At 36.4% G+C, this 72,089-nt stretch overlaps 2 protein-coding genes and 2 pseudogenes across 2 annotated transcripts; 2 read left to right on the forward strand and 2 right to left on the reverse strand.

The window, feature by feature from the left end:
- Positions 1–14,998: 14,998 nt before the first annotated feature.
- Positions 14,999–40,328, reverse strand: LOC114041982. Its single transcript, XM_027860675.1, is given in 5 exon segments — positions 14,999–15,571; positions 15,573–15,955; positions 26,297–26,325; positions 27,126–27,208; positions 39,441–40,328. Coding segments are annotated over 5 exon segments (1,956 nt in total).
- A 17,476-nt stretch (positions 40,329–57,804) lies between these two features.
- Positions 57,805–58,704, forward strand: LOC114041972 (vomeronasal type-1 receptor 4-like). The gene has a single exon (XM_027860666.1). It carries the CDS (start codon positions 57,805–57,807, stop codon positions 58,702–58,704), a length of 900 nt encoding a protein of 299 aa, XP_027716467.1.
- A 5,518-nt stretch (positions 58,705–64,222) lies between these two features.
- Positions 64,223–70,820, reverse strand: LOC114041983 (annotated as a pseudogene).
- Positions 70,821–70,895: 75 nt separating this feature from the next.
- LOC114041984 lies at positions 70,896–71,785 on the forward strand (annotated as a pseudogene).
- The last annotated feature ends 304 nt before the right edge of the window (positions 71,786–72,089 follow it).

Genomic DNA, 72,089 nt, shown 5'->3' on the forward strand with positions numbered 1-72,089 from the left:
CATATATCAGATTCAAATTTATAAGTTTAAGAGTCATTCTTTATAAGATAAGTGGTTAAGGCTAGAAACAGACAGTCTTAAAAGGAAGAAATACAAGATGTTAACAAACATGTAAAAGAAGGCTCCTGATGTCTAATAGAGAAAGGCAAGTTAAAGCCAATGATGAAAAGCAGTTCCCATACCGTGCCTGAAATATGAGGGATTCTGAAAGGAGAACAAGACATGCATTTGTGGATAGGGCAAGGCTGAGTATTTGTTTTTCTGGATTACGAATTCACCTTGTGACTTTTTATATAATTTAAGGTCTATTAGAAAAAAAGTCTCTGCCTTAAAGAAAATTATTTCTTTAAATATTATTTTGGAGCCACAATTAGTCTATATGAAAGAATATGAAATTTAATTGTAAACAATGTCTGAGAGAATCTCTCTATTGACACAATGTTGAAGGACTTTGGAAACAAGTATCTGTGATATTTTCAGCCCATTTTGCTCATGAATTTTCCCCAAATTAGCCCCTCTACACCAAAAGACCCCCAAAACTTACCCTCCTCTTCAAGGAAAAAATAGATGATTTTGAGAACAGAAAATCTGTGTCTAAGTTTGCAATGTTTCATTTCTTTTTTGACTTTGAAAGTACCATTTCAATTGTATAGGACTTCATGTCCCCATCTAAAAGATGTGGTGGTTGGATTAGATACTTGTTTCATAGCCCTCATCTAAATCTATAATCTCATGATTGCTGATGAATTTTCTAAACTCTGTACCCAATAGGAGACATACGCAGGGTAAGCTCTTTTATTATCATATGCATATTACTGTGAATAAAGATTCTGATTACCATAATTCCCACAGCTCCAGTGACTGGAATGTGGTTATCCCCATCTGGCAAGAGTTCTGGGAGTTCTCCTTGACACATGACTTTGACAAGTGTATTTTGTCTTACATCCACCTTCCTTTGCACAGTTCCCTCATGCCTCAGCCCTTGGATATTTCAAATGAAGTTTTGGTCCTTTTCAGATGAGAGTTGAAATAAATCATAATGAAAATCTTAATGACTTAAACATTATTGCCTTTTCTGGTCATTTTGCAAAAGTCTTGTGTAATTAGAGGAAAGTAAGGCAGAAGGGAATAGTTCATTAATGATATAGGAGCTCAGAAAGAAGCATGAATGATGAAAGCTGAATTAGTCAGGAAAGAATGCTTTGAGAGAGGTAGGGAAAGTGACAGAACCTAATGAAATGAAATAAGATAGTGAGTATCCATCCCCGTAGGAGTGAAAGAGGGGAAGCCATTTCAGAGTACTGGCAAAAGTGAGTGTCAGTAGTGTGGCAGTGAATGTACAAGAATTTATTAAAATCTATGTGACAGGCACTGGGCAACATGATGAGCATACAAAGAAAAAGTAGGAGAAAAGCCATTTTTTAATTGAGAACACTACAAATAAAAATCATTGTATCTAAGATATAGATAATTTTGTCAGTGACTTTAGAAGGAAAAGCACCAGTACCTGAGAGAGATATAGTTAGAAGCGATTCATGGAAAGTCATGAGCAACTTCTCAGGTCCCATATCATGTGACAACCTGATCCTTGAGATCTCTGAACCACAGAGACCTAGAGAAGAAGCTTATGGTAGAAGGATTTGTTCAAAGATAAAGCTGCATGACTCTAGTCACAGAGGATCTTTTCCCATAGCATATATTCTCTTCTTTATAACAACCATCAGCTTCTCAGTCTGAGTAAATCAGTTAAGAATTAATAAATGAAAATGAAGATGAAAAAGATTTAAAAAATAAAAACTCTGTAAGAACGAGATTATATCAATATAACCTCATTCTCATATTCTCATTCTCTCTCTCTCTCTCTCTCTCTCTCTCTCTCTTTCTCGCTTTCTCTCTCTCTAAAAAAAAATTATATACCTCAATTTTGAAAAAAAGTCTATCCTTCCATCTTTGAGGATACATGAGTGAGAGTTTTAAGATAAAAATAAATATCAGAAAGAAACAAAAAAGGGCTAAAATCCTATAGTAATAATTAGAGCTTTCATGTTAATTGAAATTAAAATATTTTGTTTTCCTTGACAAAAGCCTTCTTGTACCTAGACTGTTGAGCATTTTTATTAATGGTATAAATAAGCAGATAGCTTATTCTATGAATTTGCATCATCATTAAGCTGCAAGTAACACTTAAAATGTTGGATGACTAAATTTAGATTTTAGAAAAATGATCCTGGCAGGGCAGAACATGGATCCAAATCAAAGAAAATTAAATTTCTTTGAAATGAGTATCACCTTAAATTTCCACATGCACTACAGTCAGTCACTCATCTAGTAGAAGAAGGATTCTGAAGCTTTCAAATTTCTCTCCCAAACACTGCCATTTAGCATCTTCCAGTTGCTGCCTTGCCTGCCTCATCTCCATCAGCAAAAGACCCAACTATAATTCTCTTTCTTCTTCTTTCTTTCTCTCATCCTCTTTGTTAATCTCTTTCTTTTTCTTCTTTGAGCCTAAGTCATGTATTTACTCACCAGTCTGATTAGTGATTCTAAGGCAAAGAGCAGTGCTGGTTCACGCAGGATGTGTATGTGTGCTGGGGCTGACTAGGGCTCAAATTATATGACAGCCAAGCTTGAGCTCATCTCTCTCTCTAGTCTCCCCATCCCCAATATGATTATCATGTCTCTGGCAAGAAAATAACACTGTCTGCAGTGGGAATATAGGATGTGTCTATAGTAGGAGTAAACTTTTGTCTCAGGTGCAAATCCTCATCAACAAGAAATGTTGATTCATTACAATCTCCAAAGGAGCCTAAAGGGAGAGTAATTTTCATGTACTTTAAGACTGGAGCAGGGAAGCTCTGTGAGTCAGGGTTGCAAAAGAAGCTTGAAGGGGAACAGATTTGAAGAATTCTAAGAGCCGGTGAAGGTTTGTGCAGAATCAGCAGCCTGGGGCCTAATCTTGTCCTGTGATTCTCCTCAGTGTAGGGTATGTCATCAAAGATATAGATTGCACATTCCTGTCCACACTATGAAAGTCTTGTTCAGTGTTCCACATGAGGAATACCCCTTTTCCCACCTTTCCAGTTTTCTTATTCCTCACTCCCCATTACATACTCTTCTACCCAGTAACATTGGCCTCCTGGCTGTTCCACATACAAGACATCCCTTCTCTTGGCTCTGGGCATTTTCTCTGGCTGTCACCCATGAATAGAATGCTCTTCCTCCTCCTCTCTAACTATTGATCTTCTTGGGTTGCCTTTTAAACCTTAACTAAATTTCCACCTTTTCCAGAAAGTCTTTCCAAACCCCTGTTAATTCTAGCTCCTTCCTTCTGTTAATTATTTCTTTTTATCCTGTATTTGGCCTGCTATGTATATTTTTGTTTGCATGTTGTCTCGCCCATTAGAGTGTAAGCTTTTTGAAGACAGGGATTTTTTTTGCTTCTTTTTGTATACCCAGCATTTCACAGAATGCTTTGAACATAGTAGCTGCTTAGTAAACATTGATCAATTGAATACATCCAACATGAAAAACCATGCAAATCAATTATGATAAAATTTAATATACATGATCATCAAAGTCTTTACCCAGATGGAAATATATATGTATATATATATATGTGTGTGTGTATGTGTGTATATATATATATACACACAATTATGTATGCAAATATATAATATGTGTATGCATATAAATAATATGTATATACTATAATACATATAATATATTGTGTTTGCATATATATGTATACACTATAAAAATCATGATCTAGGATATGCAATTCAATAATATTTTGAGGTTTGAGCAAAGAACTATATGTTGCCAAGATCATGTTACCAAATCTATTATTAAATCATGCCATTTCTACTTTTGAAGCATCTCTCATATATGTCAGAGGTGTGACATTGGGCAAATCATTTAAATTATACCAGTTTCCTCATTTGTAGAATTTGGAGAATAATTGTACCTAACCCCCAAGCTTGTTGTAAAGACAAAATTAAATATTTGTAAACTGTTTTCCTAACTTTAAAGAGATATGTGTATATTTTGATATATTATATTTGTGTAATTCTTTATAATATACAGGTATATATTGCATAGATATAGATAAAAACTGAAGAAAACTTCTTTCTGATTAGTTTCTCTGTTTAAATTTTCTCTAGATTCAGTCTATCTTTCATTAACTATGAAATGATCTTTCTAAAATTGTGATCTAAAATTAGAGTATCACTCTATACTCAATAAACTCCAGGAGTTCCCTACTGCTTCTAGGACCAATTATAATGTCGTCTACTTTGCTTTTAAAGTCTTCAAAATCCTGACCTTTCCTACCTTTCCTATCTATGATTCAGTGACAGTGGTTGAAGAAAAATGTGTACCTCTACACTGGTTAAGACAAGACTTACAAAGATGAGGAAGAGGATGGAACACATTTAATACTTGAAGGTTTTCAAAATGGTAAACATTGATAAATAGATATAGATCTATACACACAAATATGTGTGTGTGTGCATGTGTGTATGTAATCTCATTTACACATCACAAAATCTCCTTGAAGTAAGTACTATTATATCCCATTCTCACTAATTGGGAATCTAAGTTGGTTTTTAAGAGTTTTGTCAAAGCTCACAATCAAATTTATATGTCTGTTTGTTGTTGTTGTTGAATCATTTTTCAGTTTTTCTGACTCTTCATGACCCCATTTGGGATTTTCTTGGCAAAGATACAAGAATGGTTTGCCATTTCCTAATCCTGTTCATTTTACAAATGAGGAAACTGAGGCAAACATGGTTAAGTGATTTCCCAAGGTCAAACAACAAGTCTGAAGTTGGATTTGAACTCAGGAAGATTGTCTTCCTGACTCCAGGCTGGCATTCTAGACACTGTGCCACCTCACTGCCCAGAGAAAGTTCCCACAAAGGAACAGAACTCAGAAGTAAGAGGTAGCCAGCTCTCTGAGCATAAGAGAGAGCTTAGGGTACACACAGCAGGTGGAAATAGTTGTTTTTGCTGTTGCTGTTGTGGTTGGCAAAGATACTGGAATGTTTTACTATTTCCTTTTCCAGTTCATGTTACAAATGAGGAAACTGAAGCAAACAGGGGTAAGTGGCTTATGCAGGGTCACACAGCCAGTAATTTGTCTGATGCCAGATGTTCAACTATTTAATATTTTATTTCTCCTTAATTGCGTCTAAATATTTTTTTTTAATTTTGAGGTCCAAATTCACTCCCTTCCCTCCTACCCCCATTCACTTAGATGGCACCAATGTGATATAGGTTGTACAAGAACAGTCAAGAAAATTATATTTCCATATTAGTCATTGAGTGAAGAAAAACAGACAAAAAAAGACCAAGAAAAATGAAGCAAGTAAAATCTATACTTAGAGGTATATTCAGACTCCATTAATTGTTTCTGTGTACATGGATAACATTTTTCATCATAAATCCTTCATAATTGTCTTGGATCACTGTATTGCTGAGAATGGTTAAGTATTTCACAGCTGATAATCATACAATATTGCTGTTACTGTGTACAATGTTATCCTTGTTCTACTTATTTCATTTTAAGTATTTTCCAGGTTTTTCTGAGAGTGTCCTGTTCATCATTTCTTATAGTATAATAGTATTCTATCACAATCATGTGTTCAGTCATTCTCCAATTGATGCCCTGAATTTCCAATTCTTTGCCAGCACAAAAAAGCCATGATTAAATGAGATTCTGATGTGTGTTGCTTTGCATCAATAGAAGAAATGCACAAAATTTACAGGATTTTCTTTCAATTGAATATAAAGTAAAGAAATCTATATAAATATACATATATGTGTGATATAAACATATGTGCATATATGTATGTGCTCATGTGTAAACACACACGTATATACATAGAAATACGTGTATACATATACATGAACACATACACACATACATATATACACATATGTAAATATATGTGTATATTTGTGTGTATGCATGTATGTGTGTATGTATACACATGTATCTGTGTATGTATATACATGTGTGTATATGTGTGTGTGTGTGTGTGTGTGTATATACACACACATTTTCCAAAATGGAATTTCATGATGCAGATAAGAGAGGTCTCCATTACTTGAGAATTTCACATAAAGAATGGATGACAGATATGTTGATGATATATAGGACACTTCTAATGCTGAGTAAATGGTCATTATAGAGCCTTATATAAAGAGGTAGTAGGACAGGCTTCATTGACCCCATCTCATAAATCAGACAGTCAAACTTTCTGAGAGAGATACAAAATGCCATATGCCAGCAAATCAAACCATGTGCCCTACATAAATAACAGTTTCTCTCAGATCTAGAGAGACACAGCCTAGAATCCTGAACTCAAGTAGCCTGAAAATTATAATCTCCCTTATGTCACCAGGGATTTTTAAAACCTGTTCTGCAATTTCATCATCGAGGGGAGATACTCCTGCGAAAAATGGACCTCCCACAATCCTCACCATTGACATGATACAACCCTTTTAAAGTATATATATTTCTAAAATGGGCATAACAATACTGACATCGTCCAAGCCACACTCTGTAGTGGTGGAGATCCCACAGGGCCATGTCCAGTGCCTTCTTCTCTTCGCTTTCTCTAATTCCATCTGGTGATTTTGTCAGCTGCCATGGTTTTAATTATCAGCTGTATGCTTATATTTCTCAGATCTACTTCTTTTAACTGTAACCTCTTTCTTAATTTCTAGGATCACATATTCTATGGCTATTTAGTCCAAAACTGAATTCTTCATTTCTCCCACAAACCTCCCCTCTTTCTAATTTTCTTATCATCTAAAGTATCAACATCCTAGGCTGTCAACGTAACTCACTCTGTCTCTGTCTCTGTCTCTGTCTCTCTTTCTCTCTCTCTCTCTCACACACACACACACACACACACACCCCTTTTTATATTCATTTACTAAACCCTGTTGATTCTACCTTTGTCACATACTTAGTATATGCCCCTTTTTCCTCCTGACAATCTCACAGCTCTAGTGCAGGTCTTTTTCACTTCACACCCAGAATACTGCAATAGCTTGGTGGTTTGGCTCCCTCTCTCACATCTCATGCCACTTGATTATGGTAGGAAATGTTTACAAGAATACTTTTTAGAGTCTCTGAGTTTCTATGTTTCCTTTACTCTAAGATAGACTTCTGAATTTGTGTGGACATAGAGTAGAAAACAGAGATTCCTCACTTAATTTGATTTTGGGGTTTTCTTCCAAGTGTCTGCACTACTGTCTAAATAGCTGAGTGAGGGTAGTGACATTAGAAATGAGGTTGCTACAAGTGTACTATGTGGACAAATATCTAAGGAGTTTCAGATCCAGAACAAATTGTAAGATGCACAAGATAGAGAAAAATCTGGGCACAAGAAAAGATCTTAGAAGAAGAAATGTGAGTTCAATTCTATAAATACATCCACCTCAGAGAGATAAAACAAAACTGCATTTCAATGCTTTACCCAGCCCCTGTATACTCACAACACTTATTGAAATCTTTGATTTCTAAAATTTTCCGCGTTATGTTGCTTCTTACCTTCTACCTATTTTAAGAGTTAGCTCACAGGGCAGCACATCAAAGTCTATCTAAGTCACAACTGAGAGCCAAGATGACAGAGTTAAAACAGGCTAGCACTCCCAAATTCTCCTCCAAACAATGTTAAAATGAATTCTGGAATGGCAAAACCGACAAAAGGAGAGGATGAAACAATACGTCAGCAGGAAAGGTATGTCTCACTGAAGTAAAAGAACACAATCTAGAATATTTCATGCCCATCAAGCCACCAGTAAGGCATCAAGCACCAGAACAAAAGGCAGCAGCAAAACTCTGGAAACCAGTACAATGCAGAAGTAAGGATTTGGGCCCCTCATTAGGCAGTCAGAAGTGAGCTACCCTAAATAAAAGCCAGCATCAGGCCATAGGAATAATCAAATTTGCAGCAGTAACTTATGAAGTGCTAAGCACACAGACAGTAACGGGGTCGGACAACTGGTCAGACGGAGATTATTAAAAAATGCTTTTGTTGGCACTGGGTGTAGGATTCTCTTGCATTGCCTATACTTGATTCTGGATCACAGTCCCAGGGTGAGGAGGAGCACTAGCACACTACAGCTACTGGCTATAGGGGAGGAAGAACCCTGGTCACAGTTCTGGGGCAGAAGACAGTACTTGTGTCCCTCACAGACCAGAGCATAGGCCAGAAGAGCAGTGGCCATACCTCTTCTTAGATTAAAACTTGAAGACTCTTAAAACTAGTTCTGAAAACAAAAGAACTGTGAGAAATGAATATTTCTCCCTTCTGTTTAATAATTAATTCCTGTATTATGACCAAATTTTTTTTTGTCTTTTTACTTCCTCATCCAGAAATCAACCAGCATGGGAAATCTCTTTTACCCAGGCTAATGGGTATATTCCTGCTCATTGTGTTTACTCAGACAGGTCTAGAAAAATATTGATTCTCTCTTTTATCAAGACAGGTGATATGGAAATTGGTATCTCTTTGGCCAGATTTCAGTGACCTAAGTCATGTACCCCAAGTTAGCCTACCTCCTATTGTGTTAAGCAATCAGAAGTGATTAGGCATGCCTCAGGAACGCCTCCTCCTTGAAAGGCATATAAAATGTGATCCAAATGACATTACAGGCCCTTGGTATGAAAGAGATGGCCAAATGGTCATCCTTTTATTAATAATCTGCTGGCCTTATTAATATTTTTTAAAATTACCCAGAAACTGTATCTCAGGCCTTTTTAATCATCATAGAACAAAAAATTTGAAGCTTCAGATAATGCCCTCTCAATACCATCCTGGGAGCAGAACCCAACTGTAATACAAAGTTAAAAGTCAAGAAATAGTCTGGGAAAATGAGCTAGCAAAAAAAAAAAAAAAACAACCCAAAACAAACAAACAAAAAAAAACTGATCAAGTAAAATTACTATGGTAACAGGAAAGATCAAAACATGAATTCATAAGAGCACAACAATGCTCAAATGGCTGCATGCAAAGTGTCAAATAAAAATGTGACTTGGTCTGAGACCCAAAAAGAACTAATGGAGGAACTAAAAATAGAATTTTTTTTGTGTGTTTTATTGTAATTTTATTTATTTTGTTAGATGTTTCTCAATTACATTTTAATCTGGTTCTGGCTATACTCCAGAGCTGACATTTGTGCTTTAAGCTGTCATCTACAACTTGTACTTCACCTTTATCTCTTGTCCTGGGGTTTGGATTGTTGGTGGTGGTCCTTTTTTCTATTTTTCCCACTTTTTTATTAATTTATTTTGCTTTATCAACAATCACTTCCACAAGCTTTTGAGTTTTAAATTTTTCTCCCGCCCCTTCCCACCACACTCACCAAGACGGCATGCAACCTGCACATATATATCACACATACATATGCATTTCTATTAAACACATTTTCACATTAGTGATGTAGCAAGTAAGAATTAGAACCAATAGGAGGAACCACCAGAATAAGGAAACAAAACACAACAGAAGAAAATAATAGCAAATTGTATGCTTCAATCTGCATTCAAACTCCATAGTTCTTTCTTTGGATGTGGATGGCATTTTCCATCATTAGGCCTTTGGAGATGTCTGAGATCCTTGTATCGTAGAGAAGGGTTAAGTCTATCAATATTAGTCATCATATAATGTGGCGGTTACTGTGCACAACATTCTCCTGGATCTGCTCACTTCACTCTGCATCAGACCACACAAGGCTTTCCAGGTTTTTTTGAAGTCTGCCTGCTCATCATTTCTTGTAGCACAATAGTATTCCAATACATTCATGTATCACAACTTGTTCAGCCATTCCCCAATTGATGGGTATCCTCTCAATTTCCAATTCTTTACCGCCACAAAAAGAGCTACAATAGTATTTTGGTACATCTGGATCCTTTTCCTATTTGTATGATCACTTTAGGATACAGCCCTAGAAGTGCTATGGCTGGGTCAAAGGGTATGCACACATTGATAGCTCCTTGGGCATAGTTCCAAATTGTACTCCAAAATGGTTGGATCATTTCACAACTCCACCAACAATGCATCAGTGTTTCAATTTTCCCACATCTGCTCCAACATTTATCATTTTTCTGTTTTGTTGTGTTAGCCAATCTGATAAGTGTGATGTAGTACCTCAGAGTTGTTTTGATGGGCATTTCTTTAATCAATAGTGATTTAGAGCATTTTTTCATATGCTTATTTATGGCTTTAATTTCTTCACCTGAGAACTGCCTGCTCATATCCTTTGATGATTGATCAATTGGGGCATAACTTGTATTCCTATAAATTTGACTTAATTCTCTATATATTTTAGAAATGAGGCCCTTATCAGAGACATTGATTGTAAAAATTCTTGCCCAATTTTCTACTTTACTTTTAATCTTGTTTGCATTGATTTTGTTTGTGCAAAAACTTTTCAATTTAATGTAATCAAAGTTATCCATTTTGCTTTTCGTAATGTTCTCTATCTCTTGTTTGGTCATGAATTCTCTGTTCTCCATAAATCTGATAGGTAAAGTATTCCTTGCTCTCCCAGTTTGCTTATGGTATCAGACTTTATATCTAAATCCTGACCCCATTTTGACTTTAGTTTGGTATATGGTGTGAGATTTTGGTCTATGCCTAGTTTCTGCCATACTCTTCTCCAGTTTTCCCAGCAGTTTTTATCAAATAGTGAGTTCTTATCCCAGAAGCTGGGGTCTTTGGGTTTATCAAATAGTAGATTACTGTAGTCAATGAGTATTGTGTCTTGATACTTAACCTATTCCACTGATCCACCACTCTATTTCTTAGCCAGTCCCAAGTAACTTTGATGACTGGTCCTTTGTAATACAATTTAAGATCTGGAAAAGCTAGGCCACTTTCCTTTGCATTTCTTTTCATTAGTTGTTTGACATTCTGGACCTTTTGTTACTCCAAATGAATGTTGTTATTATTTTTTCTAGGTCTATAAAATTTTTTTGGTAGTTTGATTGGTATGGCACGGAACAAGTAAATTAACTTAAGTAGAATTATCATTTTATATTAGCTCAGCCTATCCATGAGCAACTGATGTTTTTCCAATTATTTAGATCTGACTTTATCTGTGTAGAAAGTGTTTTATAATTGTGTTCATATATGTGCTTGTTCCTGGGTTTGTTTCAGTAGGTAGACTCCCAAATATTTTATAATGTCTACAATAACTTTAAATGGAACTTCTCTATCTCTTGCTGTTGGGCTTTGTTAGTAATATATAGAAGTGCCCATGATTTATGTGGGTTTATTTCATAGACTGCAACTTTGCTATAGTTATTTATTATTTCAAGTACTTTTCCACTTGATTCTCTAGGATTCTCTAAGTATATCATCATATCATCTGCAAAACATGATGACTTTGTTTCTTCTTTGCCTATTCTAATACCTTCAATTTCTTTTTCTTCTCTTATTGCTAAAGCTACCATTTCCAGTATGATATTGAACAACAGTGGTGACAATGGACATTCTTGTTTCACACCTGATCTTATTGGAAATGCTTCTAGCTTGTCCTGGGGTAATATTCTCTGGGATTTTAGAGGTTAATAAGAGAGGGTAAGAGAAATTTACTTCTTATTCTGCCATCTTGGTTCCTGGAAGCGGAACCCAATTTTCAATAGGTGATTGTGATGCATTGTTGCTTAGCCTCTCTTCAACTAGGTATGGAGTAGCTTTCCATCTGTCTGCCACCTTTAATGTCTCAGTAATGCTAAGATTTCATAAGAGGATTATCTCTTCTTGCCAAAATACCTGACAATAAATGTGAATTGAACACACATTTCTTTAAGGATATTTCTTGGATAATAACATAACTAATTGGTAAGGTTCTGTCAATTTCTCAGCTAACATGCATACTGGTCATGGGTATCTGTAGTTACTCTTTCCTCATAGACCCCAAAATAAAGTTCAAAAGATAGTTGTGACATTAGTTCAAGCATCAGTAGGTAGAATATAAAGCCAATGGAATCACTCTACATATGTGCCAGAAAAGCCATATGGTGGTGCCAGTGAGATTTTTCTTCTAGTTTCAGTATCCCTAACATATTCACCAGAGTTGGGTTAAAGTTTTCTAGTTATAAATCATCTTCCAGACAGCAGGATGTGACTGTAAGCCTGTGAATGATTGCCAGAGCTAATCTGTCTTTGAACATTGTATTTTCAGAGTCTCTGCTTTGTTCTGAATAGATACCCTAAGAAATCCTTCTCGCATCATATTATTTCAAAGATGGATGGAGGCTTTTAAGTTCCTTGCCAGGTATACTTGGGCACACTGAGTAATGTGATTCACCACCCCTGGTACAACACTCTTGTCCCTTATATCTCTTTGGAGAAAAAAGAAAACAATGAAGAGAAGTTTAGAAAGTGTGCTAACACTTATATTCTTTAAGTAATAAGCATGAGCCACTAGTGTTTTCTCTGCATAAAACAGATATGATACTCCCCTTCTAAGAGATATCTCTGGAGATTTTTGACAATAAATTTTGATTCTTACTAATTCTTCACTGCTTTCCTGATGTACTTGTCTAGTATCATTTTGTAGAGCTTTCATAATCAAAGAGTGACAGGGCCTGGTTAGCACCAACCATTTCTTGCTACCAGTTGTGGGATCAGAAACAGCCCAGAGCAGTACTCCATTGCACAGCTTCAACATCTTCCATTGTCTCAATAGAAAGAGACTTCATAAGACAGGCAGGACTGCTTTATACTCACCAGCTCACTTCTTTTCTGGTAATACTTCAAATAGCTCTTAGTCAAGCATTAGCTCTCTTCATCAATCTTCCACAGACAACCAAGGCAAAGAAGGTTGATTCAGTAAAACAGGATTCACATTTACTGCTGGCATACAGTCTTGTATAGAATTAGTATATCTTTAAAGATTTCAGCTCATTCCACAATAGCTGGACTTTACCCACACATCCCACAGCTCTTGAAAATGTCAGATTTATCCCAATTTTTTATTTTATTCTCTATCATACATTCATCAGTAAATATACAAATGAAACCTGTTGTTGCTACTTCACAGAGCCATTAGGAAGAAAGTATTTTTGGAAAATTTAAACTACTGCCAAAATGTAGCCATTATTATTCACGAATTCAACAACATTTCATTCTGGGACATTACAGAGCACTGAGTTTTTATCCCTCCTCAGCTCTTTATCTGCTACATTAGACATTTTAATAATTGACTGACTTTTCCTTCCTTTCATTAACTTGGATCTCTAAGAGAGGAGGATTTTTTTTTTGCTGTACACTTTTTATTTAACATACTGCTTTGCACAGCACAAGATCTTAAGAAAAAAAAAGCCACGACCAGTGCAAGGATCACAAAACATAGGCCAGAAAGACAAGCAGCTAAGTGTCTGTGTGTGTGTGTGTGTGTGTGTGTGTGTGTGAGAGAGAGAGAGAGAGAGAGAGAGAGAGAGAGAAATAGATGGAGAGAGACAGAGACAGAGAGAAAGAGAAAGAGAGACAGAGACAGAGAGAGAAATAGAAAGAGCGAAAAAATTCTGAAACCTGCTGTGTGACTGATCCTGAGCAAACTATTCAGTGGCCCCACACCTGTAAAAGACCTGTATAAGAAAATAAACTTCTTTTTTACTTAGAAAATATTCCAAGTTTAGAGCAAAAATGACAAAAAACATAGGTACTACATGAAGCTTAAATTTTCTGCCAACAAAAAATCATAAGGTGATATAATACTAATAGTAGCATCAGGCAGCAAATTCTGTAACTCCATGTCATGGATAGTACAGTTAAGAAAACATACTTATTGCCCTCGAGGAAAGGTACGTGCCATCATTTGTGAGACAGGAATTCTTCAAAAACTTTGCAAACTGTTTTCCAGATTAAGGATCTGTTTTTAGTAACATGACTTAAATTTCATGACACATATTAAAAATCAACCAAATCAGTGAAAAATCTCATTTATTGTTAATATGCAAATAAGGAGGCATGTTAAATACCTGTGTTTATGACAGCTGTTCCTAACTTTAAAATATGGAAATTTAGGTGAATAGAGAGAAGTGATTTGAATCATCGTACATAGTGATGTATCATCTAGTCTTCACTGGAACTTTAGATTTTGTTCAGTGTTACTTTGTTTTTTGTTTTCTTTTCATAGAAAAACAGGAAATGATCAGAATATAAGGAGCTTGCTCTTGACCAAAAAAAAAAAAATGGTAATACAATCAGAATTCTCAGCCTCAATGTCTGATTCAAAATTAGTATTCTTCCTATTTTTCCCCCAGGAGACATGACCAGAAATATTGCATATAGTGTCAGGTTGCCTTAAAATGTTAGTTATTTTTAATGAATTCACTCCCCCCCCATTTCTCTCTATCTCCCCACTCCCCTCCCCCTTGTCCTCTCCCCCAAGCTACACCACTCATCATTTATTTTAACAAAGGTGGGTAGAATTGGGATTTATTTCATGGTGAATTTATCACTTTTCTTAAAAAGAAATCTTTTTGAGAAATAAACTATATGGCAAATGAATGGTTAGTAGCTAGATCTAGAGAAGAGAAGGCAACAAGACACAGTGGGTAGGCCTGTGGACTTTCTAGTAAGGAAACACAACATTTAGATTTGCCTCAGATACTCATTCTCTGTGTAGCACTGGGCAAAATCATTAAACTCTCTGGTTATTGATTCTTTCAACTTAACATAAGTGGTTTGAAAGTGGTGACAATTAACATGCTTTCATTCTATGAAGCATGAGACAACAGCTTAGAACTATTATCAACCTTGACTGAATATTCACCATTTTTCTAGTGATCCCAGATTTGCTATTACTCTGAACAGAAAGGTCCATGTATAGAGAAGCTTAGCTTTGAGAAAACAAAATCAAAATTTTTTGATTTATTGAAAGCTGATGCTTTGCTCTCATGTCTTTTTTCAAAATAAAACATTTGGACTGATATTTAGAAGGTTTTTTTTTTTAGCTGTAAAATTCCATGAATCTATATTTTAACACATTTGTTCTCAGAATTTGGTGAAAAAGTCTTTTTCATTCTTTTGAAATCTTTATTACAATTTAGAATCTGGGAATCACTACAGATTAAAAGAAGGGGACTGATTGTTGGGTAAGACAAGGAAAAAACAACAGAGACATACATCATCCATGGGTTTGTATCTTTAGAATTATCCATCACAATAATAAAGATGGAACTGAATGAATAGAAGCACACAAAGATGCTCATGAGCAAAAGGATGACTTTGGTAGCTCTGGTCTCTGGGGAAGAACTGGGGCTGAGGCTGGTCTTATGAGTGTGCTGGACTTTCCAGTGGTGTCTGTACAAAACAACCACCACGTAGCCACTGGTAATGGCCATGAACCCCACAAACACTGCAACATAAAGTGGCTTCCAGATTACGAATTTTGAGATAGTCATGGCACACCTGTCCACAGAACAAAGCCCAAGGTTTCTAATCAGGTTACTCTTTGTGTTGTTCCTAGTGTCAGTCACATATAGAGGCACAACCACAGCTATCAAAAGATTGAGAACCCATACCAAAACAAAGAGTGGGACAATAATCCTTTGAGGCTCTAGCTTTGACCTCTGCCAATATGGGACGGCCAGAACTGATGGTAATGACCTGGAAGACACTAAGAAGGCAGGTAATGCAAAAGGAAGTGCCCCAGGCCACTCTTTGAAGATGAAAGATGATTTTACATTAAATGTCACCCAGGAAAATTTTCTGAATGCAGGAATGCACTGCCCATGGAACTCCTCTCAAGACAATCATCACACTATTGGAAAAAGCCAAATGAATGAAAATCAGTTCAATGGGTCTTATTCTTGGACCAGTGATTATATTATAGCCATAGAAGCAAAGCATTAAACCATTTCCAAATGCTCCAATTATAATCTGAAGCATGTTGAAAGTACACAGGATATCATGATAAGAATGCATTCCTTATTGTCTTGTATAGAAAAATGTTAGTCAGACGAGAAGTTACCTGGGAATGAAAAGAGGATTTTTTCTTAGATCAAGTGATGTGAAAGGAGATTCCAAATTCTGCTCACCACTCAGACAAACTTTAGTAATTCTTGTTTGTTATATAAATATACAGTTTTAGAAAACGCTTTTCTCATACCAGTTATTTTTAAGGTTAAATATAGAAGGATTTCAATCCTTTGACATTAAAAATGTTTACATTTACAAGTAGGAACTATGCCATTTATTATTATAATTATTATTAATATTACTATTATCTTGGGTGTCTGTGTATACTATATATATATATCTAACTTTAAGAAGGACATTGATATTTTAAAGATCATATAGAGAGTAATGACAGAGATCATGATGGGATTACAGAAAAAAATATAAGAAGTGTGGTTCAAGAAAATTGAAATATTTTGCCTTAGGAGAGAAGACTGTAGAGAATCCACACAGAAAAAATAAGTAAAGTTTTCTAATAAAAGGTCTCTAATAATAAATTTCATTTGAGAAATAAAAACTTGGATGAGGAAATAAAATTTTTAATTTCCTGTGTAAAATTGGGGTGTAGACAAGGAGACATTTTGGAGAATCTTAGAACACATTCAAATATGAATAGGTCATACATGGAAATTTTTTTTTCTCTTTTGAACCCAAAATCAGAAATGGAGCAATATTTAGAACAAAACGAAAACATATTAGATGTTTCTAAATTGATCAAATCCTAAAAGTTTTCCAACAATGGACTAGGCTGTCCTGAAATGTGATGTGTTGATCTATACCAGAGACCTGCATTTGAAGGTTGATTAACTATTTATAGGGAATATGGCAAGCAAGATTATTTTATAGATAAGGTTTGGAATAGAACTCACATTTTTGAAAGACTTGATTTATTCTTGGATTTCCTTCCCATTCCTTATGGATTCTGCTAAAATATATATTACCAGATAAATTAGCAATATCAAGCACTTTATGCATCTTAAAGATCTTCTAAAATATTTTAAGACACCCATTTCCCTATACTTCCACTGTTAATTTTAGATGGAGCTATGATGGAAGGGTCAAGAAACATCAAAGCCATTGAGGCCAGGGATGCTGGTTAACCTGTACATATTTTGGCTAGATAACCTAAGTGAGCAGTCATTCTCTGTAGATTCTGTTGTTTCTAAATTAAGTGTTCATGCATTTCTTCAGGCCACTTGGGGTGACACAGAGAAGACAACTAGTTTCAGTTGCAGACTTTTTCCAAGCTCATATGTCCTTTGGCTTCAAGGATTCTAATGCTATTAATATAAAGTCATTCACCACGGAGAAGCTCTGCAGAGAGAAATTATTGTCACAAATATAGCTGTCCCTAATGCTGAGCTGTCACTCAGAATTATTACAGTAAGAGCCTTTGAGTATTCCAAAAGGAATATATTTCTCAGAACACATTCTCAGAACCCAAGAATCTTCCAACCCAGTTGGACATAAGCACTGAGGTGCAAGGGGATGGTAGGGAAACAGTATTTAGAGCACTGTTACTATCTGCCTCATAGACTCCTGTCTCCCAGAAATACTGAAATATTAAGCAGCTGTGGCTTATTAAAAATCATGTGTTGTTGTCCCCAGCCCCAACCACCAATCACCTTGTGTCATTACCAAGATTAGGTATTATAATTCTCACCTAACTTCTTTTATGTTTTACTTTTTTGGGGGATATCTTTCTATTCAAATTTCAACCCCATGTTACATCAGTACAGGATTACTGCTTAAAACTTACCCAAACTGGGTATCACTACTAGTTGCCTGCTATATATAGGGAATTATGCAGTGTTTTTTTCTTATTCTTTTCCTTACACATATGTTATCAACATAATCTTATCTAAAATATCAGTCACAAAGTACATAACAATGCTATTGAAGATTAATAGCATTCAAATGCCTATTTTATCATTTCTATATATTTATTACATATATCTATAATTATTCTATATACAGCATATGTAATTACAGAAAAAAAGTGAGGTTACAGATATCATAAGAGTTTGATGTAAATCACTACCAAAAGAGTACCACGGCCTGCATAAACATACATTTGATGAATGTAAATGAATGGAAAAACTAAATTTCAAGTTATCTGTATCAAGAAAGGCAAATTGGGCAAAAATGGAGGTCATTGTGGTTTCCTGAAAATAATAAAAATGACCTCAACTTGACTGAAATCACATCTAATCCAATTCAGTAATTCCAAGGTCAAGATAAATTCAGAAATTAGTTTTATTTTTAAACTGTTTCAAATTTTGTCTAAAGAAGATACATCTATCAAGTACATCTGACAGGTGAAATAACTTTTGCTTTAGAGGAATCTGATGTCCAAGGCAAAGATTGCCGAGGACGGCTGGGACCCCATAACCAAGCCTTGTTCCTCATGTGATAACCTCGAAACATCCTGTTTTAAGTTCTCCTGGTGGACATCCATTTCTTCAGATATAGAGGTTACCAGTCTCTTGAGACCCTTTTTATCTCTATTAAAGAAGCATCTTCCTTTCACTTATGAGTTTGATTTCTTTTAGAACAAATTATGCTTTCATTGCCTTAGAAATTGCTTTCGGAATATTTAAGTAAAAATAATAGTAGCAAGAGGAGAAAGTAGTTGTCATCCCATCTACATATAAGAAAAGCCAATTTTCACAACCTCCTTTACATGAGGATTGCACTCAGCACACAATAGGACTTCTTTGTCATGCAGGATGTGTGCCCTGTTACTGTCACATGAATTCCTGAGATGCTCTTTTTTTCCTCAAAAGATAGTTGACTAATCATCTTACACTTGCCTATAGCCCTTTAAACACATAAGTCTGTTCCATATAAATTACATGGAATGGTCTTCTAAAAAAGACAACTCAGAAAGCAACCAGTCCTCAATTTATAACCCAATTTCCTGTGCTCTGGGTTTAGAGGAGATGGCAGGGCAAACTTCCAAACTCCATTGCAACTTTACTTTAAAAGGCAGTTGAAGAAATCATGACAATATTCTAAAAAGTAGGCACAATGCTCTCTCACTGGATCTCTCTCCTTTTTTGTTTCTCAACCAAAAAAAGCCTAATTGAATGTAGCCTCCCATATGCTTTGCAATCAAGATTTAAAGAAAAGCTGAGAAAACTCTTACAGGATTCCCATGCATAGTTTTATGCCAGCCACCAACCCCCTATCTACTCCCTTCTACACTATTTTCCCTAAGAGAAGAGAAGTCTTGGCTGATGTGAATTGCTTAGTAACAGTCTTTCTATTCTGCAAAGAACCTGGGGAGCAATTGAGCCCAGAGTCCTGTCTCTGCGACCTTGAAGCTGTTGCTGTCAGGATATTTGCTTCAGTGGCCTCTTTGTCAGTGTTCTTATTATAATTATCCTTAAAATCAGGAACCAGGGGCCTGCACAAATGAAATGATATCTCCCAGGCAGCACAGGCAGTAAGGAGCAGAGTCAGAATCTGAACCCATGCCCTGAGTCTTTAATTTGAGTGTTTTTCCCGTTTCACCCTGAATAGTGGGCAACCATAGCATTTGAAGCAAAAAAGACAGAAACGTGGCTTGGCCCAATTTATAAAACGTAGCAAGTCATTAAATCTAAGGTGCACCATGATTATGAGTGGTAGAAGTAATGATGATTGAAATGAGTAAAGAAAATGCAGAGGAAAGCATGTAGAAGACAGGAATGAAGGTTAAAAAACTCTGTATTGAAAGCAATTCCCAGTTTCTCAATCAAAGCTGCATTGGAATCAAACAGGCATGAAGGCCGCCCCAGAAGCAAAATAAGACTGTAGAATGAGGACTGCAGTGGGAGACCGGGACCACACGTGTCCAACTCCCCATCAAACAAAACTTTCTGTGATTTTGAAAGATTCACCAAGTCTCTCTGGGCCTCAGTTTCCTCACTTGCAAAATGAAGGCTTTAGATCAGCTCTTCTGACTTCTCTGCTCTGAATCTCTGAGTCTATACGACTGGCACAGGGAGAGAGATTAGACGTTGGAGCATTGGCTTTGACAATCCCCACAGGAACTCTCAGCCTGTCATCCGCATTCTTTCAAAGCCCTGAAGCCTGAGTGGGGAGGAGGCGTGAGGGAAACCACAGGGCAGGAAGCCACTGAGAGCAGCAGCCTGGAGTGATCTGCCAAGGCAAGGAGTCTGCTAGGACTCAGAGGTTGCGCAGTGAGGTTACTGGACAGCCCACAATGGCTTTTCTAAGATACTGAGCCTGAATCAGAGATCAGAGCCTTCTGATCCTTGGGTTGTTACAGTTCTGTCGCCTGATCTACTCAGAAAGGGAATAGTGAGGGCCCAGTTTTCTCCCAGGCCTGTTACAAGACAGACTCTCCCAGCATCTGAATCATAACCTGCTGTGTACTGCCCCTACCCATATTCCCCTTTGCCTGGTTGCGGACCATAATAGGGAGGGGACAGAGGCAGAGACACTAGACAGGTACCTAGGGCAGGAAATAGGTCCGTGCCACATTTTAAGGATAGAATAATACCTACTGAGGCTTTTTTTCCAGGGTCTCTTTTGAATCTCAAGCACTCAGAGAATTAATTCCATTCTTCTAGAAGGCATTTCTAGGAAACTTTATCTCTGTGTTCAAGGCATAAATTCACTTACCCGTCTGATCTGTGCTGCCAAAGCAGTGGCTAGAGTTGGGTGTGGGTGTGTATGGATGAATGCATATGTATATGTATGTACATACATACTGTATGCATGGTCATACATCCAGTAGTCAGGGCTGTAGTTATAGGGATGGGGTTTACTGAGCTCATCTCCCCCAAGAGCTGTAATTACTATGTCACCTCAAAAAGGAACCTTAGTACAAGGGATCTGAGATATGTCAGAAGAGGAAACAACCATTTGTCTTAGGTTAAAATCCCCATTAGCAATTAGAATCTCTCACCAAGCAGCTTTTAACATTTGGAAGAGAAACCTCTTCTTTTTTTTCTTCCCTCTGCATGATAATATGAAAGGAGGCAAGAAAGGCCTTTTTCAAGGTCCCAGGAATAAAGTAGATAGTAATCTCTGAACACTGATGAGTGAGGGCTGCAATTCCTGTAATCTAGAACTTTTTCTACAGAAATATAATTGAATGTGTTCTTACTAATAATATTTATGCAGTGCTTCATTTTTGCAACACATTTTTGAGAATGTCACTTGGTAGTCATAACAATCATATGAAATTAGTGTTTTTACCATCTATAGTTAGAAATCCATGTTCATATAGATTTTTAGGAATTTGTTTAAGAAACTGGATGACACATTGACAGAATAGTAGAATTGTATGGATTTTTATGTGTAGGTATATATTTTTTCTTTCATTTATCATTTTGTTTCCAGACTGCAGACCTGTTAGTAGGCAGCAGCATGTTTTAGCCAAATGAGGAGCAATTGAAGGTTAAACTGAATTAGGGGAATTTGTGCTCTGTATAGGTCTATCTGCAGTGTAGACAGAAAAAAGATGACAGAGAGTTTAAGTGACCTGATCTAGGATCTGGAAATGGGAAATCACTGAATTAATATTTGAACTCAGGTTTCTTAGCTTAAAGCACTCTGTGCACTCTGCCACCTGCCCGTCTATTGGGTTTCTGGGACATATAAGTTTCCATATTTTTCCTTGAATTAGTCCTGTCTTTGCTGGGCCAGGTTTTAGCTGATCCAAAAGGATGGATGGATATTGAAGCTCTACCAGGATTTCATGTCTCTGATATAGGAAGCTCTGTGCATAAAAGTAGCAATCTTACTCTTTATTCAAGGATGGAAAGTTGAAGGAAAGTGTGAGTTAAGTTCAAAGCAATATGTCTCATCAATGAGTGGTTCCCAATGGGTCATGTTGACGGCAAGAATGGAGAACATGTCTAGAGTTAGTAAAGCAGGACCTGCTTGATTAAGATTGATTATTAAATTAAATTAAATTAAAATTTTATAAAAATACAATTGGAAATGCTATAGCCATTTCCACTGATCTTCAGACATGGTAGAACATGGGATGGAGAAGACATTGCATCTGGGCAACAGGCAAGAAGGAAGGCAACCACTAACTTGCAAACTTACTGCCCTTTGTGCAAGCTGTTTTTGAGCTCACTTTTTCTTTACCTTTGTTCTCTTTCCTTATGATTTAACAAAAGGATAGATTTCTCTCCATTCTCTAACAGTTAGAAACATGAGTCTCTTATTATCTTATTTCTACTTTAATTTTTTTCCAATTTTACTTTAAGAAATGTATGCAAATAGAGATTGTTTTGCTCTTCCTCAAGTTTCTGGACAGTCATGGACAGAGAACTATTCTGGGGTGAATAGTGAGCAGTCTTTTTTTTATTGTCCTCTTGCTTTCTCCTGTGTTTCATTTTTCTCTGGTGTTTTCGAAGAAGCAAGAAGAGGGAGAGAGTGCCTTTCTTCTTTTGAGTGTCAATAACTCTATCTATGCCCTCAATGCATTCCCTCTCACTTCTCATAGCTGTTTGACTTTGTACTCATACATTAATCTCCTTAATTCAGGTTAACCTCGGATCTGTTCCATCTACTGTGTACTGCTGTCTACTAACTTTTTAAAAACAAAACAAAAAAGAAAAGCAAATATATATATATAGATATAGATATAGATATAGATATATACAATTATGAGCAAACACAGGAAAATAACTTGATCCTACTATTCCTTCAAATGGTTCACCTTGTATTTTTTTAAGCAAATTCCTAAAATATTACAAATATTTCTCTTGCATAACTCCTCCTGTTCTTCTGTCATCCATTTCTCATCCCCTCACAATTTTGCTTTTGATTTTCTTGCTCACCTCAAACAGTCCTTTATCATTTTACCAGTGATCTCTTAAAGTCAAATGCCATTTCTCCATTCTTATCCTTCTAGACCTCTCTTAAACATGATAGAATGGATCCTGAACAACCCATACACTAACACCTCTGGTAAGAGGGCTTTCCAACCCTTTTCATGTCATCTCATTCCCCTTCAGTGTCCACCTATCAAAAAACTCTCAACAGTCGATCCAAGAAGTTGTAGCACGTATAGCAGTGATGCTCAGGTAAAAGTGTCGTGGGAATTGACTAAACCAGGTTGAGGAGAATCAAAAGGCCTTAAACCTATTGGTGAGTTAGACAGATGTCTACCCCAAATATTTGAACTCTTCCTTCTAGTGTAATGGGCAAATGGAAATAATTTGTTCCAATGACCATGAAGGTGGCTGAAGCAGGTACTGCAAAGAAAGGTTGATAGATGGGTGTATAGAATGATATTTACATATGTCCATGCATCCCATGTTTATAGAATTTGATCTAGAGGGCTTTGATCTCACATCATGATACGAAGGAATATCATAGGACTATATGATCCCTTAGAGAATAGAGCAAGACCTATAAATGTGAGTGTCACTGATGATCATCACAAATGGATTGATTGATTGAAAAGACATGGATATGTCTTGGACACAGACACATCCTCTTTCCACCTGAGCCTTGACAGTGACATAATCAGCCCAAGAAAAAGGTTCCATTAGAATGATTCCACATAAAGATTAAAATGACCACGGATTGTGTTAAGGCAGACAAAGTGCTCACGAGCAGCAGGAAAACTTTAGTGGTTCTAATCTCAGGGGAGTCTTTGAGTGAGACGCTAGTGCTATGAATGTGCTCAACATGTTTTCAGTGTCTATATTGAAAAACTGCCATGTGAACATTGATACAGACAATAATACCCACAACTAAACTATCATAGAGAGATTAGATACTAACTTTTAAAAGGCTCATGACATACATGTCCACAAAGCTATATGCCAGATTCTTTCCCCCTTTATTTGTGCTATTGTTTGGACCAGTCATGCTCAAGGGCCAAGTGGTTGGATGTGACGGTAACTTGGACCCCTCATCAAAATCTATTATCTAATGATCCTTGATAAGTTTCCTAAGTTATGTACCCAGTAAAATATATTTACAGGATAAGTTCTTTTATTGTCATGTGAATATTATAGTGGATAAAGTCTAGTGATCATAATTCCCACAGCTCCACTGACGGAAATGTGGTTATCCCTTTTTGTCAAGTGCTCTGGAGTTTCCCCTTTATAAGTGATTTTGATGAGTACCTTTTGTCCTAAATCCACCATCCTTTTTACAGTTTCCTTGATTCCTCAGCCCTTGAATATTTCAAATTAAGCTTTCATCTTTTTTTTTTTGGTGGGAGTTGAAATAATCCATAGTGGAACGCCTAAAGACATTTTTTTTTTACCATTCTAGCCTTATTCCACAAACTTTCTGTAATCAGAGTAAAACGAGGAAAGTGGGAACAGATCTTTTGTAATGTAGGAGATCAGAAACAAGAGTGAATTATGAAAGCTGAATTAGTCAGGAAAGTCTGCTTTGAGGGAGGTGTGCAACATGAGAGAAAATTATGGAGGTAAAATGAATATGAGTGTGTATCTATCCAGGTATGAATGAAAAAGTGGAAGCTCTTTCAGAGTACTGGGGTGTGCATGTTGGGGGGACGGCAACGATGAGGATACAAAAACAAAAAAACTAGAACAACAAAAGCCTGACCCAAAGAACTTCACTTTTTAATGCTGTAAACTATGTGTCAAAATCATTAAATTTAAGACAAATCTTTTAAGGTAGCCTTGGGAGGAATTACATGAGTACCTAGGGCAGGGGTGGGGAACATGTGGCCACATGTGGCCCTCTAGGTCCTAAAGTGTGGCCCTTTGGAAAGGGCCCCTGAGCTAGGGGATATGTAGGTAGGAGTTATTTGTGGAGAGTCATAAGCACCTTCTCAGGTCCCACATCCTCTGCCTACCTGGGCCTTAAACTCTCTGGACCATACTTATCTAGAAAAGAAGCTAATGCTAGAAATATCTGTGTAAATATGAAGCTGCATGGATCTAGCCACAGAGGATCCTTTCCCTGGCTTGTAGACCCTTCTTTGTAACAATCATCACCTCAGCAGTCTGGATGAACCTGTTAAGCGTTAATAAATGAAAAAGAGAAGAAAAAATATAACAAAATAACTAAGAGCTCTGTAAGACAATTCGTCAAAATAACCTAACTCTCCAATCTTCTCTTTCTTTTTCTCTCTTCTCCTCCCTCTCTCAAAAACAATATAGATTTATATATAGATATATAGATATATATATTTTATTTTTACCTAGATTCATATATATATAATTTACCTAGATATATATATATAATTTACCTAGATTTTTATATATATATATATATATATATATATATCTGTCCTACAATTTTTTGAGGACATAGGAGTGAGAGTTTTAAGCTAGAGATAAAAATCAGGAAAGAAAAAAATGACATAAAAAAAGACTTTCCAACCAATCACCCCACTCTCATTGGTGGCTCCAAGAAGCTATATATAGCACGTGCAATGGCCACAGCCTGGTAAAACTATCTTGGCAATACATGCCAAAATATTTTGAGGGTAACCAACAGGCCTCAGACTCATCAATTACTTAGGGGGATATCTACTGCACATATGTGTAGATTTCCCCTGACAGAATGAGTAGATGAGAATTTTTTTTCCCAACCTCCATGAAGGTGGCTGAAACAGACGATGTGGAACACTTAGAACTTGGTCAGATATGGAAGATTCCAAGGTCATTCATCCACTGCATTTGCTTCAACAGTCTCCACAGGAACTCTCAACCTGTCATCCACATTCTTTCAAATGCTGCAGCCTGAGTGGGAGAGGAGGTGACCAGGTCAACTGGAAGGGCCTGAAGTCACTGATAGGAACAGCCAGGGGTCTAAGACCCATAGTGCTCTGCTAAGGCAACAAGTCAGTCAGGACTCTGAACTCGTCCAGTGAGGTTGTTACACAGCTCACAATGACTTTTCCAACACATGGGGCCTGAACCAGAGATCAGAGTCTTTTGCTGTGCCTTGGGTTGACTTTTCAGTTTACATTTGAATTTACAGTTCTGTCCCCTGATCTAGTCAGAAAGGGAATAATGAGGACCTAGTTTTCTCCCAGGACTGTTAAGAGTACAGACTCTCCCAGCATCTGAATCATAACCTGCTTGCTGAATGCTGCACCGACACATGTTCCCCTTAGCCTGGCTGGGGAACATAATAGGGAGGGGACAGAGGCAGAGACACTAGACAAATAAATAGGACAGAAAATATGCCCTTGCTGCATTTTAAGGACAGAATAATGCATACCTATTAAGTCTTCTTCTACAAGGTCCCTTCTCTATCTCCCTCACTGCGAGAAGTAATTCAATTCTTCTAGAAGAGGTTGCCAGAAATGTTTATCTCTGTGTTTAAGGTCTAATGTGACTCACCCGTGTGATCTCTGCTGCCAAAGCAGTGGCTAGAATTGGGTGTGGGTATGAGTGTGGGTGTGGGTGTAGAAAGGGGGAGTGCATAGGTACATGCATATATGTATGTATGTGTTTTGTGGGGATGGCCAGGGTTGTAGGTATAGGGACAGGAACTGAACTCAGTTCCCCCAATAGCTTTAAAACCCATGTCACCTCAAATACAAAAGCCAACAGAAGGAATCTAGGATGTGTCTGAAGAAGAAACAGCCCTTTGTCTCAGATAAAAATTCTCATCAACAATTCCAAGTGATTAATTAGAATCTCTAAAGGCGCAACTCCTGACATTTGGGAGACAAACTTTTTTCAAACTGCTTTTTTTCTTCTACCTGATTACAGGAAGGGAGAGAATGAAGGGCTTTGAAGGACTAGATACAAAGGAAATAGTGATCTCTGAGCATAGATATGTCAAGACCCAAATTCTTCTAATTTCTGGTGACTTTTACAGCAGAAAATATATGCAAATCTGTACTTAATAATACTATTTCTATGGTGTTTTATTTCTGCAATGCACTTTAGAGACTTTTTTTGATCACCACAATCATATGGAATTAGTGTTTTTATTTTCAGTAGACAGATTATTTTCAGTAGACAGAAAGCAATGATCATATTAGTTTTTAAGTTTGTTTAAAAAACTGGACGCAATAAAGGGATAGGAGAGCCAAATAAATTGTATATATTTCTGTTTGTACCTTGTCAAGATACGATCAGGAGATACCTTGTATTCCAGAGCTAAGACTCAGCAAGTGAGCTACGCCCTGAGCTTGGCATAACAACAATCCTTTGTACTCACCCTCCGGATGCTCTCAGCTGCAGCAAAATCCCAGAGTCGTTTCTCATAATTATTGTATTGCTTTGACCAGCACCAGATGTTCTCTAAGCTCAGAAAAGCACTCACGTTCTGGCTATGAATCCCTGCTAAGAATCAAACTTGTCTCATTGTTGCTGTTACCCCTCATTGCACAGCCATTCAAATAAACATTGAGATTTGCCCACACTAAAGTGGGTCCCCCACTGCAGGGGCACTGGGGCTGCAGCGTATTTGTCTGCTTTTCCTCCTTGCTTACATGCCATTTCCCTCAGTAAAGAAAATAAACCTCTGTCTTAAGTCTCTGCACAGCTGATTTTGCCTGCTCTGTCTGTTTGGCTTTGGTCTCCACAGGCTGAGAGGTGGAGTCCAGTTGACAATCTCTATGTTTTGTTCCTTTGTTTTGCTTTTTCATTTTGTTTTTAAGATGTGGAGACATCTTCGTTTTCACTTATTTGTCAGCAGTATATAGTAGCTAAATGAGAATAGATTGAAGTTTAAATTGAATTAGGGGAATTAGTAAAACTACCCTGTATTCTATATAAGGCTATCTCTTCTGTAGAGAGAAAAGATGACTAAGAATTTAAATGACTTGGTCCAGGATTTGGAGATAATAAATGACTGAATTAATATTTGAACTTGGGTTTCTTGACTTAAAGTACAGCCCTCTACCCATTCTACCACCTGTGTGGCTGTTGGGGTCCTGGAGTTTACAAGTTTTTATATACTCCCTTGAATTACTTATCTTTGCTGGGGCTTGTTTTAGCTGATCCAACAATATGGATGGATAACAAAATTCTACCATGATTTCACATCCCTAACACAGGAAGCTCTGTGCATAAAAGCCACCATCATACAGATGATTCAAGGAAGTGAAGTTGAAATAAAGTCAGTTAAATTGGGAGAAATAGGTATGCTCTCAATCCCATTCCCCCTCATATCTCCTATCTGTTTGTCTTTACAGTCTTACACCAATTCAGACTAACATTCAATTTGTCCTTATCTGTCTACAACAGACTGCTGTCTACTAACATCTTAAAAACAAAAGAAATAAAACAAAAAAAGAAAACGTATACACACAAAAACACAAGCGAATTATGTGGTCCTACCATTCCCTCAATTTGTCATCAAGTTTGTTTGTTTGTTTTTTAAACGAACTCCTAAGTAACAATGAAAACATCTATCTTCTGTCTCTGCTCCTCTTCTGCACTCATTCCTCATCCCCTTGCACTTTCCTCATTCACCTCGAACAGGTCTTTATAAGTTCACCAGTAATCTCTTATGGTGGAATCCAAAAGCCTTTTTTCAGGTCTTGTCCTTATTGACCTCTCTTCATCTTTTGCTACAATTGACCACCCACTCCTCAATACCTTTTGAGTGGAATATATCAATGGGCTCATCCATGTTCATTATGTCTCAAGTCTAACTCATCTCCAAACCAACCTTCCCATCAATGAAATTCATATTCCAAAAGGACTTATGTGATCATGTCACTCAATTCCTCACAAAGAAACAATGGCTCCAAATTCCTTTCAAAGAGCATTCCCTTTTTGACAAGAACTTTTTTGAAACCAGGAAGCAATCTGGCACAAATTTAGATTAGACAAATGTTGCTGTTGTTTGTTATTGTTAAGTCATTTTTTTAAGTCATGTCTGATTCATTGTGACCTCATTCTATAGGATTTTCTTGAAAAAGACATTGGGGTGGTTTGCCATTTCTTTCTCTAGGTTCCCTATTTTACCACTGAGGAAACCAAGGCCAACAGAGGATAAGTGACTTTCCCAAGATCACAAAGCTACTAAGGGTCTAGTGCTGGATTTGAACTCAGGCCCTTCTGACTGTAGGTCTGGCACTCCACTTAGATACCACCTCCCACCAAATAGGTTTCACTATGTTTCACATTATGGAGGAACTCATTAATGATCAACTGTGAAAACAAATCTATCAAATATCACTGATGAGAGTCATATGTGTGAAAACTATGGAAATATATGAGAAATAGCAATGCCCCACTAGTTAAGTGTTGAAAGAATATAAATAAGCCATTTTCATGAATATAATTAGCAACATATCAATGTATGAGACATTGTACCCTCTATATTTCAGTCAGTGGTATGTTGATAAAGATGTTGGCTAGGTCATAATGTTATTTTTGAAAGCCTGCCCACTCCTTTCTAAGACTGTCATGAAGAGTGTCCTCAATGATGGGTTTAGTTTTGCGTGAATGCAATCTCTACTTCTGGAAAGCTGAGATTGGTGGATTCTTTGATCTCAGGAATTCTGAGTTACAGTTGATAAAGTAGATCAAATGTTTGTCCTAAGTTTGAAATATATATATGATGACCCCCAGAAAGTGCCACTAAGCTCCCTAAAGAAGAGTAAACTGGCCCATGTCAGAAAAAGAATAAATCAAACATTTCATGGTGATCAGTCATATGGGTGGACCTATGAGCAACCATTGAAATTTTAGCCAAGGCATGATAAGGTCATGCAGTTTCATATTTGAAAAACAAATGGCCTCAATATATATGCTTGTTTATCTAAAAAAAATCCATATTGATGAACAAATGTGCACATTATTTAGTAATCAGTGTTAATTCCCCAACGTTATTTTTCCTTTCTTTTATGAATGAATGGAAGGTAAAAGTAATAAGTATTATTTTCATGACTTTGATATCTTTCCATCACTCAGATATCTTTAGGATTATTTCTTCAGCACATCCATACAATTATATTGTCTCCTCTTCAAATCCAGTTCCTTTCTAAGTTGGTTATTTGAAGTGCCAAAGCTACTTTCTCAAGGTAGACTTTGGAAATAGCTATAATAAAGTCAAAGTATGGTGGCTCCACTGTCTTTGATATCAAAACACTTTGTTATGGGAACCGGTCCACATTTTTTTGCATTTGTTGCCATCATTATAGTTTTATCCCATAGGTTGGGAGTTGGAAGTGTATTTAAAGACTACAAAGCACAAGAATTTCTTTTGAACATATGAGCACAACAAGGAGCAGGGAAGTTCATTTACTTGCTCAAGGTCATCTTGACTTTCCTGATTTGCCTAACCGCTAGTGCAATCTGAAAAAATCACCTAGTATTTATTTCACATTTTAAAATCTGGGTAGACTGGAAGCTCCTTCATAGCAAGGACAGTTTTTGAAACTTAAGGTCAAGAAAATAAAACAATTTTTTTCACATAACAATAGCATATGATAATAAACACTCACTTTAGCCAAAACAGGAAATAGTTACCATTATAATACATAGACAAGTGATCGACCAACTTCTCTATTATTTGAATGAGACTTTACCTCGAGTCTAGGTTTCCCACAGAGAATACGTAGAATTTGGATCAAGGGGGGGCTAGGTGGTGCAGTGGATAGAGCACCAGCCCTGAAGTCAGGAGGACATGACTTGATACTTACTAGCTGTGTGACCCTGGGCAAGTCACTTAACCCCAATTGCCTTAAAAAAAAAAAAAAGAAGGTGGATCAGGAAATTTCCTAGCTTTCTTGTAGAGTTCTATGTCTCTAAGGCTGTAAAAAAGAGTTACTTAACCACTTCTTGCCTGTCTTTTACCTTTGCCAATCTGATAAGGCCTACAGATCCTTTCTTAGAACGTTTTAAACTCAGACAATAGTTGATTTGTTTTATCCACAGGGCAGAGCCAAGAATGGAGACTAAAGGCAGGAATTTGTTCGAACTCTCCCAAATTCTCCTCCAAACACTTTAAGTAATGACTCAGAACAAATTCTGGAGTGTCATAACCAACAAAATGACAGGGTAAAACCATTTTAAAGCCCAAAACACTTCAGAAGGATAAAAAGAAAGGTCTGTTACAGAGAAGAGAGAATGCAGTGCGGTCCAGCACAGTTTGTGCCAGAGCAGGTTAGGCCTAAGCAAACCAGAAGCAGGTCTTGCACGTGACTGAATTGTCTGCAGTGGTGGCAGCTTCCAGAGCCGTCACCCCAAAGACAGTAAAGGCATCACACAACTGATCAGAAGGAGATTATAGGGGGTCCTTTGTTGGCAATTGGTACAGGGTATGTTGTTTACCCATACATGGATTTGGGTCTACGTTCTATGTCATAGTCCAAGGATGAGGAGGAGCACTAGAACACCAGAGCTTGTAGTCACAGGGAAACAGGAGCCCTGGTCACAATCCCAGGGCAGAAAAGAGTACTTGTGGTCATTCACAGAAAGGAACACAGGCATATAGACTAATAAACAGTTCTGTCTTTAGAGCCTACCGTACTGGAAGAAATAAATATTTACAGACCCCCTAGAACTAGCTCACAAACAGTGGCACAAAAAAAGTCTTGAAGTTTAGGATAGTGCCCCCTCAATCCCAAGAGCAGAGCTCAACTTTAACATAAAGTGAAAAGTCAAGAAACAGGCTGGAAAAATGAGCAAACAACAACAACAAAAAGAACATGACCATAGAAAGTTATTCTGGTGACCGAGAAAATCAAAACACAAACACAGGAGAAGGTAACAAAGTCAAAACCACTACATCAAAAGCCTCAAAGAAAAATGGAAATTGGTCTCAGAACCAAAAAAAAAAAAAACCTGGATTAGCTCCAAAAAGACTTGTTAAAAAAAAAAAAGAAATGAACAAAAGAAAAACAAATAAGAGATATGAGAAAAATTGGGGAAATAGTGATGCAAAAAAAAATCATGAAAAAAGAGTCAACAACTTCATAAAAGAGACACAAAAAAGCACTGAAGAAAATAAAATTTAAAAAAAAAGAATAGCTCAAATGGTAAAAGAAGCACAAACATCCAATGAAGAGAAGAACTCCTTAAAAAAGCAAAATTGGCCAAATTGGAAAAAAGAAGATAAAATAAATATTTACTAAAGAGAAAAATTCCTTAAAAATAGAATTGGTCACATGGACAAAAGAAGTTTAAAAATTTACTGAAGAAAAAACTCCTTAAAAATTATGATGGGCCAAATGGGAAAAGGGGTACAAAACCTCATTGAAGAATATAATTCCCTGAAAATTAGAATTGGGCAAATGGAAGTTAATGCCTCCATGAGACATCAAGAAATAATAAAATATTTTTAAATGAAAAAAGAATATCTCATTGGAAAAGAAACTGACTTGGAAAATAGATTTAAGAGAGATCATTTAAGAATTGTTTCACTAGCTTAAAGCCATGATAAAGTAAAGAACCTAGACATCATCTTTCAAGACATTATCAAGAATTACTGAACTGATATCCTAGAACAAATAAATAAAATGGAAATTGAAAAAAATTCACTGATCACTAACTAAAAGAGAGCACAAAATCAAAACTCTCAGCAATGTTATACCCAAATTCTAGAGCTCCCAGGATAAGGAGAAAAAATTATAAGCAGCCAGAAAGAAACAATTCAAATATAATGATGCCACAGTCAAAATAACACAAGATTTAACAGCTTCTATATTCTTTGAATATGATATCTGAAGGGTAAATAGGCTCAGATTAGAACCAAAATTCACCTACCCAGTAAAACTAAGTATAATTCATTAAGTAAAAATATATATTTAATGAAATTGAAGACTTTCAAGCATTTCTGATGAAAAGACCAGAGAGAAAGAGAAAATTTGACTTTCAAATACAAGACTCAAGAAAAGCATAAAAATTAAGAAAGTGAAATCATAAAGAATTTGGTTAAGTTAAACTATTTACATTCTTACATGGGAAGATGATACTTTTAACTTTTAAAAACTTTAAAATTCTTAGGGTAGTTGGAAGTGTGCATAGAAATAATGGATATAAGTTGACTGTAATGGGATGATAAAATTAAATGGTTAAAAGGCAGTATACACTGGAAGAAGGGGAGTGGGAGAGGTAGAATAGAGTAAATTATCTCGCATAATAGGGGAATCAAAAGAGCTTTTACAATGGAGGTAAATATAAGGGGGTATGGACAAGGCTTGAACCTTACTCTCATCAGAATTGGTTCATAGAGGGAATAACATACACATTCAGTTGCGTATAGAAATCTATTGTACGTTACAGAAAAGTAGGTGGGGAAAAGCATAACAGAAATGGGGTCTGATTGAAGGGAGGAAGGATTGGTGGAGGCAGTGGTCAAAAGCAAAACTCTTTTGAGGAGGAACAGGGGGAAAAGAGAGAGAGAAGGATAAAATAGGAAATAAGATGGAGTGAAATAGCAAATTATTTCTAATAACAACCTCATTTCTCAAATATTAAGAGAACTTTGTCAAATTTATGAGAATACAAGTCATTCCACAAATGATCAAACAGTATGAACACATAGTTTTTAAACAAAGTGATCAAAGTTATTAATAGGCATATAGCAAATCTCTAAATCACTTTTGTTTAGAGAAATATAAATTAAAACAACTCTGAGTTACTGCCTCTTACCTATTACATGGGCTATTATGACAGAAAGGAAAAACCACAAATGTTGGAGGGGATGTGGGAAAATTGGGAAACTAAAGCACTGTTGGTGGAGCTGTGAACTGATCCAACCATTCTGGAGAGCAATTTGGAACTATGCCAAAAGGGTTTGAAAATCATGGATACAAGCATGACAAGCAGGATGATTTCAGAAAAACCTAGAAAAACTTACATGAACTAATGCAAAGTGAAAGGAATAGAACTGGATAAACATGTACATAGAAACCTTAATATTATACAATGATCCATTATGAATGACTTAGCTATTCTCAGCAATTTAACGATACAAGATTATATGTGGAGGATTTATGAAAAATCCTAGCAACCTTTAGAGAAAAAATTAGAGTCTGAATGCATATAGAAGGAAACATTTTTTTGCTTTCTTTATTTTGGGTGCTTTTTGGTCTATATTTTCTTTCCTAACATAACTACCATGGAAATCTGTTTTGCGTGACTGCACATGTATAACATATTATATTACTTTCCTTCTCAAAGAAGGGTAGGAGAAAGAGGAAGGGGATTTGGAACTCAATTTTTCTAAAAAATGTGTTTTAACAATTACTTTTACATAGTATAGAGAAAATAAAATACAAAAGAAAAATTATATTGTAATATAATATATACACACATACATACATATATGTTCATATAGATAGGTAGAAATAGCTATAGATGAGAGACAGAGGAAGATAGAAAGGTAGAAAGGTAGATGATAGATATTTAAATAAGTTCTTTTACAAGGTAATATAATTTTTTATTCTATTTTTATTATTTATTTTCTTTTATTTTCTTTTTTTAATTTATTTTTTATTTAAAATTACAAGATTTTGAGTTCCAAATTTTCTCCCCATCTTGTCCCTCCCACACCCCAATATGGTGTGCATTCTGAATACTTTTTCCCCTAATCTGCCATCCCTTCTATCTCCCCCCCCCTTCTCTTATCCCTTTCCCCTTCTGTTTTCCTGTAGGGCAGTATAGATTTCTATATTCCATTGCCTGTATATCTTATTTTCCAGTTGCATGTGAAAGCAATTTTTAACAGTTGCTTTTAAAACTTTGGGTTCCAAATTTTCTCCCTTATTCTCTCCCCATTCACCCTTATTGAGAAGGCAAGCAACTCAATACAGGTTATACATGTGTAGTCATGCAAAACACTTCCATAGTAGTCATGTTATGAAAAACTACATATATTTCCCTTCATCCTATCCCACCCCCTATTTATTCTATTCTCTCTTTTGACCCTGTCCCTCCTTAGAAGTGTTTGCTTCTCATTACCCCCTCCCCCAATCTGCCTTCTCCTCTGTCATCACCCTGCTCTCTTATCCCCTTCCTCCCTATTTTCTGTAATATAACTTTCCATATCCAATTGAATGTGTATGTTATTCCTTTCTTAAGCCAAATCCAATGAGAATAAGATTCAGTCATTCCTTCTCACCTTCCCCAGTTTCCCCTCAAGTGTAAAAGCCTTATCTTGTCTGTTTTATGTGAGATAATTTACCCTTTCTAACTCTCCATTTCTCTGTCTCCCAGTATAATCATCTCTCACCTCTTAATTTTATTCTCCAGATATCACCCCTTCATCTTCAATGCATCCTGTGCTCTCTATCTATCTATCTATCTAGATATATACATAGATATAACTTTTTACCTCCAACTACCCTAATACTGATGAAGGTCTCAAAACTTACAAATATCACCTTCCCATGAAGGAATGTAAACAGTTCAACTTTAATATCTCCCTTATGATTTCTCTTTCCTATTTATCTCTTCATGCTTCTCTCGAGTCTTGTATTTGAAAGTCAAATTTTCTATTCAGCTCTGATCTTTTCATCAATAATTCTTGAAAGTCCTCTATTTCACTAAATATCCATTTTCCCCTGAAGAATTATATTCAATTTTGCTAGGTAGGTGATTTTTGGTTGTAATCCTATCTCTTTGACCTCCAGAATATCATATTCCCTGTCCTGCAGTCCCTTAAGGCAGAAGATGCTAAATCTTGTGTTATCCTGATTGTGTTTCAGCTATAGATTGTGTTTCTTTCTGGATGCTTGCAATATTTTCTCCTTGATATAGGAAACTCTGGAATTTGGCTACAAAATTCCTAGGAGTTTTCCTTCAGGGTTCTCTTTCAGAGGTGATTGGTGGATTCTTTCAATTTCTATTTTGCCTCTGGTTCTAGAATATCAGGGCAGTTTTCCTTGATAATTTCTTGTTTTGTTTTTGTTTTTGTTTTTGTTTTTGGCTAGGCAATGGGGTTAAGTGACTTGTCCAGGGTCACACAGCTAGTAAGTGTTATGTGTCTGAGGCCAGATTTGAACTCAGGTCCTCCTAAATCCAGGGCCGATGCTCTATTCATTGCGCCACCTAGCTGCCCCTCCTTTATAATTTCTTGAAAGATAATATCTAGTCTCTTTTTTTGACCATGGCTTTCAGATAGTCCAATAATTTTTAAATTATATCTCCTTGATCTATTTTCCTGATCAATTGTTTTTCCAATGAGATATTTCACACTGTTTTTTATTTTTTCATTCTTTTGGTTTTGTTTTACAGTGTCTTCATTTCTCATAAATTCACTAGATTCTATTTGCTCCATTCTAATTTTTAAGAAAGTATATTCTTCAGTGAGATTTTAGACTTACTTCCATTTAATCAATTGTGCTTTTGAAGGCATTCTTCTCATCATTGGCTTTTGGAGCCTCTTTTACCATTTGGATTAGGCTATTTTTTAAGGTATTATTTTCTTCAGTATTTATTTGGGTCTACTTTAGCAAGCTGTTGACTAGATTTTCATGATTTTCTTATATCACTCTCATTTCTCTTCCCAATTTTTCCTCTGCTTCTCTTACTTGCTTCTCAAAATCTTCCATGGCCTGAGATCAATTCATATTTTTCTTGGAATTCATATTTTTCCTGGAATTCATATTTTTCCCATAGGGCAAGACAGATTTCCATACCCAATTGAATGTGTATGTTATTCCCTCCTTAAGTCAAATCCTATGAGAATAAGATTCACTCATTCCCTCTCACCTTCCCCCATTTCCCCTCCACTGTGTAAGAGTCTTTTCTTTTCTGTTTTTTTTTTGATAGTTTATCCTGTTCTACCTCTCCCTTTCTCCTTCTCCTAGTATAATCCTCTCTCACTCCTTAATTTTATTCTCCAGATATTACCCCTTCATTGTCAACTCACCCTGTGCCCTCTATCTATCTATCTATATCTATATATACATACATATAATTTTTTCCCCTCTAACTACCCTAATACTGACAAAGATGGCAGAGGGAAAGCAGTGATTGCTTGAGAGTTATCCCCCAAACTCCTCCAAATACCTATAAAAATGGCTATAAACAAATTCTAAAGCAGCAGAACCCACAAAAAGACAGAGTGAAACAAATTTCCAGCCCAAGACAGCCTGGATGGTTGATCAGAAAGGTATATCGCGCTGGGCAGAGAGAGGAGCCCAGTTCCGCGTGGGCGCGCAGGCCGCAGCAACCGTGGAGCAGGCCTCAGAGGACTGAATCGCAGGCAGCTGTGGCAGTTTCCAGACTTCTCAACCCATGAATGCCAAAGACAACTTGGAAGGCCAATGGGAAAAGTCTGTGACTGCAGTGAGAGAAGGACCTAGGTCTGAGTCACAAGTCCTGAGCATGGCCCCTGGCCAGCAACTGTTTCCTGAGTTTCCAGCCCACAGACTGAGTGGGAATCGAGTTGCTGATCAGAGGGGGATCACAGGGATCTCTTTGCCAGTGCTGAGGCAGGAATCTCTTGCTTTACTGGTGCCTGGATCTGCGTCACAATTCTGAGAGGCAGTCCTGGGGCAAGAAGGAGTGCTGGTGTGGTGGAGCTTGTCGTGGCTGTGGAGAGAAAACACTTCGCCCCTTATCATACCACCAAGTTTCAGGTCCCTAGAAGTATCTCTGAAAACAGCTGTACAAACCCCTGAAGATTTGGGCAGTACATTCTCCATATTGGAAGCAGACTTTTACCTTAACAAAGAGTTTAAAACTCAAATAATTGGCTGGGATCATGAGCAAGCAGAGGAAAAAGAATCAGACTATATTATCTTACTTTGGTGACACAGAAGATCAAAACATACAACCAGAAGAAGACAATGAAGCCAAAGCTCCTACATCCAAAGCCTACAAGAAGAATATGAATCAGTCCCAGGTCTTGGAAGAGCTCCAAAGGGATTTTGAGAAGCAAGTAAGAGAAGTAGAGGAAAAACTGAGAGTGATGCAAGAAAATCATGAAAAACAAGTCAACAGCTTGCTAAAGGAGACCCAAAAAAATGCTGAAGAAAATAACACCTTAAAAAATAGCTTAACCCAAATGGCAAAAGAGGTCCAAAAAGCCAATGAGGAGAAGAATGCCCTCAAAAGCAAAATTGACCAAATGGAAAAGGAAGTCCAAAAGATTACTGAAGAAAATACTTCCTTAAAAATTAGAACAGAGCAATTGGAAGCTAGTGACTTTATGAGAAATCAAGACACTGTAAAACAAATCCAAAACAATGTCAAATTAGAAAACAATTTGAAATATCTCACTGGAAAAACAACTGGCCTGGAAAATAGATCCAGGAGAGAGAATTTAAAAATTATTGGACTATCTGAAAGCCATGATCAAAAAAAGAGCCTAGATATCATCTTTCAAGAAATGATCAAAGAAAACTGCCCTGATATTTTAGAACCAGAGGGCAAAATAGAAATTGAAATAATCCACCGATCTCCTTCTAAAAGAGAACCCCAAAGGAAAATTCCTAGGAATATTATAGCCAAATTCCAGAGTTCCCAGGTCAAGGAGAAAATATTACAAGCAGCCAGAAAGAAACAATTCAAGTACTGTGGAAATACAATCAGGATAATACAAGATTTAGCAGCTTCTACATTAAGGGACCATAGCACATGGAATATAATATTCCAGAGGGCAAAGGAGATAGGATTACAACCAAGAATCACCTACCCAGCAAAACTGAGTATAATCCTACAGGGGGAAAAATGGTCATTCAGTGAAATAGAGGACTTTCAAGCATTCTTGATGAAAAGACCAGAGCTGAAAGGAAAATTTGATTTTCAAATACAAGACTCAAGTGGAACATGAAGAGGTAAACAGGAAAGAGAAAATCATAAGAGACTTATTAAGGTTGAACTGTTTACATTCCTGCATGGAAAGATGATATTTGTAACTCATATTTTTCTTGGAGGCTTTGGATGTAGGAGATTTGACTTTGTTGCCTTTCTCCTCACTCCAGGACCACCACCCAGAACTGTGACCCAGATCCAAGCAGAGGCAAAGCTAGAGAATCCTGTCTCAGCACTAGCAAAGAGATCTCTGTAATCCCCTCTGATCTGCCACTCAATTCCCTCTCTGCCTATGGGCTGAGCTCCAGAAGCAGCAGCTGCCGCCCCAGGGCTATGCTGGGACTGGGGCTGGGGCAGATATTCTCTCTCACTGTGGTCACAGACTTTTCCTACTGACCTTCTAAGTTGTCTTTGGCATTTGTGGGTTGAGAAGTCTGGAAACCAGCACAGCTGCCCATGATTCAATCTTCTGAAATCTGCTCCAGGATAGCTGAGGTCGGTTTTGCCTGCATGTCCACGCTGAACTGCGTTCCTCTCCCAGCCTGGCACAAGAGACCTTTCCAAATAACCATCCAGATTGTCTTGGACTGGAAATTTGTTTCACTCTGTCTTTTTGTGGGTTCTGCTACTCTAGAATTAGTTTAGAGCCATTTTTACAGGTATTTGGAGAGGTTTGGGGGATAGCTCAAGCAAGTCACCACTTTTACTCCAATATCTTGACTCCAACTTAATATAATTTGAAATGGAAGGATTTGACCTGAGATTATGGTAAGAATAAAACATTTTAGGAGTTGATGATCCTTGAGAGAACAAAGCAGGACTTATGAATTTGGGTGTCACTAGTGATCAGCACAAATGGGCTGATTGACTGAAAAGACATGGAGAGAAAAGGAGTGACATGATCAGCCCAAGAACTGGTTCCATTAGAATATTTCACATAAAGAATAAAAGGACTGCTGATTGTGTTAAAGCCAACAAAGGTGCCCACCAGCAGCAGGATGACTTTGGTGGCTCTAATCTCAGGGGAGACTCTGGGTGTGAGGCTAGTGCTGTGAATGTGCTCAACTTGCTGTCGGTGCCTATATAGGAAAGCTACCATGTAGACACTGCTGCAGGCCGTGATGCCCACAAATGCACTATAATAGAGAGACTTCCAGATATGAACTTTTAAAGCATGCATGGCATGCATATCTGTAAAGCAGTATCCCAAATTCCTTCTTCCTTTATTTGTGCTATTACTTGGACCAGTTATGTACAAGGGCACAAAAACATCCATTAACAGATTGAGAATCCAACAGAACACACAACAGGGTAAGATACATTTGTGAGATCTGGCTTTGAGCAATGCCCACATAGGGCTATTGGCACTGATAGTAATCACTTGAAAGACACTCACCAGACTGACACTGCAGAGTGAAAGGCCTCGGGACACTCTTTGCAGATAGGTAATTAACTTACACCCAATATCATTCAGGAAGTTTTCCCACCCCCAAATCTCTATGATCTTGGGTATTCCTCTGAAGAGAAGCATCATGGTGTTGACAAAGCCCAAATGGATGACAAATGGGTCAATGGATCTTTGCCTATAGCCAGAACTGAAATTAATACAATAAAAACAAAAGAGGAGACCGTTCCCTAGGATTCCACTCATAAACTGGATCAGATAAATCATGCCCAGGACATCTTTGTGGGAAATCATCAGTTGTTGTTGTTGTTGTTGTTGTTTTTTGTCTTGAACAAAAAAAAAATTGCTGCCACAGCAACCTGAGGAAGGAAAAAAAAACACATTGACATTAAGAATATTTAAAATACAGAGATTTCCAAGAGGATTTCACATCCTTTTGTCAGTAGGAGGAACGATAAACCTTTCATGTTCAGTGACTTGGGATATTCAGTTCAAAGTGTTTTCTTAGGTGTCTGGAGGAAATTAGGTAGAGACAAATATTTCACATCATATAGCAAAATCAATTCCAATGAATTACATGATATAGACATAAGAGGAGAAATTTTAAAGAAATTAGAGGTGCAAAGAAGAAACTGCCTTTTTTATTTTTTCTAGCATTTGCATAGCACTTTAAAGTTTTACAAAACAATTTACAAATATTTGTTTTATCCTCATGAAACTCCTTGTAGGTACTAGTAATTTCCCTTTTCTGTTGTTCAGTCATTTCAATCCTGTCTGCCTTTTTGTAACTGGAATTGGGGTTCTCTTGGCAAAGATACTGGAGTAGTTTATCACTTCCTTCTCCAACTCATTTTATTAATGAGGAAACTAAGGCAAACAGGGTTAAGTGACTTGCCCTCTGTGACTTGTCACAGAGCTGGTAAGTATCAGTATCCTTTTAACTTGGATTTTCCTGACTCTTCCTTATTCTAAGCCTGGTGCTCTAACCACTGTGTCCCATAGCTGTTCATCTTCTCCCCTTTACAGATGAAGAAACTGAGGAAGAAAGAGGTTAAATGACCTTGCTTAGTACCACATATCTAGCAAGCATGCCTGAGATTAGATTGGAACTATGGTCTTCCTACTTCTAACTTCAGAGTTCTATGTACTGTGACATGAAGCTTTTCATGTCTATTGATAAATGAAAACTTCATGACCAAATAAGTAAAAACAAAAGATAAATTGTAAAATTTTAGTTATTTCATTTTTTTTTGCACAAGCAAACTTAGAATTGAAACAAAACTAGTAATTTTTCAGCAAGTCTTTCTGATACATATATCAGATTCAAATTTATAAGTTTGAGTCATTCTTTATAATATAAGTATTTAAAGCTAGAAACTGGCAGTCTTAAAAGGAAGAAATACAAGATGTTAATGAACATATAAAAGAAGGCTCCTAATGACTAATAGAGAAAGGCAAGTTAAAGCCAAAGATGAAAATCAGTTCCTACCCCCTGCTAGAAATGTGAGTGACTCTGAAAAGAGAATGAGACATCCTTTTGTAGATAGAGCAAGGTTGAGTGTTTGTTTTTCTGGACTATGAATTCACCTTGTGAATTTTTATATAGTTTTTATTTGCATTTTTATTGTTCCTTTGGAAGGAGGGAAAGTAGGAGGTACCAAGCTTAAATGCATGTAATATCAAAAGATCAACAAACAAGTAAATAAATAATAAATGGAAATTTTATTGTAGATTGTTTCCAACACATCTCAAAAATTAATAGAGCAAATATCAATATCCTCTATTTTTTGTTTCAGCTACTTACTGGTATAGAAGCATTGAGAATCCTCATTCTTAGATATATCAAACCATTTGTAGAAAAACCAATAACTAGCAGGTAATAGAATCTTTACTCAAACTAGACTTTTCTCTCTCCAACTTCACAACTCTTTGCACTATGATTTAAAAATCCAGAATGATTCAATCCAGATACTCCCCCAGGTACTAGGGACAAATGAAATAAGAAGGCTTATTAGACAAAAGTCTCTGCCTCAAATAAATTTATCTCTTAAATATTCTTTTGGAACCATGACTAGTTTATATGAAAGAATATGAAATTTAAGTGTAAATAATGTCTGAGACAGACTCTCTATTGAAACAATGTTGAAGGGCTTTGGGAACAAGTATCTGTGATATTTTTAGCCCATTTTGCTCATGAATTTTCCCCAAATTAGCCTGTCTCCCCCAGAAGACCTCCCAAAATTACCCTCCTCTTCAAGGAAAAAAATAGATGATTTTGAAAACAGAAAACCTATGTCTAAGTTTTCAATGTGTCACTTCTTTTTTGACTTTGAAAATGCTATTTCAATTGTGTAGGACTTCATATTCCCATCTACAAGATGTGGTGGTTGGATTAAGTGTTTGTTTCATAGTCCTCATCTAAATCTATAATTTCTTGATCACTGATGAGTTTTCTAAGCTCTGTATTCAATAGAAGACATCTGCAGGGTAAGCTCTTTTATCATATGCATATTACTATGAATAAAGATTCTGATTACTATAATTCCCATAACTCCAGTGACTGGAATGTGGTTATCCCCATCTGGCAAGAGTTCTGGTAGCTCTCCTTGACAAATGATTTTGACAAGTGTATTTTGTGTTACATCCACCTTCCTTTGCACAGTTCTCCCATGCCTCAGCCCTTGAATATTGCAAATTAAGTTTTGGTCCTTTTCAGATGAGAGTTGAAATAAGCCATAATGAAAATCTTAAAGATTTAAACATCATTGCCTTTTCTGGTCATTTTGCAAAGGTCTGTGTAATTAGAGGAAAGTGAGGCAGAAGGGAACAGTTCATTAGTGATGTAGGACCTCAGAAAGAAGCATGAATGATGAAAGCTGAATTAGTCAGGAAAGAATGCTTTGAGAGAGGTAGGGAAAGTGACAGAACCTAATGAAATGAAATAAGATAATGAGTATCCATCCCCATAGGAGTGAAAGAGGGGAAGCCATTTCAGAATACTGGCAAAAGTGAGTGTCAGTGGTATGGCAGTGAATGTATAAGAATTTATTAAGATTTATGTGACAGGCACTGGACAAGATGATGAGGATGCAAAGAAAAAGTAGGGGGAAAAAGCACTTTTTAATTGAGGAAACTACATATAAATATCATTTTTATCTCAGATAAATACAGATAATTTTGAGAGTGGCTTTAGAAGGAAAGGCACCAGTAGGTGGAGAATATATAGTTAGGAGCAATTCATGGGGAGTCATGAGCAACTTCTCAGGTACCACATCCTCTGTCCACCTGAGCCTTGAGATCTCTGGACCACAGAGATCTAGAGAAGAAGTTAGGGCTAGAAGGATTTGTTCAAAGATAAACTGCATGACTGTAACCCCGGGGGATCTTTTCCCATAGCATATATTCTTTTCTTTATAACAACCATCAGCTTGTCAGTCTGAGTAAATCAGTTTGGCATTAATAAATGAAAATGAAAATGAAAAAGATTTAAAAAATTAGAACTCTATAAGAAGAGATTATGTGAAAATAGACTCTCATTTTCTCATTCTCTCTCTTTAAAAAAATTAATATACCTCACTTTTGAAAAAAAATCTATCCTTCTATCTTTGAGGACACATGAGTGAGAGTTTTAAGCTAAAGATAAATATCTGAAAGAAATGAAAAAAGCTAAAAAAAACCCATAGTAATAATTAATACTTTAAAGTTAATTGAAAGTAAAATATCTCATTTTCCTAGATAAAAGTCTTCTTGTACCTGCACTGTTGAGCGTTTATAATTATGGTATAAATAAGCAGATAGCTTATTCAATGAATTTACGTCATCATTAAGCTAGAAGTAATACTTAAAATGTTGGATGACCAAGTTTAGATTTTAGAAAAAAGATTCTGGCAGGGCAGAACATGGATCCAAATCAAAGAAAAATAATTTCTTTGAAATGAATATCATCTTAAATTTCCACACGCACTGCTATCAATCACACACCTAGAAGAGTGATTCTGAAGCTTCCAAATTTCTCTCCCAAACACTCTGCCATTTAGCATCTTCCAGTTGCTGCCTTGTCTGCCTCATCTCCATCAGCAAGAAACCCAGCTATAATTCTCTCTCTCTTCTTCTTTCTTTCTCTCATTCTTTTTATTAATCTCTTTCTTTTTTTTTCTTAGAGGTTAAGTCATGTATTCACTCACCAGTCCGATTAGTGATTCCAGTGCTGAGAATAGTGTTAGTTCATGCAGCATGTGTATGTGTGCTGGGGATGACCAGGGCTCAAGTTATATGACAGCCAAACCTCAGCTCCTCTCTCCCTCTAATCTCCCCATCCCCAATATGATTATCATGTCACTGGCAGGAAAATAACACTATCTTCAGTGGGAATATGGGATGTGTCTATAGTAGGAGTAAACTTTTGTCTCAGGTGCAAATCCTCATCAACAAGAAATACTGATTCATTACAATCTCCAAAGGAGCCTAATGGGCAGAAGGGAGAGTAATTTTCATGTACTCTAAGACTGGAGCAGGGAAGCTCTGTGAGTCAGGGTTGCAAAAGAAGCTTGAAGGGGAACAGATTTGAAGATTTCTAAGAGCTGGTGAAGGTTTGTGCAGAATCAGAAGCCTGGGGCCTAATCTTGTCCTGTGATTCTCCTCAGTGTAGGGTGTGTCATCAAAGATACAGATTGCACATTCCTGTCCATACTATGAAACTCTTGTTCAGTGTTCCACATGAGGAATACCCCTTTTCCCGCCTTTCCAGTTTTCTTATTCCTCACTCCCCATTACATACTCTTCTACCCAGTAACATTGGCCTCCTGGCTGTTCCACATACAAGACATCCCTTCTCTTGGCTCTGGGCATTTTCTCTGGCTGTCACCCATGAATAGAATGTTCTTCCTCCTCCTCTCTAACTATTGATCTTCTTGGGTTGCCTTTTAAACCTTAACTAAATTTCCACCTTTTCCAGAAAGTCTTTCCAAACCCCTGTTAATTCTAGCTCCTTCCTTCTGTTAATTATTTCTTTTTATCCTGTATTTGGCCTGCTATGTATATTTTTGTTTGCATGTTGTCTCGCCCATTACATTGTAAGCTTTTTGAAGACAGGGATTTTTTTTGCTTCTTTTTGTATACCTAGCACTTCGCAGAATGCTTGGAACATAGTAGCTGCTTAGTAAACATTTATCAATCGAATATATCCAACATGAAAAACCATCCAAATTAATTATGATATAATTTAATACACATGATTATCAAAGTCTTCACCCAGATGGAAATATATATATACAATTACACACACAAATATATATACCATATGTGTATGCATGTAGATAACATATATACACTATTATATATATAATGTATTGTGTTTGCATATATATGTGTATATACTATAAAATCATGATCTAGGATATGTAGTTCAATAATATTTTGAGAGTTGAGTAAGGAACTGTTACCAAGATCATGGTACCAAATCTGTTATCAAATCATGCCATTTCTACCTTTGAAGCATCTCTCATATATGTCAGAAGTGTGACATTGTGCAAATCATTAAAATCATACCAGTTTCCTCATTTTAGAATTTGGGTAATAATTGTACCTAACTCCCAAGCTTGTTGGAAAGGCAAAATTCAATATTTGTAAGCTGTTTTCCTAACTTTAAAGAGATATGTGTATAATATATTTTGATTTCTTATTTTATGTAATTCTCTATAATACACAGGTATATATTACATAGATATAGATAAAGACTGAAGAAAACTTGTTTCTGGTTGGTTTCTCTGTTTAAATTTTCTCTGGATTCAGTCTATCTTTCATTAACTATGAAATGATTTTTCTAAAATTGTGATCTGACCATATCACGCCAAACTCAATAAACTCCAGTGGTCCCGTATTGCTTTTAGGACCAAATATAATGTCGTCTACTTTGCTTTAAAGTCTTCAAAATCCTGACCTTTCCTACCTCTCCTGTCTATGATCCAGTGACAATGGTTCAAGAAAAATGTGTACACCTATAGTAGTTAAGATAGGACTTACAAAGATGAGAAGGCAGACAGAAAACATTTAATACTTGAAGGTTTTCAAAATGATATAGGTAGATAGATACACACATACATCTACATATACATGTGTGTGCATGTGTTTATATAATCTCACGTGCACATCACAAAATCTCCTTGAAGTAAGTACTGTTATATCCCATTCTCACTAATGACATATCTAAGTTTGAATTTAAGAGTTTTGTCAAAGCTCACGATCAAATTTATATGTCTGTTTGTTGTGGTTGTTCAGTCATTCTTCAGGTTTGTCTGACTCTTCATGACCCCATTTGGGGTTTTCTTGACAAAGATACAAGAATGGTTTGTCATTTCCTAATCCAGTTCATTTTACAAATGAGGAAACTGAGGCAAACAGGATTAAGTGACTTTCCCAGGGTCACACAACAAGTAACTGTCTGAGGTTGGATTTGAACTCAAGAAGATTGTCTTCCTGACTCCAGGCCTGGCATTCTAGCCACTGTGCCACCTCACTGCCCAGAGAAAGTTCCCACAAAGGAACAGAACTCAGAGGTAAGGGGTAGCCAACTCTCTGAGCATAAGAGAGAGCTTATGGTACACACAGCAGGTGGAAATAGTTGTTTTTGCTGTTGCTGTTGTGGTTGGCAAAGATACTGGAATGTTTTACTATTTCCTTTTCCAGTTCATTTTACAAATGAGGAAACTGAAGCAAACAGGGTTAAGTGACTTATGCAGGGTCACACAGTTAATAATTTGTCTGATGCCAGATGTTCAATTATTTGATATTTTGTTTTTCCCTATACATCTAAAATATATATATTTTTAATTTTGAGGTCCAAATTCTCTCCCTTCCCTCTTACACCCATTCACTTAGATGGCACCAATGTGATGTAGGTTATACAAGAGCAGTCATGAAAAAATATTTTTCCATATTGGTCATTTAGTGAAGAAAACCAGATAAAATAAAAGATAAATAAAGCAAGTAAAAATATACTTAGATGTGTATTGAGACTTCATTAATTGTTTCTGTGGACATGGATAACATTTTTCATCATAAATCCTTCTTAATTGTCTTGAATCATTGTAGTGCTAGGAATGGCTAAGTATTTCACAGTTGATAATCATACAATATTGCTATTACTGTGTACATTATCCTGGTTTTGCTCATTTCACTTTAAGTTTTTCAAGGTTTTTCTGAGAGTATTCTGTTCATCATTTCTTAGAGTATAATGGTATTCCATCAAATTTACGTGTTCAGTACGATTAATGAGCATGCCCTGACTTTCCAAATCTTTGCCAGCACAAAAAAGCCATGATTAAATGAGATTCTGATGTGTGTTGCTTTGCATTAATAGAAGAAATGCACAAAATTTTCAGGGTTTTCTTTCAATTGAATATAAGGAAAAGAAATCTATATAAATATGTATACATGTGTTTTATAAATATATGTTCATATATTTATATGCACATATGCATGTAAATATACATATATGTGTATACAAATACATGTGTACCTATAACACACATACACGTATATACATATACACCTATATATGCATATGCACACATGTATACATACATATGCACACATAAATATATACATATAGATATATACATATATATTTTCCAAAATGGAATTTCATGCTGCAAATAAGAGAGTTCCCCATTACTTGAGAATTTCAGGTAAAGATTGGGTGACAGATATGTTTATAATATTATAGGATAATTCCAATGCTGACTCAATGGTCACAATGGAGCCTTACATAAAGAGGTAGTTGGACAGGCTTCATTGACCCCATCTCATATATCAAGCAGTCAAGCTTTCTGAGAGAGATACAAAATGACATATGCCAACAAGTCAAACCATGTGCACCACCATAAATAACAGTTGGTTTCAGATCTAGAGAGAGATAGCCTAGAATCCTGAACTCAAGTGGCCTGAAAATTATCGTCTCCCTTATGTCACCAGGGCTTTTTAAAATCTGTTCTGCAAATTTATCATTGAGGGGAGAAACCCCTGTGGAAAATGGACCTCCCGTAAGACTCACCATTGACATGATACAACCGTTTTTAAGTTTATACATTTCTAAAATGGGCATAACAGTATTGACATTATCCAAGCCACACCTTGTATTGGTGGGAATCCCACAGGGCCATGTCTTGTACCTTCTTTTCTCTCTCTCTAATTCCATTTGGTGATTTTATCAGCTCCCATGGTTTCAATTATCAACTATAGGCTGATATTTCTCAGATATACTTATCTAACTCTAACCTCTTTCTTAATTTCTAGTATCACATATTTTGTGGCTTATTAGCCTGAAATTGAATTCATCACCCCCCCCCCCACAAACTTCCCCTCCTTCTAAGTTTCTTGTCAGCTAGAGTACCAAGATCCTACCAGTAACCTAGGTTGTCAACCTGGGCATCATCCTCAACTAACTGTATCTCCCAGGCCTTTTTAATCATCATACACCAAAAACAAAAACAAAAACAAAAAACTTGAAGCTTCAGATAATACCCTTTCAATATGATCCTGGGAGCAGAATCTAACCTTAATACTAAGTTAAAAGTCAAGAAATAGTCTAGAAAATGAGCTAGAAAAAAAAAAACCTGATCACATAAAATTACTATAGTAACAGGAAAGATCAAAACATGAATTCAGAAGAGAATGACAATGCCAAAATTGCTACATGCAAAGCTTCAAATTAAAATGTGAATTAGTCTCAGGTCCAAAAAGAACTAATGGAAGAACTCAAAAAGGAATTTTAAAATAAAATAAGAGAGGTAGAGGAAAAATTGGGAAAAGAAATAAGAGTAATGCAAGAGGAAAATAACACCTTAAAACCAGAATAGGTCAAATAATAAAAGAGGCACAAAAATTCATCAAAGAGAAGAACTCTTTAAAAAGCAAAATTGGCCAAATGGAAAAAAAAGGTACAAAACCTCACTGAAGAAAATATTTCCTTAAAAATTAAAAATGTGCAAGTGGAAGCTAATGACTTTATGACACATCAAGAAACAATAAAACAAAATCAAAAGAATGGAAAAAATGGAAGAAAAACATGTGCAATATCCCATTAGAAAAACAAGTGACCTGGAAAATAGGTCCATAAGAAATAATTTAAGAATTATTGAATGACCTGAAAGTCATTGTAAAAAAGGAGCCTAGACATCATCTTTCGAGAAATTATCAAAGAATACTGCCCTGATATCATAGAACCATGATGTAAAATAGAAATTGAAAGAGTCCTCTAAATCATCTCCCGAAAGTGATCCCAAAATTAAAAGTCCCAGGAATATTACAACCATATTCCAAAGCCTCCAGGCCAAGGAGAATATAATGCAAACAGCCAGAAAGAAACGGTTAAAACATCATAAAGATAACAGTCAGGAAAACACAAGATTTAGCAGCTTCCATAGTAAAGAATCAGAGGGCTTGGAATGCAGTATTCTGGAAGGTTAAGAACTAGAATTACAACCAAGAATCACTTCCCAGAAAAACTGAGTATAATTCTTCAGAGGAAAAATGGACATTTATTGAAATAAAAGATTTTAAAGAATTCCTGATAAAAATACAAGAGCTGAACAGAAAATTTTATTCTTAAATACACGATTCCAGAGAAGTATAACAAGGTAAACAGGAAAGAGAAATATAAGAGATTCAATAAAGTTTAATGGTTTACATTCCTACATGGAAGGATGATACTTATAACTTGTCAGAACTTTATCACTATTAGGGTAGTTAAAAGGAGTATAGGGGCACCTAAGTGGTGCAGTGCACCAGCCCTGAAGTCAGCAGGACCTGAGTTCAAATATGGCCTCAGACCAAAACACTTGACACTTTCTAGTTGGGTGACCCTGGGCAAGTCACTTAACCCCAATTGCCTAAAAATAAAATAAATTTTAAAAAAGAATTTTTTAAAAAAAAGGAGTATACATAGAAAGAGTGTGTAGTTGTGAGTTGACTATGAAAAAATTATACCCAAAGAATAACATTAAAGCATAAGAAAGAGAGATCCAGTGGGAGAATGGGGAAGAGAGAAGGACAATGAGGTAATTTTTATCACATAAAAGAGCCATGAAAGAGTTTTTACAATTGAAGAAAAGATGGGGGAGATATAGAGCATTACAGGATGTAAAATGGATAATTTTGAATAGATTAAATTAATTTTTCCACAAACAAAACCAATACAGTCAAAATTAAAAGGAAAGCAGAAATCTGGGGAAACAATTATAGCAAGTTTCTCTGAAAAGGCTTCATCTCTTAAATATGTGAAGAACTGAGTCAAATTTATATTAATATGAGTCATTCTCCGACTGAAAAAGTCAAAGGATATTAACAGGCCATTTTCAGATAAAGAAATCAAAGCTATCTATGATCAGATAAAATGATCTAAATTGCTATTGATTTAAATAAATGCAAATTAAAACAACCCTGGCTAATACCCCCAAAAAAGGAAAATGATTAATGTTGGGGGATATGGGAAAATTGGGACACTAATGAACCATTGCTGGAGTTGTCAATTGATCCAGCCATTCTGGAGATCAATTTGGAACTATATCCTAAGGGCTATAAATTTGTGCATACTCTTCCATCCAGTAATAGTACTACTAGTTATGTGTCCCAAAGAGATGAAAGAAAAGGAAAATGACCTATTTGTATAAAGATATTTAAAGCAGCTCTTTTTGTGGTGGCACAGAATTGGAAATTGAGGGGATGTCCAGCAATTGAGGAATGGCTAAACAAACTGTGGTATATGATTGTCATGGAATACAATATTGTTCCATAAGAAATGGCAAGCAGTATGCTTTCAGAAAAAATCTAAAAAGCCTTACATGAATTGATGCAAAGGGAAGTAAGCACAACCAGGAGAAAAATGTATAGAGAAAAAGCAATATTGTACAATGATCAACTGTGTGAATGACAGCTATTCTCAGCAAGCAATAGTCCAAGACAACTCCAAAGGACTCATGACAAAAAAAATGTTATCCACTTCCAGACAAAGAACTCATGGAGTCTGAATGCAGATCAAAGCATACTATTTTTCACTGTATTTTTATCTGTGTTTTCTTTCATAACCTGAGTGATATGGAAATATGTTTTGCGTCATTACACACGTATAACCTATGACAAATTGCTTGCCTTCTTAATGATGGGAGCAGTGAGGAAGGATGGGAGAGAATCTGGAAATAAAAATTTTAAAAAAGAAAGTTAACATTTGTATGTGTAATTGGGAAAAATAAAATATTAAAATTTTAAAAAATTACAATGGAGCTTTAAACTTGCTATTCTAACCCCTGCTCTGCCCCCAATCTTGTTAGACTTCCTCCTGCTCATAGCCAGGTGAAAGGTGAGCAAGATGTAAAACCTATTTGGAATATTTGAATCTCTTTGTGGTGGCAAATAACTAAAAATTGTGGGGATGCCCATCAATTAGGGAATGACTGAACAAGTTTTCCTATATGATTGTGATGGAATACTACTATGGTATAAGAAATAATGAGCTTAATGATCTTAGAAAAACTTCTTTGGAGGTTCCAATTAGTTGATAAACATCATTGGTGGGAATTAACCCAGGAGAGAAAAATGATTTTTAATGTTGTTGCTCTCTATGCATAGCATGAATTTCTTGTGAGGACAATATTAGTTTTCCTGCAAGTGACATGATAATAACAATTCTGCAGAGAGATGATCTCAGACACAGCTCAACTTATAACTTGATGCCCCACCCCATATGTATCTACAGAGAGAAAGAGACAGAGACAGACAGAGACAGATACCTTGCTACACCTTTACCTACAGCTTTGGCAAGGCAAGAGTCAGGTAAGTGACTAACTCAAAGACAGAAGCCTAGAGGGAAAGTTCTTTCAAGAAAAGGAAACCATAGCCTTGGGTTTCTAGGTGTTAACATTGGTAATAGGGCACAATCTTGCCTAAATTAGCATGATGTTCTATCTTTGAGTCAGAAAGTGCTTTTTGACTTATTTTGAGGTGAGGCTGAGGCATCACTCTCTGTTACTTCTCTGTTCTAGGACATTCTAGGATGATTCAGTGTATTCAGTGAAGTTCATAAGCATGGCATCCTAAAGGAGAATATCTCTGCCCCAACAAAAAAACAGAATCCAAAAATTTCTTTGTCCTATACAATCATAACCTAGTGAGTGGATAATAGGACCTGTGATTATCATGTCTCATACTGGCACAAGGAGCAGAAGTCTTAGAATTAAAATAAAGCCTCTATTAGAGGGGAGAGAAAGCAGGTAATATCTAAGGACCTGACAGTCTTACCACAGTCTTGACTCTCTTGCTGTCATTAACAGATAGTTTGTGTGCCAAGACACCAGGATTTATTTTCAAGACATTCAGACCTATTCTAAAATTTAACTCAATGTGTCACTACTGTCCCAGTTCTCTCAGCTGTGGAAGAGGTGGCCAACTGGTGGAAAGTGTTTGGAACCAGGTAGGTTATACAAATGCTCCTTAGACTGCAGAGGTTACTATTTTCCTCTATTCTGGAGTCCAGAGACTTCCAGATATCAAAGCCTAGATGATATTCAAATAGCCATATTCCTCTGCCTATGGGTGTAATTATGATAGAGGGTCTAGAACTTTGCCTAGGACATCAATTTTAGTAAAAGCATGGTCAGATTGTGCAGCCCTGCAGCACCATAGAAACAGTAGAAGTTAGTAAAAATAATTAGCTAAAAGGACGCTACCAATACATAATAACAACAACCATTGCTAGTTTTTATGTAGTGCTTTTTACACAGCACATTACCTATAGTATCTGCTTCAACACATGCAATGACTATGCAAGGTACATGCATCTATTATATTCACTTACATACATGGAAACTGAGAAAGAAGTTAAGTGACTTATCCAAAATCACAAAGCTAATTAGCATCCTTGCAGGACTTTACCTCTGGTCTTCATTACTACAATTTGTGTGCACTGTCCATCAGCACTCACACCTACTATACAGTGGCCCATCCTCTTTAAAGGAAGATAGATTTTTTTTCTTTTATGTATGAAGCTCAGTAAGTCCTCTTTATGTCTCTCCTCTACTTAGTCTTCACTCTCCTGTCCTTAATCTCCCCCTCCATTGTTATTCCCTCTGGCACTGTGCAGCATCCTCTGTGCTCCAAGGCACTTAAAGACTGTCATAAAGCAGTGTTTAATGTATTCCCTTACTTTATAAATGAGTCTTTACAGAGAAGGCAAACAGGCTGGGGGCAATGTCTGTCTGTGAATCACGTCATAAAAAAAGGATCAGAAGACATGGGTTCAAATTCTGGTTCTACCATTTACCACTCACATGACCTCAAATAATTCCCTTCTCTTGTGGCCTCAGTTTCTTCATTGGCAAAAAGAAGCTAATTGACCAGAAAGCCTTTAGAGTTCCTTCTAACTATGTTTCCCTTCACTTTGAAAGAAAAGGCTCTGGGATTTTTTTATCCCTATGCTTTGATAACAGAAAAAGTGATGTTGGCAATTCAAAAGTATCTCTCAGGGGTCTCTGCCAGGTTGCAAGGATGGGTCAGCTGAAACACTCTCATTACAACCATATCATTTCAGTGTTTCTCAAATCATTTAAGTCAGGAGTTATGGGAAACATTCTTGCCTCATATTAGGTAGGTTGATATAAAGCAGAGTTGGAAATATCTGTGAAGTCACTATATATTTGCAGATATTGTTTGGTTTGGCATCGACATGTTTAAAGTGAAGTTCTTAGTTGGAAGAAGCATTTATTATCTACTGTGGGCCAGGAACTATGCTAGCTGCTGAGGATACAAAAACTAAGTGATAGAGACATTGAGGAGGGGGAACAATATGTCAGCCAATAATTAAAATTTACAAGAGGTGAATATAAATGATTTGGATGTGAGAGGGAGCACAAAAACTGAGAAGAGGAAAATTTTGTTGTACAAAGTGGCATGCGTTTGGCCTTGAAGAGAGTTAGGTACTACAGGAGCCAGAATTAATTAAGATTTTCTCATTGCTATTTTCCAGGCATGCTTATAAATTACATTTATTTTTAAAAAGAGCTACATAAAGAATTTCCATTGGGAAAAGAAAAATGGTCTAATGTGCTTATAGAAAACCAGATTTTGGGTGCAATCACCTGGCAGACATGGGGTACACAGCATTTTTCACAAGTATCCATTAAACCTCATCTGTTTGCAGAGACTGTTTGCAAAGGAATGGAGGAAATCACAGGTCCGATAAACTAAGTCCCTGTTTTCACAGCAATGACAATCTCAAATTAATGAAGGATTGAAAAGAGAAAAGAGCAAAAACTAAGAATGCCAAATTGAACCTGATAAGAATATAAAAGTTTTAAAAACTGCATCCTCTGTGTTTCCAGGAAGGAAATAGACATATTATTTCATAGGAGCAGAAATTTCTTCAGCACTTTAAGTTTTCCAAAACAATTTCCTCACAATAACCATGTTCTTTTTTGCCTCTGACTGAATGAAGGAAGAGATGTCCACAACTGATTTCTTTGAGCATTACTGATTATATGTGAAAAGTCTTCCTACATAGCTATTCCTCCTATGATCCCTAAACAAGAAAGGGTAAGGTTCCCCAACATTTCTTAACAATTAAATATGTCAAAAAGTAGATTGGGCTGCCTAGTGAAATGTTGCATCTATTTCCCGAGATATCTTCAAATTAAAGTCATTCAACAATTTTTCAGGCATAGAAATGCTGTGGGATTCCTTTCAGATACTGGGTTGCACTATGGTATAGATGCAACTTCTCTATCATTAAATTATAATATTCTGTGAGATTTTGCAAAATATTTTATTATTACTAGAAAAAGAAAAATTAGAGATCATGAGTTTTTAAAAGAAAAAAATTAGCAGAATAAACTTATTTAAGGAAACAAACACAAAAAATGAGAAATCAAGGAAAAGAACCACTATAGATAGACAACATGATGGACTGGCAAGAGAGCCAGCTTTGAGGGCGGGAACACTTGGCTGCGAGTTACATTTCTGAAACATACCGGCAGTAATCTTAGAGGGAAGATATTAGCAGCAGGGAATAAGGATTATTTGTTAAGGGATACCATGGAAGATGGGATTTGAGCTGAGGTTTGAAGCAAGTCAGGGAACACAGGAGGTGAACATGAAGAGATCTCCACAGATCAATAGTGAAAAAGAGGAACAGAGAGGACAGGCTGTCCGGATCATGGACTGTATCAAAAGGATCAAGTGTAAGGAAAGTTAGGAAGAGGCCAGCTTGTGAAGAACTTTAAAAAGCAAACAGAGAATTTTATACCTGATCCTATAAGTAATAGGGAATCATTAGGGTTTAGTGAGTGGTGAATACAGTGTGACATTGCTACAGTTGAGTTTAAGGGACATCGCTTTAGCAGGTGCATGGAGTGTGGATGTGAGTGGGAAGAGACATAAGGGCAAGAAAATAACCAATAGGTTATTAAAATAATCCAGGCAAGAGGTGATGAGGAACCACACCAACTTAATGGCTGTATGAATAAAGAAGAGGGGATATATATGAGAGATGTAAAGTTCAAAAGAATATAATTTAGCCACAAAGTGCATATGTGCAGTGAATTCTAGAAAAGAGTCAGGGACTGATACCAATGTTGCGAGTCTATATGACTAGGAAGATGGCATTACTCTGAACATTAATAGGATACTTGAGAAGTTGAGAGGGTTTGGTGGAAAAGATACAGAGTGTTGACTTTGAAATACCTATGAGATGTCTACTAATGAAGTTAGTGATACAAGATGATGGATTAGGAGAGAAGCTAAGGATATATAAATAGATCATAACCAACATGTTTGTTTGTTTTTGTTCTTGTCATCAGAAAAATAAGTGCCAAACTATTTTTGGATGTATGAGATATTTTCCCTTTTCTTTGATCTTTCTGAAATTTAGGCCTAAAAGTCATATTGAAAAGTCAAAAGTGCTTTTGACCTGTTTAAGAAAGTAAGTTCATTCACTAGTGTTTATAACAGGAGTTCTAAACTTTTGTGGGTCATGGACCCCTCTGGCAGTCCTGTGAAGTCTGTGGACCAATTCTTAAATACTTTTTGGAAATGTATAATATCAAATACATGAGATTAGTAAAGAATCCAATTAAATTCAAATGAAAAAGTACTTTTTCCCCCAAAAATCTTTATAGATTCCCCCCAAATCTATGCACAGTCCCTTTCAGGGATCTGTTGTTTCCAGGTCAAGAATCCTTGATTTTTAAGCTAAACTAACTAAACTCACTCTTTGTTTCAGAGCCTCCAAGGTGGGAAACAGCTTCCACTGATTAATCAATGAAGAAAAATAAAAAACATGCACACTTATTTCATAAGAGTAAGTGATGGGGACGAAAGGAAATATTTTATGGCCATTATTTCCAAAGTTTAGGTGTAGATAACTATTGTACTGTGTACTATAAAATCCAATCTACCTTCTAACAGAATTAATAATTCCTACTAGATAGAGATCTACAGTTTCATGGATTTTTTTAAACCTGACATGTACATCCAATAAAACTGGAGATAATTGTATCATTAAGATTTTCTTTTTAGTTCTTAACTTGCTGAGTATTTTGATGCATTGACAATTCATTCCCTCTAAATATCAAACAGATTTCAAAATGCTTATCCTTTTGAATCAAAATAACCCTTTACACCATATTTGTGGGTTTCACCCATGTTAGGAAGTCACCGTAAGGAAACTCTATCCATCAATGCAGATCAGCAACTTTTCTACAAGTTATAGTCAGCCATTTTACTGGAGGACAGAACTGTTAGCTATTTCTGGTGCCACCCAATCAGTATGTGTCAGAGGCAGGACCTAACTACTCCTCTGAAGATGACTTGGGCATCATCTGGGCAAAATAAGTGGGCTCCAAATCAAGGACTCAAAGGAAAATCTTAAGACATTGTCAGTCTGGAATGTCAATGGAAATTGGACAGAAAGCACAGAGTGTAAAGTAGTTAACAGGGGCAGCTAGGAGGCGCAGTGGATAGAGCTCTGGCTTTGTAGTCAGGAGGACCTGAGTTCAAATCCGGCCTCAGACACTTGACACTTACTAACTGTGTGATCCTGGGTAAGTCACTTAACCCCAATTGCCTCACTAAAAAGCAAAAAAAAAAAAGTAGTTAACAGGGCAAGGTTACTAGGACATCTGTCAACTCCCTGTACCACCTCCCAACACCCACACAAACATATACACACAGATTGGATTGATACCTTTAAATGACAGCCAGTATCCAATTTGGCCACTAGTGGGGAGGGCCTATGGCCTTTTCCCATTAAGAGTCTCATACATGACTTTATTACTACAATGAGCCAAGCAGGAGGAAGAAAGATGCTTGATTTGTCAAATTAGTGGGTTTTTTAAATTTTTTTTTTAATATCTGCCAGTTCTAACTCAGCAGTGAATCAAAAGTCTATCTCTTCTTGATCTGGTTTACAAACCAGAGCCTAGTTTAGAACATTTGCATGAGCTTCAAAGTTTTATGTGAATAGAAATGTAAGTACTGGGTCTGGACAGTCCAACATTATCTAAACATGAGTTACTACAATTTCCCAAAGCGAGTACTTAATAAATACTGCTGGTGGATCAATGAGCCCCACACACTTATTTCTGATCCCGCTTCCCTTTCCCCTCTGCAGAGAGGATAGTATGGAATTCCACTGAGAAACCTTGAGTCACTAACTGTGATAATGTCCTTGTTTCTCCCAGGTTACTTTGGATCTGATGGAAATTCTTCTTCCCAAGACATCTAAAGAATGACTTTTCATTTTGAAGTTCTTAAAATTCTCTATCTCAGCCAAATTACTATTGGGATTCTAGGGAACTCTTTCCTCATATTCCTATTCAGTTTTAAGGTCAGCACAGGTCAAAAGACAAAACCTATAATCCTGATGCTCATCCATTTACTCTTGATCAATATAATGTTCCTTCTTTTCAGGGGAATCCCCAAAATAATTGAAGTTTGGAAGTTAAAATATTTTGTGGATTATACTGCTAGTAAAATCCTATCTTACCTGCAAAGAGCAAGCCGAGGCCTCTCCCTCTGCAGCACCTGCCTCCTGAGTGTCTTCCAGGCCATCACCATCAGTCCCAGCAGTCCCATGTGGGCGGAGCTCAAAGCAAGAGTTCCAAAGTATGTCTTGCCCTGCTGTCTACTCTGCTGGATTTGCAATCTTCTGATGGATATAGTAGTACCTCTGTATGGTACTAGTTCAAGCAATACAACACACAGTAATGGGAGATGGCAAATTGGCTTTAGTGCTTTAGACCTCTATGCCATCAGGACTGTAATATTCCTCATCTGGAAGTTTATTTATGATAGTGCGTTTGTGTGTCTTACTGCCATTACCAGTAGTTATATGGCATTTGTCCTCTACAGGCACCACCAGCGAATGCAAAACATTCAAGTCACCAATCCGTCCCACAGAAGCTCCCCAGAAGCCCGAGTCACAAAAAAGATCCTGCTCCTAGCCAGCTCCTTTGTAATCTTTAACTTAACGAGTTCCATGTTTATGATTGATATGACTCTGACTAAAGTAGCCAGTCCCGTGGTACTTAACATTTCTGCTTTTCTTTCTTTGTGCTTCCCAACAGTTTGCCCCTTTATTTTCCTCAACAGTAACACCTGGTTCACTAGGTCCTACTGCATTTATTGAGGGATGAACAAGCTGTCTCTCTCTGAATCCAAAATTAGAACCAGACACCTAGAGAACAATAGCAACAGGGAACTTTAGCAGTGGAACGAATACAGGAGAATGGGAATTTTAAAGCCCTCATTCTATTGCTGGGGGAACACAGGTCTGGAGGCCTAGGATCAAATTACTTTCAGGCAATACAGATTATTTTCCTTTAGTTTCTCAACTAAGATCTTTTCTATATTGGCCACTGTGTCCAAGACAACCATACCCTGAGCAACTCCACGGTAATTGAGAGTACAGTTCTCAGTGTTGCAGTAAAGTATAAATCCACTTCCAGGCTGGAATCCTAGAATATCTTTAGATCTGATCAAACTCCTTCAAACTCCAATCTCCCCATTCTTTCTGACATAATGTCTTCATGGCACGTTCACAATAGTTGAACATAGGAGACTGCCTTGTGAAGGTATCAGTATTGGATCTCTTGTGAGGTAGAACTCTCATTGTAAACTTTGTAACAGTCTCATGGATCAACTTGGTCACTATGACATTACATCATCCTTTTACCCTGCTCCATTCACAGGTCAATGAGATAAGCAAATACCAATTTTAATTCCACTAGGTGACTATTTCTTATGAGTGTGTTGTATCCCCATCCCAAATTCCAAGATCACAGAAATGAGAGTTGGGATGATCCTTTGAGATCATTGGTTCAACCCATACCCAAAAGGATTCCCAAGCCTAACATATGCCACAAAGGGCCATATAGCCTCTGCTGGAAGATCTCTGAGGAAAGAAATGCAGCCCTTCTCAGGGAAGCTCTTCATGCTTTTGGACAGTTCTAATTTTTAAGTTGCTGGGAAACTTACCTTTTTCCTGTTTCCACTCTTTGCTCTTGGTCCTGACCTCTGGGAACAAACTGAGTCAACACAATCGCTCTTCCACCTTACAGCCATTCAGATACTTCAAGACAGCAATTTTCCCTGCACATACACCCTATCTTCTCTTATCCAGGCTAAACATCTTCACTGCCTTCTTCAAATTAAGCTTGTAATCTCAGGACATGTTCTCAGGGCCCTCTGCCCTTCTATTGGGCCTCTTCCAGATACTCTCCAGCTTATGTGATGAGTACAAATTTCTGAGACAGAGTTGCTAAGTAAATTGTAATCAATTTTATTAATTACAGCTAACAAGTAGTGAACAAAATAGGCTCATTTGTACCTCTCAATAACCAAAGAGACCTAACCTGTGGAACCTTAAATACTTGTAAAGCCTTTGGAAAAGGGGGTGCACCTGAGGGTGGAAATCAACCCTGATTAGTTAACAAGCAAAGAGAGAATGAATATTATAATGAAAGGAGAGTTCATTCTAATGAGGGTCTGGGGGACATGATTCTGATCACTTAGTCTTGGTTAAAAAGCCTTCTCTATACCCAAATCATCCCATGTAGGGTAATCTAGACAAAAGAGAAATCCACTTTTACCCAAAACTGTGCAAATAAAATACAATGGGCCTAAATCCATCAATTCATCTGAACTAAAATTTCTTTACTTTTTGAACAGATTTGAATTTTCCCAGTAAGGTTCATCTGTCTAAGATTTTATCTCTTTAACAGACCTGCCTTTCAAAGGCTGACTGAATAACCTACAGGGGCTGATTTCTAAATGAGGAAAAGGAAGAGGGAAAAGCTTAGTCCTAATTCAACAATTGGCTATTAATATAGGAGAGAAATAATCATTTCTCTCGCTTATCAATATTCTTCTTAAACTGTGTCAGACCGAACTGAGCACAACATATACAACAGGTTCTAGTTAGGGCAGAGTAGCGTAGGAACCTCACAACCCATTTCCTTGAAGTTAAATTCACCTTAATGTAGCAAAAGGAAACTTTAGGTCTCTTAGCTGCTGACATGATTAAGTATTTTGCTAAAGGCGTCAGAACTTCTTCAGAAAAAGTGGTGTCCTCCCTTATCTTATACTTGTGAAGGTGACTTTGTTTTTTGTACATAAGTGAAAGACCTTACACTTATCCCTATAGGATTTTATCTTAGTTCAATTTTATCCAATGTTCTAGGCTGCCACAGTCCTCTTATATCTGAAATCTGTAATAGAGTTCGCAAGTTATCACTCCTATATTTGTGATATCTTCAAATTAGATAAAACATCTATAATTTATTTAAGTCATTGAGTAAAAATTGTTGATTAGTACACATCTGGTTACTCTTTTGTGGGCTTAGTGTCATGTTATATTGAAACATTAAAAACTACTATGTGTGGGGGCAGCTAGGTGGTGCAGTGGATAGAGTACCAGCCCTAGATTCCAGAGGACCTGAGTTCAAATCTGACCTCAGACACATAACACTTACTAGTTGTGTGACCCTGGGCAAGTCACTTAACCCCATTGCCTAACCAAAAAAAAAACAAATAAAAAAAAACTATTATGTGATTCTAGATACCTATCCAATACTGAACCCATGTAATTGCCTTATCCTTTAATCCCAAATTTGTCTCAAGCAATAAACATTTTTTAAGTATGTACTTTGTGCTGGGCAGTGTGGTAAGCAGCAGGGATCTATCTATCTGTCTGTTACTGTGATACCTTTAAATGTTTTGTCTGTTTTCTGTATTTATGTATGAGTACCTGGAATTTCTTTATATCTTACAATTGGATTCTTCATTTTCTATGTGATGAAATAAAGAACATTTTACACCTGCAATAAATTTAGGACCTTTAGAGTCTGGATGGAAGAAGGGAACACATTTTTGTTCCATCTGCAAAAACTTAGACCTCAACCGTACATTCTCAAGAGTAAACTCTGAGTATGGACATCAGTCAAAGAAAAAAAAATCATGTTGTAAGGTGAGTCCAAGATAAGATGCAGTCAGGGTGATGGCAGATATTGTGGGTCTTTCAATCATAGATTAGTGAATCATTGAATAAATGTTTATTTTAGATAGCAATCCTATGTTTAGCATGCTGACACAATTTACCTATTAGCAGTAACCTTTTTTACATTATTAAACATGCCTTCATTTCTGTAAAGAATATTTTTTTCTATTTATATTGTTCCTGTATGTGTTTTTGTAGACTCTCAAGTGTTTCATGCTTTCTCTATTTATTTAAATGGAATTTCTCATTCTATTTCCTCTCTGATAAAAATAAACTCAGCATTTTGAAGACATTAAATAATCTCTGATAAATGAAAGAAAAGATTTAAAAAAGAACCTAGATAATAAGATATACTATCCTGATTATGATTCTTACCTCCTGACAGAGTGGTGATATATTAACGTAAAGAATGAGACACATATTTTGGACCTGGTCACTATGTCAACTTTATTTCCTTGATTAAACCTATTCCTTGCTCTTTTTGAGGGGGAAATTGGATGGCAAGAAGAAAAACAAGATGATGAGTAAAAACATTAAATGAAATTTAATTTTTAAATGTCATCACATGCAAAGTCATGTTATTTTCTTTATTTTTTTTTAGTATTTCCTGAGACTCACAGATGCAGGACATGCTGTGGATAATATTTAGCTAGATTTTTGCAATGTATTTGACAGTGACTCTTCTTATGTCTTTGTAGACACAAGAGAGTTCTGACCTATAAATAAACATTAGGAAGGGTTTAAGAAATGATCAAATGTTGATGGAAAAAGAATAGTTATTTTAAACTGAATCAAAGTGATAAATCCCGGAAATTTGTACTTTAAATTATACTACTTATCAATTTTATCATTGACTTGAATAAAGATATAGATACTTGATGTGTGATATTTTAAGTAGACATTATACTTAATTATACATTATACATTATATACATCACACATGAGATGATGGAATTAGGATGGAAAAACTTTGTATTAGAAAAATTCATGTTAGAACATTGAAACAAATAGAACATAACATTTATCAAAGATAAATATTGTTTTATACTTTCTGTATGAAGACTTTCTAGCCACATGCTTGGCAATATGAAACACCTGGAGAAAAAAGATGAAAAAACTTAAAAAGACTTCCCTAGAGTCCCTAATCTATCCCCAACATTAAAACCAAGCTGTACTTCCCCTGGAAGAGTCTCTTTTCCCCCATTTTCTTCTCTAAGGCTAAAACATATAGTCACTCACCATGCTGACTCCTGACCACAGGACAAGGGAAAGAGCTGTGCCAGTCAACATGTGTGCATGCTGGGGACAATAAGGGGTAAAGTTATAAAACAACCTAATCTGAGCTAATCCTAAGTCAAAAGATCCTTTTTCTATCCCATATTTTCTAGCACATTGCATCCTTTATTATCTCTATTCTGGCACTAGTCTTGTATAATTAATTAATATAATTTATAAATTATTAATAATTTATTCAATTGGCTGCTTCCATACTGCCAGAAACATGCCCATATCACCTTTTGAAACTGGATCCTCATTGTTTGAAGAATAAACAAATTTTAGTGCATAAATATAATGTAATATTACTACAAGAAATAATTAATATGATTGAAGAGAAGCATGAAAAGACTTACATGAAATGATACAGAATGACATAAACATAACCAAAGAAACATGTATAACAATAGATGACTACAACAATGCAAATAAAAAGAGAAAAAAAAGAGATCAAAAGTAAACATTGCAAAATTACAAAGAACAACTATACCTACAAAGAAGAGATATGAGAAGACATTAACAACCCATTCCCTTGTAGAGGAAAGACATCCACAGCTGTGGTTCATTGTACGTATTTTTGGAGTCTTTCAATGTATTGGTCATTTTTGGTTATATAAAATACTTACATATACATATATTTGCATATATACAGATGTATACACATACATGTGTGTATATATAAATGTATACTGCATATTTAATTCTGGTTCCTTAATCATCTCCTTTTCTCTTTTGTTAATGTAGGTTTGCATGTATAGCGATATAAATGAAGGTATATATATACATATATATGTATATCAACATAAATTAACAAAATAAAAAATGAGGCTTAATGAGCTAAAACTACATTTTAATAAGAAAAGCAATAAGTAAACACAGAGGAGAGAATAGTGAAATTTCAAGGAAAACGTGATAAAATTGAAACCTAAAAGACTATAGAAATTATTTAAAACACCTAGAACGAAGACTTACAAGACTGACAAACTTCTAGCCAGCATGATTACAAAGAAGAGAGTATAAAATCAACCAAACATAATAGAAATGAATCAGGTGATATCACAAGAAAAAAAGAATAAAATAATCTGACTGTAATATACACAGTTATAAACTAACAAAACTGAGATCACAAGAGAAATACAGGTATGCCTTAAAATATAAAATATTCAAACTAACAGAAGACCCATTGGAAATCTAAAATAATTCAATATCAGAAGGGAAATAGAGCTATTCCTAAAGGAGCTACAAGGGAGCAGGAATGGGGAAGAATTGCTAGTCATGATAGCTTCACAGAAGAATTGTACAAAACAAAAATACTACAAATGGTAAACACATTTTTCTCAAAAAGTGAGAAAAAAAGCACTCTAGCCTACTTCATTTATGAACCAAATGTAGTCATAATACCTAAAAGGTAAGAAAAGCAAAGAAGGAGAATTATAGTCCAACATCATTAACAAATAGCAATTTAAAAAATGTAAATGAAACCTTATCAGACAACAGCAATTCATTCAAGAAATAAAATATTATGACCAATTTATTCTTATATGAAGATGGTTCAAAATTAAGGAAACAATCAACATAACGAATTGTACTTAAAAACATAAAAAACATAATTATTTCAATAAATTCATAAACCTTTGACAAAGCACAGCAGTCATTTATGTCACAAATACTAGAAGTATGACTTATAAATATATAGTGTATGACTTATGTATACTTACATGTATAGTGTGACTTTTTAAAATATCACAGTGTCTAAAACTGAGTAAGCATCATATATAATATAGCAACACTGTAAGCTTTTCCAGTAAAATAGGAGCAAAGTAAGTATGTCTCCTCTCCCCATGAGAATTTATATGGTTTTGGAAATGTTAATAGCAGCGATACGGCAAAAGAAAGAAATTACAGATGAAAACACAGGTAAAGATAACATAAAACTATTCCCATTTGTTAATGCCATGACTGTTAACAAATAAAATCCTAAGGAATTAGCAAAGATACTAATTGAGACACTGGTCTCAGTAAATTTAAAGACTACAAAATAAACCCTAAAAAACAAGTAGCATTTCGACATAATAATAACAAATCCCAAGAGGCAATGGTATAAAGAGAAATGTCATCCAAAGTCATTTCAAAATTCATCAACTATTTGGAAGGCAAGCTACTAAAGCTCATCCAATGCAATATAGATGAAATTACAGAATGCTCCTTGATGAAATAAACAACAATCTAAGTAGCCAGAGAAATAAATATTCAGTGCTCCTGGCTGGCCCAGTCCAATATAACAAGTGACCATTACTCTCCAATTTTATTTTGTATTTTAATGCTATGTACAATTAAAACTCTTGAAGGAATATTTTACAGAATTCAATTGTTGGCAGTGCTAGATACAATCAAGGAGCCCTAAAACATGTCTTTGATACTTACTAGCTGTGTCACCCTTGGCAAATGACATCTCCTTTCCCAGCCTCAACTTCTTTATCTTTAAGAGGGAAATGACAGTTGTATCTACTTCACAAGGTTGTTTTGGAGATGTGAGATAATAAAAGCAAAAACACTTTGTAAATTGTAATTGCTAGCTATATAAAAAAGAAACTCATTTAGAAGAACAAAAGATACAGAAAATCAGGGAAAATAATGAACAAAAAGGAGAGTTGAAGGGGGGGATATTACTTCCAAACATAAAGGTATATGTAAAATACTGGCTTAAAATATAAAAATAGATAAATGAGATTGTTCAGTCACGAGAACCAGAAATAAATGAATGCAATGGCCCAAGGTCAAACTAACTGATATATGTGAGTGTGTATGTATGTATGTGTATATACATATATATATATAATCAAAGAACTTATCTGATTAAAAAAATGGGAAAACTGGAAAGCAATCTTTCAGGAATTAAGCCATCATGGACATCAAAGTTAAAGAGGGGGGTACTCTTTCCTCTGGTTTTGGGGATGATGAAGGCATGAAGTCATATGATGATGAGGCATAATCAGATCCTCCTTTATGTACATGAGCTGCTCCACTGCTGCTGACTTCTGCTCATTGAAGTCTTTCTGCAAGTTCCATAGGGCCTTCTCCAGGAATTATTGAATCCCATTTCCCTTCTTTATTTTTATGGTCTTTCAGTGCCCAGAACCAATCCTCATACCGAAATGTGATCTCAATTTCTTCTGCTTGGCATCCTATTCCTGCTGAAATTCCTCTCAGAGACTGTTTTCTTCTGCCTCCCAGGCAAGGTCAGGAAGGAAGCTTGTGTCCACATCTGGGTTCTTCCCTAATTTTCTCTTTTTTGAGGGGATCTCTTCCCAGTCTAGGTCTTCCTCGTCCATATCTTCCCGTTCCTCAGGCTTTGTTTCCTCTCCTAGGGTCAAAGATGGGCTAGAGATCTTCTGCTTCTCTTCCTTCTTGTCTTCCTTTTCTTGAAGTTTCTCTAGTTTTTGCTGAAGATCCTTGGACTGTTCCTTTTTAGCCAGCTGCTTTTCAGATTCCTTCTCCAAGACTTTCTACTTGGTCTTCAGGGTATGAGACCCACAATTCTAGAACTAAACTCAGCCTCTGCTGCATCATAATGAGCTGAGAATGAGCTGAGGGGGGATAAGAAGGCAAGGAAATTTGTTTGGGAGGCTAGTAGCATTTTGAAGACACGTGATGAAACATCCTGACAAGGGCCTGGGATTTTTCTTTCTCATGGCACTTAAAAACAAAGACATGAAAAAATTGCTGTAGATAAGCTTGTAAAATTACACATAATGAAGCATATGTTCTTGAAATTTGTATTTATTTGAAAACTGCTGAAATAATTGGAATTAGAGCAAGACAAAAGGGCAGATGTATTTAAGGAAAAACATAGTCTGGGAAAAGTCACCCTGGCAGACATGGAATGTACAGCATTCTTCCCAAATATCCCTTCAATTTGTTAAGAAGCAACTGTGTGCAGAAGTTGGTATAAGCTGGGGTGTGAAGGGGAGATACAAAACAGACATAAAATCTAGTCTTTGTTCTCATAAAGTTGATCCTGTCAAGTAAGCGAAAGAGGGGTGGGTTGTGTGAATAGTTACATATGAATGCCAAATAAAACATGTTAAAGCATAGGAGTGATATAAATAGTATGTTCTCTGACAGTTCAGGAATGAAATGTTGTCAAGTTTTTTTTAAAAACAATAATAGACATTTATTTACTACTTTTAAATCTCTTACCTCAAAATAATCATTTTTGTGTTCTCTCTCTCTCTCTCTCTCCCCCATTGACTGAATGAGGGAAATACACAAATATTTAATTCCATTGAGAGCTATGTTTTATAATAACAATCATCTTATGTAATTAATCTTCATATAAATCCAAAGAGGGAACAGGGAAGATTCTCTACAATAGAAGACACACTAGAATAGCTTTTACTTCAAACTGAAAACAAAATAGATTGCACACCTGCACCTCCAGGGTCAAGTCTACAGTCATGCACATGTACATACAGCTGGGACTGGCATATTTAAATGACAGTCTCAAGCCAACTCCCCAAATTTCACTCCTAGACTTTCAAACCATTTCCTCAATGTTATGGTTAGCCACTTTTTTGTCCAGGAAAAACCACTATTCTCTCGATGGATTACCATTACTTCCATACCATTATTCCAGAAGAAATTCCAGCTATGTTTTATTTAATTCCCAGTTCTCCACACATCCCCCTTTTTAAGTTCACTAGCCTCCTTTCTCCTAAGCAGGGTGGGTATAGTTTCCGACCTCTCCCACCCAAAAAGATGTTGCTCCCAGGACTTGATGAGTTGTTACATCTATCACTTGCCCTTGTCTATCCCCATTCTTGATTTGTCATTTTATGTGGGAGGGGGTTGTTTCAGGAGGTGGCAAGGGGAGATAGGGAGGGAGTAAGTAGGTGGGCTGGAGAATGATGTGCATTCAGATGGATCTGATTGGTCTCTAATTTTGAGATCACAAGCCATGGAACTGGAAATAAGCTTGGAAACTAAAGTTTCTAGATTAGTACATTGAAAATGTAGTATGTCTCAAAAGTCTTAGTGCATGATTTTTTTAAATGACATTTTATTTTCCCCAATTATGTATTAAAATATTTTAATTTTTTTTTAAGTTTTGAGTTTCAAATTCTGTCCCTCCCTGTCTCTCTCTATACCTCCCTCTCTGAGATTGCAAGAAATCTGATATAAGTTAAACATGTATGATCATGTGAAACATTTCCATATTTGTCACTTTGTACTTTTAAGGTCAGCTTTGAAGTGCACTAAAACTTTTGGAAATTTTAGAAGGTTAGAAACGTTTGAGTGTGTGTGTGTGTGTGTGTGTGTCTTTATGCGTCTGTGTGTGTCTGTGTGTCTGTGTGTCTGTGTGTCTGTGTGTCTATATGTCTTTGTGTGTAGTCAGATGGGGCCAGGCAGAAGGGAAGAAGAACAAAGAAGGAGAAAGAGACATCATTGGGGAATAGATGTCTTATTAGATGGCAAAAAATAAGAGCAGGGCAAAGAACAGGAGATCTGAACTACAGCACACATTTTCCCTTACATCAAGCAAAATCTGCTTCCATATTATGTATAACTATGTATCCCAGGTTTTGTCCTGGAAGACTGAATATAAAAATGTTAATCCCTTCACTGCATGTCAGAGAAGAAAATATTTGAAGACCTAACCATCATTTTCCTACCCTCAAAATTCTTTTATCTAATTCCTTTAGCTGATCCCCACATAGGCTAGCTCTCAATTGGTACTAGGTTCTATTCCTTGTATTATATCGGGCCTTTTGTCTTGCCCCTGGGACCTCTTCCTTCCCTATTGCATGGGCCCAGGTTGAAGTTTGATCCCTATCCTAGAAGTCTCTACACATGACCCTCCAAGCTCCTGGCTAGACACTGCCTCCAGTGCCTGGAAAACTTCTATCTCCCTATATGCACCAGGGCTCGAAAAATGACTCACTGTAATTTTTGCTCAGAATAACCAATCAGAACTTGGTCTGGTGCCTTTTCTTAGTCTGTGTTGCATGAATTAGGGGAGGGGAATGTAAGAGGATCTGGGTTGTACTGCTGTGTCATATTTCACCATCTTGGCTGGTCTCTTGTATGTCATTGTTCTTAACCAGAATTTGAGTAATAGTATCCATATTGCTATGCTCATTTATCAGAATGAAAACCAAGCAGACTTTATGAGGAAGAGCCAGATGTCTGTCTCTTTAGCTCATCCTTCTGATTCATCCTGTGCCAAAGTTCTGAGCTCCATATCAGGACAACAGGCTTTTGAGGCCTCCATATTCTGACTCTACCCATAGATCCAATATTATTCTTTGCTACTCAACAAAATGGGTCTTTACTTCCTATCTGGTCAGGCTTCAGCCTCGTTCATGTTTCTTCCCTTGTGTTTTAGCCATGTTTTCCATTCCCAGAATTTTCACTCCATCTTTATACTTCCCTTGTATTCTCACAATTGATCTTTTCAGATTAGGCTTCCTTGACTAATTCAGCCTTCATTATTTATTCTATTTCTCAGAGGTCTTGGGATATGTATAATCGACACAATACTGGGTCTGTAACACTGTGTAGTATTATTTGCTGTGATTCCTTGTTCCCCATACAAATTTTAACTAACCTGAAGGGAGAGAATCTGGCTCCTACTAATATAAAGTGGCAAAAAGCTATGGATGTAAATAAAAGAAGCCTCAGTATAATTCTCAGGGACAAAATTAATAAGGTGTATGAAACTGTATAAAGCATTGAATATCGGTCGACCTCAGTTATCTCACAGATTTTTTTTAAATAATACAGAAAGCGCTTCCTAAACTGTATATGTTAATTTAGGTTTTATAAGCTTAAAAGGAATCTTCATCCCAATTTCCACTCTTAGACAAGTCAGGTATTCAAGCATGGCAAGTTATCTCTCCTCCCCAGAATTCTAGAGGTATACCTGAGGAATTTAGGGGTATTTTCTAATGTTTCCAGGTGGAGCCACATTCATGTGAATTCTTCAATAATTACTGCCCTAGTTCCATTTAACTGTTTCACAACAATTGGCCTTAAAAAGGGATATTTACTGTGAAGATATAGCAAGAATAGGTGTTACAGTTAATTTCCCTCTGAAGGAGGGTGGGATAAGACTGAACTGGAGTGGAAACATTCTCCCATCTATCACCTCCATCCATGAAAAATGTAGACTCAAACATGAGGTAATTTAAATAAAGCATTTACCTTTGAAGTTAATTGCCAAATGTGGCATAGCTAATGAATGAATTGCTGTTAACATTTATTGCTGGCCTTTGATCTATCTCAGATCACACAGGTCCTTCAGGACTTTGTTCGTGGTGGTAATCTAGAAAATTAAGCGTGGACTTTGGGTCCCTGTGGTTTGCCATTCTGATCTTTGCAAGTTCCCAAGGTAGTAGCTGTTCTCAAATGTCTCTTCACCTAAACGTGAGAAATAACAAATGGAAAGGCATGAAAACAGAGGCCTGTGTTATATGGCTACATGCAAGCCCCACATAGGGACAGACCAGGGCATCTCCCAATTCAGAGGCTTAAAGCAAGTTTCCCTTGTATTTCAACCAGGTAAAAAAAAAAAAATAAAGGTGGCCATGTTGAATAGTCCTTGCCTTCTAAATGCACCCCATTTCTCACTCGACCAATCAAAATGCTGCCTCTCAAACATACAGCTAACAATCAGAACCAGTTATGCAACGCATATTCATTCTTTAAAATACATGTGAGTATTTAATCAGCTACACATTCTTTTAAGCAATGCGTTTGCAAGGTACCTTGTTATATAAAAATGTGTTGTTATTTTTTAATAATACAATTAAGCCCTTAATAATGATTTCATTGGTTGAAGGGTAGGTGGATCTATATTCCATGAACATTTGTCTGACCCTTATCTTTCCCCACTCATATGCATAACTTTTTCTGTTTTTCAAGATATAGTTGAGAAAAGAAAGGCATTGAAACCTTGAGTCATTAACTGCCATGTTGCTCTTTATTTCTCCCCAGGTTACTTTTTATCTGGTGATAATTTTTACAGCAAAGACATCTAAACACAAATAATGATTTCTCCTGATAAAATCCTGAGGATTATCTACCTGAACCAGATGGTGATTATAGTCCTAGGGAACTCCTTCCTCATATTCCTATACAGTTTCAAGTTCAACAGTGTTCACAAAACAAGATCCACAATTCTGATTCTCATCCTTTTTCTATTTCCCAAAAACTTGTTACTTCTTTTCATTGGAATTCCCAAAGCAACTGAATTCTGGGGGTTAAAATATTTTGTGTATTCTATGGGGAGAATATTTCAAATTGCCTGCAGAGAATGACTTGTAGCCTTTTTCTCTATAGCTCCTTCCTCCTTATTATCTTCCAGGTTATCACCATCAGTCCAAACAGCCTCATAAAAGCAGAGCTGAAAACCAGAGCTCTGAAAGGCATCTTTCCATTCTGTCTTTCCTGCTGGCTCCTGAATCTGTTGATAGATGCAGTTCTGCCTGTGTATGTCATTGGTTTCAGGAACAGAACACACAGTAAAGAGGAGCAGAGCATTGGATTTAGTGCTTTAGACCTTCATGAAAAGAAGACTAAAATGTTCCTAATCTGGAAGTTTGTTCATAATGTTTTTTTTGTGAGTCTCATAGCCATTACCAGTGTCTATATTGTACTTTTCTTGTACAGACATCACCAGCGAGTTCAACACATTCACGTCACTACCCAGTCTCGAAGAGCCTCGCCAGAGATCCATGCTGCCACAGCCATCCTGCTACTGGGGGCACCTTTGTTAGCTTTAATTTGATGAGTTCCATTCTTGTGATGTATATGACTTTTTCTAACATTTCAAATTGTTTTACTTCATGTCTGTTTTTCTTTCTCTGTGCTTTCAGATAGTCCCTTTATGTTGTTCAACAGTGACTCTCAGATCATGAGATTCTCTTGTGCTCATTGACAGATGCAAAGCCCATTTTTTGTTGCATTAAAAATGTAAACCTAAAATGTACAGAATAATAAAACTAGGACACTTTAGCAGTAGAAAAAATACTGGACAAAGTCAATTTGAAAGTCCTTGTTCTATTGATGGGGAAATGGGGCCAAGATCAAACTACTTTCAAAGTATTAAAGAAAATTCTCAGCTAAGTTATTTTAGATTTTGGTCATTAATCCCAAGAAAACCATATCCTGAGTAATGTGACAATAACTTTACAATGTGACAAAAGCTGTACAGTGTGATAATAGGGATCTACTACCCAGTG

Source organism: Vombatus ursinus, unplaced genomic scaffold (genome assembly GCF_900497805.2).
Source record: "Vombatus ursinus unplaced genomic scaffold, bare-nosed wombat genome assembly UNPS02014235.1, whole genome shotgun sequence".
Classification (NCBI taxonomy): Eukaryota; Metazoa; Chordata; class Mammalia; order Diprotodontia; family Vombatidae; genus Vombatus; species Vombatus ursinus.

What these genes read in the sequence shown, in the direction of transcription:
- LOC114041972 (XM_027860666.1), top strand. Translation starts at nt 57,805, where the DNA reads ATGACTTTTCATTTTGAAGTTCTTAAAATTCTCTATCTCAGCCAAATT.